The sequence below is a fragment of the Magnolia sinica genome, chromosome 9 (assembly GCF_029962835.1).
Source record: "Magnolia sinica isolate HGM2019 chromosome 9, MsV1, whole genome shotgun sequence".
Classification (NCBI taxonomy): Eukaryota; Viridiplantae; Streptophyta; class Magnoliopsida; order Magnoliales; family Magnoliaceae; genus Magnolia; species Magnolia sinica.
In genome coordinates, this window is record NC_080581.1 from 17448925 (window position 1) to 17521013 (window position 72089).

Here is a 72089-nt window from a genome sequence, read left to right on the forward strand (position 1 = left end):
AATATCACAGCAGGCCCTAACAAATTATTACTTTTAAAACAATCATTTTGATGGTGTGGCCTACCTGAGATTTGAATTGTCTTCATTTTTCAGCTCCATGGCTAAAATGAGCTGAGAAATTAAATGGACAACGTGGATTGAATACATACATCATGGGTGGGGCCCATTGAAGACCCACAGCCCCTGCCCCTTGAGTTTGGCCAGCCTAATGGGCAAATGGTTGGATGATTTGGATGCCATACAAACATTTTGGTGGGGCCCACTATCAATGGGTCCCACATGAACTCTATAATAAATTGATTTTATATGTTTTCTCCTATGCATCCACACCATTAATAGCATCATCATCATTATTGCAATTATCTTCATCATCAATCATACTATCTTCATCATCCTCACCATTAATCACATCATCATCAATATCATCTCCACCATACATAAACACAACAAAAATAAAATAAGAATGAGTAGGGTGGGTGTACTCACCTTGATGAATTAGATGGATGGTTGAGATGTATGGAAGGGATGGAATTGATGGTTGAGATGGATGAAAGGTATGGGATTGATGGAATTGATGGCCCACCAAGATCACTCCTCTCTTTCTCTCTTATGGAAAAAAATGGTGAAATGCTAAGGGATGGAGGGGTATTTATAAAGAAATAGATAAAATTTTGGTTAAGTTAAGCTAATGTGATTAATATTAGCTTAGGCTAGGATTATGGTACTTAATTCATGCTTTGCAATTAATGGTGGATTAAAGGAGCATGGGATGGCATGGTGTGGTGATGTCATGCATAGTGTATGGTATGGAGAAAGGTTGACTTTTATGCACATGAGAGAGAAGAGGTATGGGTATGTGACATCACACACATGGGTAGAGATTCTCTCACCCATGTGTGGCATGTACATGTGTGCTTGACATGTGTTGTGCACATGTGTGGAATGAAATACATGGTGCCATGCGCACATGATACACTTATTATTCTTCATGGCGTATCTCACTAACGGAGTATCATATCGACGCACGGGTGGTACCTCCACAATCGTGGCGACGGGGCAGTCAATATGAGATAGGTTTCGAGGTCTTGAGGTTCCAGTCAGTTGGGTGTGTATTATGAACGGTCAATCCAGGTCTAGCTAAGGACATCGATCATCATGCACATATGCATGGAAAATAGTACCGAATGAACCAAGTGTTACAAAGAATACCTAGACAGTTACTTTTAATAGAAATAGATTTTAGTTTATTTTTATATCTTAAAGGATTGTAATAAACTTAACGTAGTAAGAGTAACATGAGGATTTATTAGGAGTAGTTGATTTGAAATTTGATTTATTTTAAGGTTTAAGTTAATTTTATTATGATTTGGATGTTCAATTGTGGTTTGGTTTGGATGAATGATGATTTGAATGAAAATGTGATGAATGAATGCATGAAATATTAATTCACACCCTAGAACTTGGGATCAGGGTCACCATACTCGGGTTTTAAATTTTGGAGTGTGACAACTCTTTTCTAAAATGGTATCCAGCTATCATCTTCAACTGACTTTACGTATGTGAATGGGTTAGGTTGAAAAATGTATCTTTTTCATGAGTCATATACTTAGGTGTTCCTCTTAATGGATGGTTCAAATCAACGAAAGAATGATGTTGAGTATTTTTAAATGAATGATTAGAGGATTTTTATTTATTTATTTTTTATTATTATTTTTTTAAAAACTGACGGCTGAAAGATTTTATAAATGAGAAAAGAGTGGTCCATATGGTTCATTGATGTGTAGAGGGGTTAGTGTATAGTTAGCTTTGTAGATATATTACCTTATTGTGATATGTGGGGTGACTGATGTACGGTACATGTTCGGATGAATATATTACCTTAGGGTTCATTGATGTGTAGAGGGGTTAATGTATGGTTAGCTTTGTAGATATATTACCTTATTGTGATATGTGGGGTGACGGATGTACGGTACATGTTCGGATGAATATATATATATATATATATATATATATTTTTCTCTTCTAGAAAGTTATGGAAGTGGAGGATTCTTCGTACAAAGTCTATGGGTTCTAGAAAGAGGCATAAAAATGTCCCAATGCAAAACGTAATCCAATAGGTTTATTGGGAGAAAATGTGAGGATCGTAATGGTGAGTTTTGTTTGATGTTTAGGTAGGCCATTAGGTGGATATGATAAAAAAATTTGATAAACGGTCGAATATTGTGATATAAGTGTGGAGATAAATGATGTATTGCTCAATTAGGTCGGGTGACCTTAGGTTAAATTTTCATAATGATCAGACATGTACAAATGGATTTTTGAAAATGATTTAAAGGTATGAGCATGTACACCATGAAAATTATTTGATGAATGATAAATATATCTATAGCCATTTAAATAATAATTCAATGGTGGGAAAATTTCATTAATGAATAAGGAATATGGTGAATGATTTGCACACTTGGATGGACAAGTGCATTTGTGGTTTAGATGAATTCATGGATATTTTATTATGATAGAGTGGTTCAAAAGAGAAGTAAACGATCAGATAGCTTGATATATTCTTATGTTTGGTGGTTGTATAATATTCAAAGGAATTTATGATGCTACTATTATCGTTAAATTAAGTTAATTAATAACCATTAGTGTGTTACGATCCCACAAAGACTCATGAGCCGGGCATACTGGTATGGGATACCGTGTCAGAGTTATTGGCCTACACCAGAGTAATGTGCCTGCTACATAGGTAAAATATTGGGTGATGAGCCCACCGTGTTAATAAAACATTATGTGATGAGCCTCCCCGTAGTAACCACCGAGCACCGATGAATGTCACAACCCTACCATGTTGTTAATGATTTGGGTGACTTGCCTTCTTCACATTTAGGGTGTGGGTGACGACCTTCACCCTAGATGTGATTATCCTTGGGCGACAAGCCCTAATATTAACTCGACTAAGTTGTGTGGACTATTGGGTGATGAACTTAAATTTGGATCAAGGGATACTAGTGAGGGGCTGCTACGTACTGCCACGAGTTACGTGAATCCATTTAACGACTATTGATAGAAATGGGGTATCTTAGCTTCGTCAACCCGCTAATTGAACTGGAAATAATAACTACTTGGCTAATCAAGCATATCATTACATTATTGTGTTGTGTTGCGGGCTAGCCATTGCATATATGTTGACATCCTCACTAGCAATAGTATTGATGTGGAAAGATTATGACTGTTATGTTTCCAGGCATTCATCATGCTAAACATTGTTGGGTTGTGCTGTGAGCCAACTATTACGCATATCATTATGTCATTCATGCATCTAAATAATTAGTTTAGGAGTGTTTACTTTGTAATGCTATCATTGCCCAATCTTGATTGTGTTGATAACATGTGTAACTTAGAAAATGAAACAACTGAGTTAGCTACTCACTCCCATCTAGGACGATGTTTTAAAACAGCAACCATGCGATATTATTGATGCAAGTACTATTGAAATCTCAAATGGGTACGCTTAGATCGGCTTGCACTACCGCCGTTATGTTTTGGAGGATTTGGCCAATACCGGAAACTTTACACTTCAATCATTTTTTGTATGTATATTGTGTCTTGTATAATTCTCATTTCGGTGGACACCACTTTTAAAATTGTACATTTTGAATATTAGCCATATATTTTCGGGTTTAGTTACCTCTGCTTAACTTTTGATACTGGTGATTTAAAGCTACTTTAATCTTGATCACATGTGAATGTTAACTGGATTACGTGAGCACACGGGAAATTGCCCATGTGCATTTAGGTTCACACCCGGGAACTCAGGATCAGAGTCTCCATACTCGGGTGCCAAATTTTGGGGTGTGACAATAAATGAGTGGATCTAAATCTTAAGTGGATCACACCACAAGAAACAGTGGTCATTGAATGATTACAATTAAAAACTTCTTAAGGCTTAACTTAATGTTTATTTTCCATCCAACCTGTTAATTAGATCATAAAGACCTGGATGAAGGGATGACACAAATATGGGCTTGACCTAAAACCTTGTGGCCCATAAGAAGTGTTTAATGGTTAGTGGCCACTATTTCCTATGGTGTGGTCCGCTTGAGATTTGGACGTGCTTCAGTTTTTAGAGCATTCCCTAAAATGATTTGAAAAATTAATGGATGATGTGGATATACAACACATATATCTAAGTGGGCCCCACAGTCATGGAAACACCCACTACGGTGTTACCTGGGTAACACCTAATCGGCTGCGTGGAGGGATGCCATTAAACCAACCGAGGTTGGCTCAAGGTTCCATTTGATGGTTACATAGAAAAATATGGAGTTCTATGCAATTTCACAAAGATCCCAACATGGTAGAAGAATTTTCTTGTCGAACTAGGGAGCTTTGTACAAATAGTTGAAAATCCCAATATGCTTGTCGAAATTTCTCCGTTAAATAGGGATTTCTGCATAGTTTTATGGTTTTTGTTTGAAATTGCATAATTTTATGGTTTTTGTTTGAAATTTTGAGAAGTTTCGGATTTTAATGGTATTTGTGTAATTATCTTTCCAAGGTTAGTTGGATTAGTTGGTTGAATATAATTAAATTTTAATAACTACTCACGTAATTATTTGGAATTAATCTTAGTATGGGATGGACAAGGCAAAGTCGGTCAACGTTCCCTACGCGACTCATCTAAAACCAATAGTGACCTAAAATAGATGAAGAAAAAAAAAGATGTCTCGTATGCCTTATTTGAGTGCAGTTGGCAGCTTGATATATGACATGGTATATACAATACTAGATATTTCACATGCGGTGGGTGTTGTTAGTACATATATGTCTAACCCCAGCAAGCAATAATGGGAGACAGTGAAATGGCTACTTCAATATATTTTTAAGATACGAAAGACTATGTCTTAACATTTAAAAAATCATGTGCCAACTTAATAGGCTATGTGGATTTAGATTACATGGGCAATATAGACAATAGAAGGTCTATTTTTGGTTACTCGTTTGTACTAGTGGGTGGAGCGATCAATTAGATGTCGAAGCTTCAGTTAATGGTGGCTCTTTCCACAACCGAAGTTAAGTATATGGTGGTGACAAAAGCGTTCAAAGAAGGTGTTTGGTTGAGGGGGATGATAAATTAATTGGGCTTCACCAAGAGATCGTGCCAGTTAATTGTGACAACGAAAGCACGATCAATTTGGCTAAAAATTCTGTTTAACACCAACGTACTAAACATATTAATGTGCATCATCATTTTATCTGACAAGTATGTGAGGAAGGATGTGTGTCTCTAGAGAAGATCCACACGAGCGTAAATCCGGCTGACCTGCTTACTAAGGTGGTTTCCATGGAGAAGTTCAAGTTCTGTACAACTTCTATGGACTTGGCGAAAGCGTAATGGAAGATAAAGTGTTCACGAGAAGCGATGGTGGAACTATGATAGAAGGCGAAATTAGAAATGAGAATTGAAATGAGTTATGATGAATGAAGATTGAAGACATGGTGGAGATCGTTGTTGATGTTTCAAATCTCTCAGTAAAAGTGGTCTGTCGATGCCGTCGAGAAAATTTGAAAAATCCATGTTAGTTGTGTTGGGGGTCGTTGCACAAAACCTTAGGATCTAGCCTCCCAAAAACACTAGAATTATGGGATAATAAAGCAATGAAATAAATCAAAGTACAAACCACACAACACGAGATTTTTACGTGGAAAACTCTCAAAAAGGTAAAAACCATGGGACCTCGTCCAGATTAACAATCCACTATGAAGTAGAACGTTACAACTGATCACAAGCACACACCGTTTAGATCAAACCTTCTTCATTCACGTAGGAGCGAATAAACAATAAGAGAATAAAGAAAAACGGAGAGATCTCACCAATTATGAGGACGTAGAAGCGCTGAGATGTCGAGTGCACAGTAGATCACCTCTACGAGCAGAACCTCCCTTCCACAAGCTTCCTCTCTCTCTTTCTCTTTCTCTCACACACATTTGATAGCCCTAAACCCTTTAGCAAACTATTGCAAAACTTTAGAAAACTCTCTTGCACTCCCTAGAAAAGCCCTAGGGACCCCTATTTATAGTTTAGGCAACTCCCTTTCGCACCTCTGAGAAAACCGCCTCAAATTTATACAGTCCGCACAAAATCCGGACATGAATCTACGTAACTTCGACTGGTCGAACAGGGTCCTCGACCAGTCGAGCACCTCTCTCGACTGGTCGAGCACTGTGGAGTCCCAAACCAATTTGATCGCTGGATTTTGAGTCGAACTAGGACTCGACTGGTCGAGTGCCACCCTCGATCGGTCGAGCAGCATGGTGAAACACATCTAATTTACACCATGCTGCCCAATTTCTCCTCTGAACTGAGGAGGAAAACCCCATCAGGTTGTTGGAACGTTTTAGTGTTGCTACATGATGGCATCGAATGTGTTTGTGTCATCAACAAATCCTCGATGGGTGGTCGATGCCATCAATGTCCCATCGAAGATACGCACAGAATTGACTACAACATTAATTTCCTATTTCGAGTGTAATACTATATATATCAAGTATAATCCAGATTTGGGAGAGAGAGAAGTATTCTAGCATTTTGTAATTTGTTCTAAAGGTTTCAAGGGCACAATTAAGACTTGTAAAGACGATTCGAGACTTGTTCGAATCGGTAAGACTCTATCTCTTGCAATTTCTACTTTCATAGTGCATTACTCATCACTTTCTGCCGTGGTTTTTTTTGCAAGGTTTTTCCATGTAAAATTCGGATTATTATTGTTTGAACTTGATTGTGTGATTGCGTGTACTTTGCTTAATGCGTCTTTGGGTGTTTCCACGATTTTCAATAGGTCCACCATAATATTTATGACAAATCTATCCCCTTCATTTTTCTTTGCCAACTCATGTTAGGACATGAGCACAATTCACCTTAATCCCTAATGTTAAATACAATCTAAGTAACATAATTTGACTTATTGTAGCATGCTGTAATTTCAAATGAGGAGACAAACAAAGTAACTAGTAACTATTACACCCAATTCATGTGATATATAAATGAAATTGTAATAATTATGCCTTTAGATTGCTTTACGCTGGAATCATTCAAATCCAAATGGGCATGAAGTTCACAATTATCAAGCCTATATGCCATCACGCTAGCAAGAAATATAAAAAGCAATACATGTAAATAACTATAAATACGCAATACATGTAAATATAACTTTATAAAATTCTTACTGTGATATCATGAGAAAGACACAAGACACTAAAAAATATTATCACTTGATCTTCAAAATATAGGCATATTTTTTAAAACATGACATTTTTTATAATAATGTTATCATCCAAAATACTAAAGCTTCGAGAATTTGCGATATAAACATATATTTAAAATTTAAAATTTGTTTATTAATTTACATACATATTTTAAACAATTTGTTTTTCAACTAGATTTTCCCAACAATATCCCAAGAAAAACCTCAAATTTTGAAAATCTATGTGAAATTGCCCATAACGGAATTTGTGGCCATGCTACATTGAAGTCTAGTTCAATTTGGCCCATGTTTGGGCCCATCTTTATTAAAGCCCATTCTTGACAACCTGACCAAGCCCAACTTGCTTGGGTGGTCAGACCCACGAGGCCCAAGCCCAACTTGCTTGGGTGGTCAGACCAACGAGGCCCAAGCCCAAAATCTTAGATCAAGGTCAGGATGGGCTAGACTCAGGTCCTTAGCTCATGGGCTGAACTTGGACATGCTTCACCAAAACAAGCCCATTTGCCACCTTAGGTTCCAGTAGTAAAGGACTTGGGTCCTTGGCCATTGCACAATAACCCAACAGTCTCACATCCACTGTTCAAAAAAATGATCACATTTCATGAATATTAATAATAAAAGAAAGTGCTGTTAAAGGAAAGGGACCAGAAAAACTGGCCTTTTGAGTGTTGATCTCTTGTTTAAAGGAGTAAAGCCTGTCTGATCGTTAGGTAGCCCACTCTACGGAATAAATGTTTGTGGAAAAAGATGACTAGTTCGACATACATATGTGGCCCATCTGATGGTTGGATCAGATTAGTTTTCGAGTCAGGGCATCTAGCTGGTGGGGCCCGTCTTGTGGGAGGCTCGGATCTAGCAAACTTGTTATATGTTTCCACGTGTGATATCTACTTAAAGAACATCTCAGGCACTATGTTCTTACTGTGGACCCACCGAATACAAAATCATCTCTTGCATGGAAACGGATTGGCTACTCCCCCTCTCACCAGCCAATGGCTGGTGGTCGGTGCTCTGTGGGCCCCACCATGATGTATGTGTTTCATCCATGCCGTCCATCTATTTTTCTAGATCATTTTAGGGTATTAGACCAAGAATGAGATATATCCCAATCTCAAGTGGACCACATTACATGAAACAGTGTTGAATGAACTTCGACCATTAAAAACTTTTTGGGACACGTAACAGTTTTGGATCAAGATGATCTATATTTTGTTTTTCCTTCATCTAGATCTGTATGACCTAATCAATTGATTGGATTTCAAATAAACAGTACAGTGGGCCTTAGGAGGATTTTAATGATGGATATCCAATCACTATTGTTTTCCTGTGGTGTGGTCCAGCTGAGATTTACATCCCTCTCATTTTTCGTATCAAGCCCTAAAATAATCTGTAAAAATGGATGACCAGCATGGATGAAACATTTACATCATGGTGGGTCCCACAGAGCACTGACCACCGGCCACCTTGTAAACGGCCCAACGTGTACCAGTCAACACCACTTGATATTTACACACTGCTAGGTCCACACGCGTGTGCAGTAAAGCTCGTGTGCATGTCACACATGTGCCAGATCGTACATAGGCGAGAGATCCGACCTTACATGTTTTCCACAAAATAAATATGGTCCACTAAACATGTGGGCTCCAATATTGGAAAGAGGTGGATGGTTAAAAAACTTCACCCAAGTCTTTCAAAGCCTTACATTTGTTTTCCAAACTGTGGCCCACCTGACCAGTGTATCAAACCTGATTCTCGAGATATGGAAATCAATATGGTGATGGATCTGATGGATGGACTGGATCTCGGATCTATTGTGCCATGCTGGCACATGTGTGGCATGCACATGAGTTTTATTGTTTATTGCTTATATTCAGATCTATCTCACTAATATCTCAGATCTATCTCGCTAATATCGTTGTTGCAATGATATTAGTGAGACTCCAGTGTTCCTTGTGGCCCATTAAAACAATGATGGTGACTCACCGTCCTCGCATGTGGCTCTGAGTCATAGCTATCCATACCATCCAAATTGGTAGTTTACAGAGTAGATAGAGCATATCTCTAAAATCACACTGATATAGAAATCCTTACCATCCAATTTGCAGCTATCCAATGGATGGTTAAAAGTACAATAGCGAGTGGTCCAAATTTGAAAGGAAAAAACTGACGTTTTTAAAAAAAAAAAAAATTTATTCATTTTACACACGCACACACACCCCCACACACTCACGCTGGTGGAATTTCACCACCTATGGATACTCGAACCCTTGACCGGGAGTTGAAACTCCTGATAGTCTACCACCCGAGCCAGAGCAAGGACCCAATCTGACGGTTAGTATCCGCTCAGTGCAATTTGTTGGTATTCTCCATCCACTGTTGCTCGGCGATTTCGGCTGTTGGAATTTCCAGACAACTTTTATGATGGAATCACAGTCATGCTTAAATAATGCAGAACTGGGAATTGCACCAAACTTAAAGCGAGGTGGGGCCCACCGTGATGTATTTAAAAAATCCAGCCCGTACATCTGGTTTTTTAAGATCATGTTAGGACACGGGCTTAAAATTGAAACAGAACCAAAACTCAAGTGGGCCACACAATTGAAAACAGTGAGGATTGAACATCTACCATTGAAAAATTCATGAGGCCTCGGAAGTTTGGATGAGGCTAATATTTTTGTGATTCATCCCAACAGAAATGAACTTATGAACGGTATCGATTGCGTATAAATAACAAGGTGGACCAGGGGGGTTTCAACGGCAGGGATTTCTTTAGTCACCTTTTCCTGGGTAGGACCAACTTAGTTTTGGATCCGCATCATTTTTAGCAGATGGGCCCATCTCTGACATGAAGTGGCCAAAATGATGATCTCTGTAATGTAGCAAGGTTAGTAACGTGGCAGGATTTGATTGGTCGATGGGTCAATTGGGCGGTGACCATTTCACTACTAAGGTTGGCAGCACTCATCGGTGGTATGTGGACCCACCATAATACATGTGTTTTTTCTAAACCAAGCTCAGTGGATCACACCAATGGAAATAATGGTGATTGATTGAACACCCACCATAATAAAATCTCTTAGGGTCGCAAAAGTTTTGAATCACCCTGATATTTATGTTATCCCTTCATCCAGTTCTATGTGACTTCATCGGTGGCTTGGATGACAATTAAAGATTACAGTGGACCTTAGGAAGTTTTTAATGGTACGCATTCAATCACAGGTGTTTCCTGTGATGTGGTCCATTGGTATTTGAATCTGTCTTATTTTTTTGGTTTATGTCATAAAATGAACCGAAAAAATAGACGGACGGCATAGATAAAACACATACATCATGGTGAGTCCCACATTACTAAACAATACCATCCTGGTGCTGGAGGGTCACTGCCAAGTACCAAGTGAACTACTTTCTACCGGGAGGGAAGTAAGTGAACCCTCACCCGAAATGGTGCAGCCCTTACCGTGGGGCCTACCTTAATGTGTGTATTCTTTATTTATAATGTTAATCCGTTTTACCAAATCATTTTAGGACAAGATCCCGAAAATGAAACAGATACAATTCTTAGGTGGACCATACCATAAGAAAGAGTTGTGATTGACAAAATTTTGAATCAAGTTGATATTTATTTTTTCTCCCTATCCAAATAATCATTACCAAAACATTATGGTGGGCCTTAAGAAGTTGTTAACAGTAAGTCATTCAACTACAACTGTTTCCTATGGTATGGTCCACTTAAGAATTGGATCTGCTTTATTTTTGGGCTCATGCCTTGAAATGATTTTGCAAAACAGATGGTAATACATATACTAAGGTCGGCTCCTTACTAGGGTTGCACTGTCTTGTGTGAGGCCAAAGCTGCACCTAGTCACCTACTGTTTTATGTGCTTTGAGTGGGCCATGCCTGTGAGCCAATCAAATTCTGCCGCGTGCATGCATTCATATGGATTAGTTAAGTCTTTTAAAAAAAATAAAAATACCCTACCATCATAATAAAGAAAATTCAAATTATTCTTACCAACAGATTAGATGGCAAATAAATATCAAGTGGGTCCTCGAAAGATTTTAAGCATGAGTTTTCAACTGATTCATGTAGTCTTTTCCCTTCATATCACCGTGGGCCCAGGGGTTTCAACAATGGGCATCTTTACTGTTTTTGCACATTGTTTTCCCTTCATCGGGGGTTCAAGCAGGACATGATTGCATGCTGCAAGTAGTCATGTGGTTACGACGTGCGCTCGGCATGTCCCACCATTATGTGTGTTTTATTTACACCATTCATCCATTTTTTTCATATCATTTCAAGGCTGAGCCCTAAAATGAGGTAGATCCAAGTCTCAGGTTGAATGCATCGTGGGAAAATAGTGGTGATCAAACACACATCATTAAAAACTTTCTAAGGTACATTGTAACATTTATTTGACATATCCAACATGTTAATTAGGTCATACAGAACCCAAATGTAGGGAGAACTCAAATATTTACTTGATCCAAAACTTTTGTGGCTCTCAATAAAATCTCAAGGGGCTGTTTGATTTTTAAGTAATTATGACTAACTTCGCCCATGTGAAAACAGTAAGGAGTTACATCTCGCAAATCTGTCTAAAAAAATCAAGGTTTTTCTGATGTAAACTCGTGAGCTCCATCATAATGTTTGTGACTTATCCACACCATCCAACCTTTTTAACGACACATGTGGGCCACACCTTAAGAAACAATAATTGTAGAAACAATAATTGTAGAGATGTCAACCGCTGAAAGATATTTTCTCCCTAGGGCCCACATTAATGTTTATTTGTCATCCAACCTGTTCATAATGTCACATAGTCATAAATAAAGGGAAAACAAAAATATTAGTTTGATCCAAAACTTTTGAGGCCCTAAAAAAGCTTTCAATGGTAGGAGCTCAATTCCCATTATTTCCTACGGTGTGGTCCACTTGAGTTTTATATCTGCTTCGTTTTTCGTTTCATGTCTTAAAATAAGCTAGCTAAAGGGTTGAACCGTGTGGATAAGACACATGTAACATGATCAGCCCAAAAATGTAACATTTGTTCGATCGTGAGATGTTATAAATGAAGGCTGCTATCAACGTTACCTTGAAAATGCTGCTGAGGTAAATAATTATTACCTAGTTACCATGAACTACAACTGTAACTAGAAAATCAAGAGGGTGGGTGTTCAATCACCACTATTTCATTGATGTGGTCGACCTGATATTTCAATTCGTTTCCTATGGCGTAGTCTACTTGATATTTCTATCTTATTTTTTGATTCATGATTCAAAATGATTTATCAAATGCATACAACACATACATCATGGCGGCTCTTACAGTTAAGAGCACTTATTAGTATCAACTTGCTGCGTGCAGTGTCAACATGGAATGTGCGTTGATTGAAGTGACATTACATCATGGGTGCCCTGTGGGGGTTTCAACCATGGGAGTCATAGTCATCTTGTGTCATGTGATCCACTGACCAAAGCTTTCCATCCGTTTCATTTTTGGGCCAATGCCCTGGTGAAAAATGGACGGCTTGCATATAATTCATAGATCGCGGTGGGCCCACAGAGCTTAGTGCTGTGGAAGGAATATGTAACCCGCGCCCCTTCAGATAGTGTTGAGTCATCTTGGCACACGTGGCATGTATGTCATCCAGGGAAACGGATTGGCTACTCAAACGGCGACTAGCCAATGGCTAGTGGTCGGTGCTCTGTGGACCCCAACATGATGTATGTCTCATCCATGCCGTTCATCTATTTTCCCAGATAATTTTATTTTATGAAACTAAAACTGAGGTAGATCAAAATCTCAAGTGGGCCACCCAGTGTTGATTGAAATCTCACCATTAAAAACTTAATGGGGCTACAAAAGTTTTGTATCAAGCTGATATTTGTTTTTTGCCTTCATCTAGGTATGTATGACCTAATCTACAGGTTGGATGTCAAATAAACATTACAGTGGGCCCTAGGAGGTTTTTAATGGTAAACATTCAATCACTACTGTTTCCCATGGTGTGGGGTCCACCTGAGATTTTTATCTTCCTCATTTATATGAAAAACCATTAAAATGAGGTGTAAAAATGGATGGACGGTGTGGATAAAACACATAGATCATGGTGGGGCCCACAGAGCACCGACCACTAGCCACCTGGCTAGTGGCAGCTACGGTCCACATTCAATATAGAAAAGCCCCGAATAGATAAGAGGTCTGGATCCTTGGATCATGGGCCCCACTACTAAAAACGAAAACCCAAGTGCACATGGTGTGTCCTCGGATCTAGGAATAATAGGAAGTGGCAAACACAAAATGGAGAAGTTCTGACCTCTCGACAGGATATTCTCTACATCCATCTGAGGATGGTATAGTGGGAAGTGGGTGATATGCATATGTGGGTCCCACCCATATGGACGGATAAGATGAGTGGGAGATGCTATGATTGTTTTATTGGGTTTCTGGGGCCCCCATTCCATGTGTCAAGACATGGTCCATTTGAAGGGTGGAACAAGGAGAAATGTGTGGCCCCACCAATCGAACCGTTCGTCTTGCAACAGATTGTGTTGGTTTGAAACTTGAAAAGGTGGTTATCATGATAAGAAAATCATGTTCATTGAAGTATCTCATTTGAGGCGGCGGAGAAATTGACCACCGTAAACGCCACCTTTTACTCAGCGTCTTATTACAGCCCTCCCAAACTTTACTTTCTCAAAGTAAGCCACGGACATACTATTACCGGACAAAAACACTTTGTGATGACCGTGAAAATACCTATAGCTACGGTTATAATCCGTAGCCATAGGATGCGAATGCTATCGTCTGGTATAATGTGTCTGTACAGAATAATTTACTTTGGAAAAGTAAAGTTTGGGAGAGCCGTTTAAAGACGCTGGGTACAAAGTGGCGTTTACGGTGGTCAATTTCTCTTTGAGGCGGATTGCCTGTGCCCCGGGCGGAGTGAGTTCCCGTGGTTGGAAGCTGCGTGTGGCCCACAGAGATGTCCGTTACAAATCCACTCCGTCCATCAGTTTTGCAAGACAACGATAGGACATGAATCAAAAAATTAGATAGATTCAAAACTCAGGTAGGCCATACTACATGAAACAGTGGGAACGGAATCATCCACCGTTGAAACCTTTCTGGAGAGGACCATGATGTTTATGTGTTATCCAAACCGTTCACATGCTTACTACCACTCAGGTTTGTGTAATGTATAGGAGCCCTTTATCTAATATAATCATGCTAGGAGTAGCAGCTGTGCATTACTTTCATTGACAAGAATACTCTAGAATACTTTTCTAAGAAATTTTAGAATTGCACTAATAAAATATTAATAGAAAGTTATTGACAAGACCAACCTTTTCATTTTAACCAGCAAGTTACTGACAAGACCAACTTTTTTATTTTAACCAAGCTACCTTTTTATTTTAACCGAGCTTTGGTGTGACCATGGGAGAGACTACATTAACGACACTTATGTGTGAAGAGGGTCCCACCCATTGCCAGCCCTAAATCCAACTAATTCATATAAACTCTTTAAAGCAAGTGAGGCAAAATTTTCAGGAATAGGATACTATAACTATGTGCAGAAACTTAGTGATGTTATAGAATGGTGGCTATGTCTTATGATAGATGATTAAGACTAAAAAAAAGTTATTTTTTTAGCACACAATTACTCATTTAAACTAATATGCTAATTAAACTAAACAAGATAATTAATTCTAAGTCTTCCAAGCTAATAAACTGTCCAAGTACATAGATTACTATAAATATGTCAATTAAGTAACTACTTTATAGATTATAGTGCACATGTGTGGTAGATGTGTTAATTATTCAATTCCTAACATTTATCTAATCACGTATACATATAATTCACTAATCAATCACATAAGTATAGTTAGAAAAGTGCTTAAATAAAAATCTCAAACATAGGTATGTATATTAATTCGATTTTCCTACTCCACTCCTGGAGGAGACACTTTCTCTAAATGTACCGGATTTCACTATCGGAGTTTTTAAATCAGGTTTACTCGTAACCTTTCCAGCCCCACAGAAGGACCGTAGTCCTACACAAGAACCTAATGTACACTCTTGTCGAAGGCTCTCACATTAGACTTTGGTTTCTATAGGCTAAGCAACAATCTCGATCATAGTCCAAGAACCTACGTTTTCTCCCGCCGGAGGGTCTCACGGAGACTAACACATACACACCTATGTTTGCTGAATTTGGCCATACATGAGAACCTAAATCCTACATACGAATCTATTGAATTTGTATCATAAACTCTTACCCTTAATCTTGCACAAGAAAAGATAGTATAGACTCATTAAATGACATTTGTCAATTTGAGCCTCTTTGACGCGTTGTGCTCGAGTCACTCATCTTCAAAATCTTTAAAGATCTTTTAGTTTCTTCTACATATCTACGGCTCATTCCTCGTTCAGAACGCTATACCTTACTTCATCTGATAGACACAGATGAATGTTGCTCATAGCCTTCTCCCCGAGTTCGCTCTAATCATCTTTATACATCTTCTCTAGTTTAGTATCTAATAACACCTTACTAACCCTTTATGGCACTAGAATATTCTTAACATTTCAATGTCATAAACTGAAATTGCTGTTCCCATCAAATTTTTGTATATCAAACTTTAGCCTTAACATGTTTGCTAAATTTTACGAATGTCTTTAACCTAACGCTTTGATGATACTTCGTTGTAATTTTGAGCCCACAACAAACCCAAATTAACCTTATATATATTAGAAATTTGAATTTAATACTACTGTCAATCTTGTGCTTTACGAAAGCACTTTTAACGAATATATAACAACTAAACTAGAATCAACATATCAAGCAATCACAAACACATAATTTTTTGTAAAAAACCCTTTCGGAAAAAACCACGGCAAAAAGCGAAAGAGATCTCTACTATAATAGAAACCTTAGAATTACATAACTCACATTCTCTCATTACAAAAGTTATTTGGTCTCCCCTTGCAATGCACGCCCCTAGGAAAACCCCTAGCCCTTGAGAAAAATTCATTCCCAAGCCCTTACAAGTGTAGAAAACTCTCTCTCAATATAAAACCCTTACCCTATGAGAAAAAAACACTTGTCCTCTCTAAGCCCTAATCGAATTGGCACTTAAATAATCTGACTTATGCAAAACCGCGTAACAGAATCGGTGACTGATAGTCAGACCAAACTTACCATCGGTCGGACCGAACTCACTTTCAAATACCGACTCGGATCGACAGAGTCATGTTCTGCTCCTAACTTCTGACTAAGAAATCTTACACTCTGTAGGTCGATCCGACCGATAAAGCCTTGTTGTACCTCTTGGACTTAGCAGAATCCAAGGCATTCACACAACATACACAAAGTCTTAGCTATTGGAATCAGGTGTGGCTTGATAAACTAAAAAATAAGCTCTGAAAATTAAACGCTAAAAATTTAAAGTTTTGGATTATAATTTTGAAATAACTTTAATCAAAAAGTGAAAAAATTATAATACACCACCACTTTCAACATTCAACCTTCAACATTAAGTAAAAGGGAGCGGAGTCGCAAAAAATACCCATACTTTCAAAGAAAATTAATTTAAACACTTAATAAATTGTTATTTTTTTTAAAAAAAATAATCTGAATTAGTGAAATTCACTAAAATATCAAATTTCAATGATAAGTGTTAAAAATAAATTTTATGAAAATCATTAAAAATATAAAATTTTAGTGACAAGTGCTTAAAATAAGTTTATCAAACGTCCCCTTACCCCCAACTTAATTAGACTTAAGACTCAACCTAAATCTAATCGATATTCTATGGGAGCAATTCTGTGGTTGAAATCTAGGCCTTATTATTAAATGGGTCAGGTGTAACTGGACCCATTAACGGTCGTTAAAGGAAGTTCACAACAACCCTTCAACTCCCGTTGTTAATGGTGATTTTTTGTGATGAGCTCAATTTTAATGATTGGGATTTTTTGAGGTACAACAACCCATTAGCTCCTGTTTTTAAAGGTCATTTTTCTAAAGGGGAAAGTGTTCACAGGAAGAAAACATGCATGGTGAAAGGAAGCTTCTCATGTAGAATAATATCATATATATGATTCAAGCATGCTTAATGCTCATATCACCCATCTAAATAATTAAAAAAACACATAACAAAGAAAGCCTAATAAAAAACACACAAAAAAAAAACAAACAGGAAGCCTGCTTTTCACCAACCCAAACTGAGGAGAATCCACCCATTCACACGTGAAAGGGAACCCATGAAACTTTAAATGTTCCCACAATACCGACTTTCTTAAATCTACTCCACTCACTCGTGGTGTATGTGTACAATGATCTGTACCGTTCATTCATCAGGGACAACCATCAATAGCTCATAGGCCAAAAATAAAAGTGATCAAACAATCCCATTCACTAAAACTTGTTTTACAAAATCAACATGATGTGATCAATGAATTCATATGACACTTTTCTATCGTCAGGATTGTTCGATCCTCGTGATTTTTGTCCCATGGTCTATTTATGGATTTATACAATGAATGAACAAATCAGATCATCACATAGATGTGCCACGTGTATGGTAGAGACCTGAGAGAATGAAAATTTAGTCATCCCAAGTGGGACCGGACATCCTTCCATCGATCATGGTCATGTTAGGGAATGTGGGCCTCTTCTTTTATTTTATTCTAAGTGGGTGGTGATGTAATTTCTTGGAACCCCTACTACACAAGTGCTGTGGATAGGTACCACAAGAACCTTGGAATGTAGTCAAATCACCCTCGCTTTCGTATAAATGGACCAGGGAAGTTTTTTGATACTCTGGCTGAGTGTGTTGCTTGATACACATCTACTTAGAAGTTGTACAAGTGGAATATATTAACAAAGGAACCACCGTTCACTATCACAGTCCGAATGTCATATTGGTTGGACAATCATAACTTCCTAATTGAGGATGCATGTTCATTGAAATGGGACCGTTGGATATTTTTAATTTTTAACCGTCCGATAAGTGTCCACCAATCCAGTATTCATTTGAAAAGATGGGATTAATCTTTGGTTCATGATATATGGGACCCACAGTTTAAAATTGTCTGCAGGTTCTTAGTAATTTCGAAGTGCTTGTGTACCATCCATCGTACTCCACTGGAGTACTGGTGTGTGTCTTTGGCAATCTTTGCTGGTAATAAATCTATGGTTTGAAAACCTGCCACTTGTGCAGGGAATCTGTACCATGAAAACAGTAGTACCTGCCATCAAGATCACCCTCTACGAAAACAAGGCTGGTTCACCCACTAAGTGGGCCACACCTGTGTGTTTAGCGGACCGTTGGTTTTCCATCATTTCTAAAGTGTAGACCAGTCTGATTTTTGTGCCAGGTGATCTTTAACATGGACCTATCGATTTCATGGTACGGATGTTCCACCCAAATAGCATGTTGGCAGGGGCAGAAATGGTACGCACCACAATACCATTTGGGTGAACATGCCGGTCTATGAGCTACGGACCCAAGTCCCGCCCAGCGGCCTGCAAGCATGGGTCTGAGTCGACTCGGACTCAGGTTGACCCAAACCATGTTAAAAAGAGAAATGTTCACATACAGCCTTCTCTCTCTCTCTCTCTCTAACCAATCTGTCATATATGAAGGATATCCAAACCATGCAAAAGGTAGGCCACAAAATAATGATCACCTCATACGGAAATCAGGCCGATCCACTTATCAGGTGGGACACAAAATTGAAATCAACGGACAGCCAATGGCATGACTCAATGCATATGTTGGTCCCACCCAATGATGGAAGAAACCTGGTTTCATGCCAAGTGATCTTCATGGTGGTGCCCACGTTTTGGACGGGTAGGATTTCCCACAAGTGACATATTAGCAGGAGAGAAAGGTGTGCATGCTAAAATTCACATACATGGGCTGTATGTGATCATTTCTCAATTAAAAATAATTAATTTAATTGTAAGATTAGTCCTTGTTAAGTATTAAGTAATTACTAACAGCTGACTTAAAAATGACATCACCCTTGATTCACCCATGAGAGAGAGAGAGAGAGAGAGAGAGAGAGAGAGAGAGAGGACCATGATCAGTTTTCCATGAAACAACCATAACCCTTCTTTTGACAATTTGAGAGCAAATGGGCAACATAGAGAGAGTGGGCTAATCTACAACGGTGAAAGACAAACATTGAGTGTGGCCAACCCAGGAAAGCATGTCTGAATCTAAAAACAACCCCATTTCAAACTCCCAAATGTAAAAGCTTCCAAAAACAAAGCCCCACCAAGCACTTCCACCCCCTCTTCAATCCTCCTCCTCCACCTTTTTCCACATACACATAATTTCAATCCTCACCACTACTATTCTCTTTCCATTCTGGTACTTTCCAGTCAAGGGGGCTGAACTACATGTGCATTTCCCAACTTTTCACCGTACACTATATATAAACCGTGCATCGATCCAAACCGTCCAAATCGTGGGTCTCAATCATCTATGGATCATGTTCAGAAATTACACTGATCCGGTAATCCAAACTTTCCATTTGGTTTCCATCATATCCATGGTTGAAAATCAACAGACAATAACACATAGTTAAGGTAATCCAACGAGTTTTGGCCTATGTTCCATCTAGAATAAGGCCCAAGATTTGGGTGGTCTAGATTGACTTACACTAATGCTATGTCTGCTGTAGAAGAGTCAGCACTATCTAAGAATAGGCCAGAAACGCAATTAGTATTCTACCCCTCAAGTCAAACACTCACCTCCTCACACATTACAAGTATATATAAAGAGATCTCCCTCCAAACCAAAAAAACAGAGGAGAAGAGTCCCAAGTAATAGAAAATCCCAACCTTGTTTTTTGGGTTCTTCCTCACTCTCTTCATCCCAATTGAAGTGATGGTGGACACTGAGGATGTTCCATCAGCACCATCCACTCCTGTGACCCCAGGTACTCCTGGGGCCCCACTCTTTGGTGGTTTCAAGGCAGAGAGGAGTGTAAATGGTAGAAGGTCCCTTCTCAAAAGCTGCAAGTGTTTTAGTGATGCATGGGCAATGGAAGAAGGAAGCCTCGGCACCGCCTGCGCATTGCCGCCCTCTCAGATCTCACTTGCAAGAAAGGTGAGTGCAAAAGAGTTCTATAACATGGGTGGCCCGTTGTAGAACTCAGCGATCTAAAACAAGTTTCTAAACACTATTTGCATTTGGGTTGATTTTTCTAAGTGTCTATCTCTAATAAATTTCCATTTCCGAATGATCTGATCGATGGCTTAGATCCTTCATTCGCACCATAGAATTGTTTATAGCTTTTCTTAATATAAACATGTTATGTGATTTCAAATCAGTGGGCCATGTGAATCTATTGGTATACCGAATTCTCCCACCACTGATTCAACTTCCTCTTGGGGCCATGACAAATGAATGGTTTAGATCTTCTACTCATGTTGTAGAGTTGTCATTATATGTATGCTTTAATCTTGAATTACTGAGTGTCATCGAAACTTAACCTTGGATGACATCGAAGTGTATTGGGTGTCATCAAAACTTAACATTTCGATGACATCAAACGATTCGGCGCTTCCGCAGTCCCCCACCACTGGGTTCATCAGATCCTCTAACATGGGCGAGACTCTCCGGATTCCTGGCCATTGATCAGGTCGGGCCGGTGGTGAACATTCCTCATCCCAAATTTCAGGTCTGTCTGATCATCAAGTTGGCCACAAGTATATGGAAAGAAGATGGAATAATGTACAGATGTGGCCCACCTGATAATTGACCATCCAAAATTTTGTACTAGGGCATATTTATTGTGTGCCCCACCTGAAGAATGGGCAGAGTCTCTCACACATGTAGCATGTTGTCATGAATTTTCTGAAGTGAAAACTGACCCATGTCTCTGTGTTGTTGGGTGATGGTGAAATCAGGTGGGTGCAGAATTCATTGGCACACTGATACTCATCTTTGCAGGGGCAGCAACAGGCATTGTGAATCAGAAGACACAAGGGTCAGTTACGCTTCTTGGGTTAGCTGCCTCCACTGGCATAGCTGTGATGATAGTCATACTCTCAGTTGGCCACATCTCTGGGGCCCACCTCAACCCATCAGTGACCATTGCCTTTGCAGCTCTCAGGCACTTCCCATGGAAACAGGTACAACCAACTACTATACCTGTCTCTCTCTCATATGGGTTCTTCTAGAAGGTTCTAGAATAACATGTGGGCCCCACTTTGCAGGTGCCCGTGTACATTGGTGCACAGGTGGTGGCTTCCATCTGTGCTGCATTTGCACTCAAGGGGATATTTCATCCGTTCATGGGGGGAGGGGTGACTGTCCCCACAGGAAGCTACGGCCAGGCCTTTGCTTTGGAGTTCATCGTCACCTTCAATCTCATGTTTGTGGTCACTGCAGTTGCCACTGACACAAGAGCTGTGAGTGTGTGCCTTTTGTAATTCTAACTATATAGTAGACTCTCGCACGTGGCAACATGACACCCGCGTGCGAGATCCAAGCTGATGGCCTGAAATTCCTCCTTATGTAAGTCTGTTGTATGAAAATTCAGGCTGAATCGTTCATTAGGTGGTCCACACGTGTATGAAAGAAATGGACGGTTCAGATGTTGACCAAAGGTCAGCCCACCTGGTGATCATATCGACCTGATTTTTTTTTTTCACAGAAGGCCTCTTTACATGATGGCCCTGCCTAATGAACAGCTTGTATTTGCACACATGCGACAAGTTTCCACGTGTGGGAAGCGAGGGCCAAGAGATGCAGTAACCTTTTTTCGTTGTAGAACGCCTAGTGTGGCGCCCGACGTCTTATTTATATTCCATCCAATCCAATCACAAGCATCAGGGTATATGTACAGATAAAAAAGAATCCATTAACAAACTCAGGTGGGCAACACTACTTGTTTTAAAGGTTTTAGGCATGATTTTATATGCAATGGTCCATCTGATTTTGTAATTGGCCAGAATTTTATCCCTAAGTAGAACATGCGGGTTTTCGCATGATGAACGGATTAGATTTCGTGCTCACATCATGGTGGGCTCATCACCGCTTCGAGAGTTGGATTGTTCTAAAACATTGCAGAGGAGCCGGTCTCTTCACGTGTTGGATGTTTGGGTGGCATTATTGTAATTGATATAAAGATAAGGGATTTTTGGTAATTATACGTGTTCATGCTGGTATGTCTACGTCCATGCAGTTAGGTGAGCTGGCAGGGATTGCAGTGGGGGGTACTGTAATGCTCAACAACCTCATCGCCGGGTAAGGAATTGAATTTCCCTTTTTACCCTTGGCGAAATTAGAAATTACACTTAAATCGCTGTGTATGAACTCATAGGATCGTTTGGGCTTGCATTTTCTTACACGTGGCTAACATGTAACAAATCCAAACCTATCAACAGGTAGGGTCCACATTGAATGGGGTCTACCTCAAAAACAGACTGATTTGATGGTCCTGATCATTCTATTAAGGACTTTTGAGGAAAGAAAATAGATGGTCATAAAAGGTCGAATAGTGGTCTTTTGACTGTCCATTTTCTGCTAAGACATCATCCAATCCATGGGCTGTGATTGTCCAATAAATGAGAACTTAGGGTATGGATCGTCCATGGCAGGTCCTATATCATGGTCCATCTAGATATTATACATGTTTGCTACCTAAAAGCAAGATTCTCGGATCCTTACTTTTGCTCCGGTGGCAGACTCTCAGGAGTTTCAACATCCGGTCAAGGGTTCATCCATATGTGGTGAAATCCCACTAAGGCGTACCCCCGTTTTTCAGAAAATCCTAAAGCAGATAAGAGTTGAAGGATGTGAATGTCTTTCCGAGAAAGAGAGCCAATTTTTCCCGGAAACGGATTGGCTGTTCCCCTGCCCCCCCCCCCCAATGGCTGATGGTAGGTGCTCTGTGGGTCTTACCATGATGTATGTGTTTCATCCATGCTGTTCATTTATTTTTCTATATCATTTTATGGTACGGGACCAAAAATGAGGTATATCCCAATTTCAAGTGGACCACATTATAGGAAATAGTGTTGAATGAATATCAACCATTAAAAACTTTTTGGGGCTATAAAAGTTTTGGATCAAGCTGATATTTGTTTTTTTTCCCTTCATCTGGTTCTATATGACCTAATAAATAGACTGGATGTCTTCATCTGGTTCGGTATGACCTAATAAATAGACTAGATGTCAAATAAACAGTACAATGTGCCTTAGGAGGATTTTAATGGTGGATATCTAATCACTATTGTTTTCCTGTAGTGTGGTCCACCTGAGATTTATATCCTTCTAATTTTTGGGGTCAAGCCCTAAAATGATATGTAAAAATGGATGAACACATACATCATCGTGGGGCCCACAGAGCACCGACCATAAGCCACCGGGTCGGTGGCAGGGGGAGTAGCCAATCCGTTTACATTTTTTCCCGCTTAAACATCATATATAGGGAGAATATTGGATCCGTGCAAAACGGTGGGCCACATATGATGATCACCTGATACGAAATCAGGCCGATCCACTTGTCGAGAGGGATTGTCAAAATCAATGGGCTGAAAGTGGATGACTCAGCATGCTGGTGTGTCCCACCCAATGCGTGGATCGATCCGATTTTCATTTCAGGTGGTGATTGGTGCGGGACCCCTTTTATCATGGATTGGATGTTCTACACATGTGACATGCTGGAGGGAAAAAAGACAACTGTATCTAACCATTTCTTTCTCTCTATCACTTTATTTTTTTCTCCCCTCTGGAATAGTCCTAGCCATCCAATTGGAGATCTTCAAACGGCAAGTTACAGAGATACACTTGCTATGACGGTTGGTGGTCCACACAATTTATGGGTTCCTAGTGGTGGTCCTCACGCCCTACGACCGTTTCACCAAGAAGTACATTTCATGTGTAAAAATTAAAAAAGAAAAAAAGAAAGAAAGAAATAAAACAGACAGCTTAACGAAGAATGTGATGTATGGGTCCCACAATGATGTGTGAATGGGCATCCAATCCGTCCATCATTTCTACCACCTTATCTTCTCCATGGTGCCCCAAAAGTCACGCCGGCCCAAAAATCTGAGTGGACAAGACCTAGGTAACAGTTGGGATGTGGATGCCCACCATTAAAAACCTTCCATTAATTGTATGGGGCCACTGTCTATGCCATCCAATCTGTTCAGAAGATGACATCTAATTAAAACTAGGCCACTCTAAACATAGGCCACACCATGCAATTTTGGAGGTTTAAGGCATGGTTTTACTTGATGTGGCCCACTTGATTTTTGGATCCACATCACTTTTGGGCTCCAAGGAGAGTATGAGGGGCTCACATGATACCTGAATTGGATATATTAACAGGTCACCGTGGGGCCTACACTTCTTGTTAACTAATTAATCATATTTAAAAGAGTTATTATTATTTTTTTAACACACCCATCTAACCCATATAAACATCCCTTGATTTCAGTGTTGAAACAGAGTCAATCCTGAGTTTACTAGAATACATCACATGTCTTGCAATATCATATACATGGGGTCTTTATCCTTTGAATATGAGCCATTTTACAATGATCTGGATCATTTATGTGACAGTTCTCATTTTGCATGGTGAACACTTATCCTTTAAGTATGCATTATCTACGATAATGCAGACTATTTATATGATGGGTCTTACTTTTTGTGGCGGTTGCTTATCCTTAGAATATGGGTTATCTTACAATGATTTTGGCCATTTAGATATTGTGGGTTTCGCTTTGCATGGTGGACACTTATCATTTAAATATGAGTCATTTACAAGATCTAAGATCATTTGTCTGACTTTGCATGGTGGATATATACTTATCCTTAGAATATGGGTTATTTTATAGACCATATATATGACAGGTCTAACTTTGCATGGTGTACACTTATCCTTTGAATATGAGTCATTTACAAGATCCAAACCATTTGTCTCACCTTGCATGGAAGAGACTTATCCTTTGAATATGGGTTATATCTTACAATGATTTAGACCATTTGTATGGTGGGTTTCACTTTGCATGGTGGACACTGATCATTTGAATATGAGTCATTTACAAGATCCAGACCATTTATCTCACTTTGCAGGGTGGATACTTATCCTAAAGAATATGAGTTATTTTACAATTATCCAGACCATTTATATGATGGGTCTAACTTTGTTATTCTTTCAATATTGGTCATTTATAAAATCCAAACCATTTGTCTCACCTTGCATGGTAGACACTTATCCTTTAAATGATTCAGACCATTTGTCTCACTTTGCATGGTGGATAGATAAGAGCCTGTTCATTCACTTTCCCCAAATTCCTACCCAATCTCCTCCATGATGCCCATCAGTGGCTGAACATTCCCAAAAGGACCACCTTCCTCCATCCTCTGTCACCAGTAAGTGGTGAGTTTTCTTTTTATCTCGTAGGTACCTCTTGTATTCTGGGTTTCACTTTGTATGGACACTTATATGAGTCATTTACAAGATCCGGACAATTTGTCTCACTTTGTATGGTGGACACTTATCCTTTAAATATGCCTTGTCCGATTGTCTTACAATGATCCAGACCATTTACATGATGGATCTCACATTGCATGGTGGATACTAATTCCTTGAATATGGGTTATCTTACAATGATCATATGATGGGTTTCACTTTGCATGGCGAAGACATATCCATACTTTGAATATGGGTCATTTACAAGATTTAGACCATTTGTCTCACTTTGCATGGTGGACACGTATCCTTTGAATATGCCTCATCTTATAATAATCTAGACCATTTACATGACAGGTCTTACTTATCCTTTGAATATGAGTTATCTTATAATGATAAAAACCATTTATATGATAGGTCTCACTTTGCATGTTGGACACTTATTCTTTGAATGTGGGTCATTTACAAGGTCCATACCATTTATATGATGGGTCTCGCTTTGCAAGGTAGATGCTAATATAAATAAAACCTCCTGAGTCAGATCACTTGACGCTTTGATAATGTATATTTTAAGCTTTGAAGATGAATAACCAACATAACTTAGTATGATTAATTAAAGGATTGAAATACTCAACATAGATTTTTTATTTTTCTTTTTATTTTTATTTTTGCCATATCCATGAAGGAGAGCCCTATAACAAAAATGGTTTGAGTCAGTGACAAAAAATCAAATTCCAACCTCTAAAGTCCGAACATATCCTACTGTAATATAGGGATGCATTCTAGCAAAACCTCTAGAAGAATAATCTCATCATTCTAATATTAAAACCGTCATCTCATGGCTTCTCTTCATGTTGTGATGCGTAGGGAAAGCACTGGAGCTTCCATGAACCCAGTAAGGACTCTGGGGCCAGCCATAGCTGCAAACAACTACAAGGCCATTTGGGTGTACTTCACAGCCCCTGTTCTTGGCGCACTCTGCGGGGCAGGTGCCTACTCAGCTGTCAAACTGCCAGAAGATGAAACTCATGAAAGGCCATCAGTGGTACGGAGCTTCAGACGGTGATGAGGGCATTGAAATGCTCTCCCCTTTATAAGTTAATAATTAAAGGATGGTTGAAAGATAACGCAGTTGTCCTCAGAAATAAAGGCAAAGAACACTAAAATATATATATATAGTTTGCAAGGATTACATGTGCACCTATATGTTATAGACAAATTATCGCTACGAAGCCATATATGTAAACTTTCAATTCATCCATTTCTTCCTTGCCAACGTGTCGCAGTTGTAGAATATCCCACCTTTGAAAAGGTGGGCTACACCAAGATGATCACCTGATATGAAAATCATGAGGATCCACCTCCAAGAGGGACCCAGTCAAAATCATTAGACAGTTGCTTGTGTGACTTATCTAATAAGTTGATTAACCTGCTTGTGTGACTTATCTAATAAGTTGATTAACCTGATTTTCCTACCAACTGATCATCATAGCTAGTGCGGCCCACCTTTCTTAAGGATGACAAATTCTACATATGTGGCATGTTGGCATGAAAGAAATGGCTATGATCAAAGCCTGGTGTGTGATCATATCTCATAAATAAAATTAAGGGAGTGATATCTAGACCCTCCTTTCTTCACATCCATCCTTCTTATTCTTGGTGTTAGAATAGTCCATTTCAAGCCTATTATAATACCATAAGGGCGTGTTTGGATTCACGTTTGCGGTGTACAGTATTGTATTCAGGTATTGTTCACATATACATTGGGTAATTTTCAGAATACATCCATCACAAACATGCCTCAGCCCAATGTTTGAATAGGAGGTATTGTCCTAGCATGTATACAGTTTCTTGTACAGATCAATGTTTGGAAATGATGTATAAGGGCCACACATCATATATGCATGTAAATATTAGTAGTTTGTGTAATACTGTGGCAATTTGTAAACTCTCATACATTCTATCCCAGGCGGGGCCCAATGTGGTTGTTGTGAATAATCCTAGCCGTGTATCATGTTATGATTGAATAATCATGACCGTTCATCCATTGTAAAACATGGATTAATGACGTCATTAACGGTATTGATGTCATCAAAAACTTATAAATTGTCCTTCAGTCCTACAACTCACGTAAACAGCAGAATAATCATGACTGTCCATCCATCGTCCCCAACTTGGATTAACGGTACATCCAAGTATAAAAAATGACGCATATCCTGAAGATCTCCTACACGGCATAGGAGGACAATGAAAACGGGCTCCACTGCAAATGGTGCCGTGAAACAGCAGAAAAAATTACCGTGGGCCCCACTTGATGCACCAGCCATTTTAAATTTCTTTGAAAGTGTTCAGCAAATGTGGGTCCACAAAGGGCATCGGATTATCCACCTGATCTGAAATGCTAATAATATAATACATACATACATCATCAAAAGAATATGTGATCTGATTATCCTCCTAATCCGAAAGTCTTACAAAAATAAAATGCCACACTGTTAACATCATCTAGACCAACGATATATTTATATAAAGAAAAAAGGAAAAAAAAGTCCATCATGCTGACTCTCGCATAGAACTACAACCACTCTCATATAAAACTACAACCAAAAGATCAATCTCAATGCCTCATAGAAAATCAGCATTCCAAGCAGCAAATGAAGCACCGGATGGATGCACGGTTCGTTCCTATCCCCAGCAACAGCCACCCTCTCAGGCCTACCATCTTCCTCGCCAGACATGCTGTCGATTACGATTCGATCAGCAATAACACCTGCACAAGTCCCACTGTCCTTCATACGATGAGATGCAGAGCCTCTTTCAACTGTATTTGGCATTCCTGCAGCACGATCGAAGACTGTTGCCTAAATTATAAAGTACACAAAAAAGAAATTATGTTCATCCCAGTAATAAGAAACTTGTAAAACTCAATTCCTAAAGTATGAAATTTACTTACATACGTATGAATTCTATTTGAGACTTAATAACCAACCTGAAACTGATTCCACGTGTTCATCACATCTCCTAATGTCGTGAAGGACTTGTGTTTGCAACTACTGTATCCATGAACCTGAGCATTGCAATCCTCCCATGTCGTATATATTCCGGGTTTCCTCCCCACAAAGACCATGTAATACTTGTGCTTCATTTTGCTGCAATAGGTGCTCAACAAGTTATTGGCAGGCTTATCGGTGTAAACAACAACCTGCAATTTATGATGATGTCTCTTTTTATATAATCTCCATATTACCTTTCTAACGAAGATGTCGTTAACAAGTTACGATTCTTGAACCTTAAGCTTTATCAAATGATTACTTCAACTAACCTGAAATATAGAAAGGAACTGATCAATGCTACCAAGATGGTTCATATTCATTCATTGCAACAAACCTGTCAAATCACTTGCTTACCTATCTATACCTAGCCTTGCTAGGCATCTAGTCTGGTTTGAGTATTTTGGGTTCTGAACTGTGTTTGGGCATGTCTGGGCAAGATTTCAGCTGTTCATCAACAGGTGGGTGTGGTCATTAGGTGTGCCATGTTTATGAAGAAAATGGATAGCTATAAATACTTGATCAGTTGTAACGCCCTGAAATTCGGGGGTCGAGCATAACTCAGCTCCCGAGTTCCAAAACATCACTTATGCAACATATTTAATAATGAATGTATGTTGACTGTATTAGTGCATAAAACATGGAATAAATTAAGCCAAAACACAGATATGATTCAGGGACAAGTGAATAAAGCAAGCGGAAGACTCATAGTAAAATGTGTACAAGTGTAAATCCTTGAATTACATATACAACCAGATCGTGTAAAAGTGTTATTTATCAAAATTTAAGTATCAAGTTACATCATTTCAGTCCCAAAAGAAATCCCATAATCAGACAGAGGCTCGCTAGAACCCGTCTCAAAACTGCATATAAGAGAAGGCAGCCTCGTCGTCATCCGGCTCCCGCTCTGCCTTAGACGTCGCATCCACATCTGCAACATCAGGGCCTAAGACAGAGTCTGGTAGGTGTGTAACACCGCCCCAGAAACGTGGGAGTGAGTGATCAACTCAGTGGAACAATAAGGCACTAGTTAACATGTTATCAGTTCAATCAAACAGTAATGATAAAGCAGGATAAGTAATTAAATCCTAAGTACTCTTGTTAATGCAAGTATGAATGCAATATGATGCGTGCCCTCATGCGTACACCCTCAGCGTCTTCATCTTACGTTACGCATGACATCGCCTCAAAGTGCGCCACATCTACAAAGCACATGCAAATGCGGTGCATGGATATGATTACCAAGTTGTTATTAGTCCATTTCACATAACAGGATTGGGAAGCTAAGATACCTTCCTCATATCACCATCCAAACAGTGATCCATACTAGGGTCGTCAATCCTAGATATCTCATACGATCATATAGTTGAGGTCGTAGCAAAGGGCTCGTCACCAATCAATGCACGTCTTTCATGCCCTTACTACCACAGATCGGCTCGTCACCTCCTTGTGGTATCCAGGTATGCTCGAGGTCACTACAAAGGGCTCGTCACCAATCAATGTAGGCCGACAGCACGAATATAGTGTCCCATACCACCATAATCGGCTCACGAGTTAAGTTGCTCACTGGTCACTACGGGGAGGCTCGTCACCCCAGCGTAGGCCGATAGCTCGACCACGGTGTCCCATACCACCATGTCCGGCTCATGAGTCTTAGCGGATCAGGTACCATGGTTATTAGGATTTTCCTGGTAAGTTCGGTACCCTAGATTCAAGTAGTAGCGTCCATACATGGTTAACATACATCGGACAATCGGGTTACTTGACGAACTCGACTAGCACGAGCGCACGTCGAATTGAGCGACATAGAGTGCGCAAACACTCCGCGTGGCCAAACCACTGCCGACAACTCTAATACGACTCGGGTTCATCTAATACGTCTTACGTGGCGAAAGCAATCTCAACCACGACTCATAGGGTCAATTACCGATTTCCTGGACTAAGGCATAGTCCCAAACACCGTACACAACTACAGATATTCATATGGAATGTAAAGCAGTAATGGATCAATAGCTCAAATCATGGTACATACACATCTGAAGAATATCAACTTAACATAAATGTAAGCATAGGAGATGCTTGAATTTAAATAACTTGGAATGTAACTGCATAAAGGAAAACATGCGCATCCATAGGAGTATTGAGAATCACTTCTCAACGCCCGCAACAAGTGTAATAAGTTACACTTAGATCATTCATGCATTTCTACAAACACTTAGCATACATGGAACAACATACATGACGCATGTTGAAATACATGCACTTAGACAATTCCTTTTATCAAGGAGTTGTCATACATGCATCTAGCATACATACATGACAAATAATCATGGCAAACACAAGTGCGTATTTTATACATATACGGTACTTTATAAATACACTTAGAATACACATATCTCAATATAGCACATGCATATCAGGAAAGCAATGTAAACACAACATTTGGCATGTGAAATCTCACCCATAGCAAGAATAAATCACTAACTGGGATTGAAAGCCTTGAAAATCATAACCTATACACTTAAAGTCCGCACCTTAAGCGAAGAAGGAACCGCCGAGCTGATTTAGACGAGTTGTCTTCGTCAACGGCGCTAGAATACCCTAAAATAAGGATAGAAATGAGATACAACAACACCAAGTCTAATCTAAGCTCTAACACAGGTTAGGGTTAGGTTAACTTACCCCAAAGGAACTCAGAATCGTTAGAAGAACGATTCAAAGGGAAGGTTCGAAGATGAAGAAGAACAAGGAAGAATCAAGATGATTCACCAACTTATCTCTCTCACTTACTCTCTCTTTTCCACTCTCTTTCCAAGCTAGGGTTAGAGAAAATTCGTATGGAAATGAGAGCTAGGGTTTAAGGACTATATATAGGCCTTAAAATGATGGAAATAACCCCAGGGTCAAGGTATACTTAGGTTATAACCAAAGCACGCCTTTCTCGATCCAATGAAGCACTTCTGGTGGGCCTATAACCACGAAAGGTCGGACTTAAGCTCATTGACCATGGATCTAGGTCAAGCTGAGATTTTATACCGACCGGCTCTTCAGATCAGCCGTGGCGGACCACACTCAATTCAACGGTCACGGAAACTCGATCAGGTCCACAAGCACTAGGATATGCCTGGGCCAACCATCCTGATCAGAGGGTGAAATTGGGTCAGAATCCAACGGTCAGAATGCTTAAAATCGTCGCGCAAGCACCATCAGATTTCAATAAAAGCTTAATAAATTCCAACCGTTCTCACACTCTTCACTCCGAACTCAAGCAAATCGACCCAGAACATCGGATCGACTTGATTTTCGAGGTGAAGATCAAGCCCAACTCGGTGACCGCAACAACCTAAGATCATCGCCATCGGACTTTCGACGCGCAGTCCAGGTCCGATCCAGATCTTCCAAAAATTTCCCAGAACAACTGGATTTAGCGATGGATCCCAGATTTCAGAGTAACGTAGCGCTCACTAATCTACACGTTTTGAGCCATGCAGATACAATTTAAAGTGATTGATGCGGATTTCACAAGCAATCGAGTAAAGCGCTAATTACCCCAAAACAACTACTTAAGGAAAGATTAGCACAAAAAAAATTCCAAGGTCGTTACATCAGTGGACCACATTTGATGTGATGCCACATGATGATTGGATAGGCCATGGTGCATATGGTCAGACAATCTGCTTGATGAATAGCCTCAGAGAAATCTTGTACACAGGTGTGGGAAGTGTAGGACTTGAAATCTTACTCTTGAGTTCCACATCTGTCTGGTTTAATTCTGACGCAGGGATGGACGTGATGAAGATAACTACTCCGAATCCACGGAGCTTCTCTAGACTCCTCACAGAGACTTCTCGAATCCACAGGGAAAGAAAGTAGAAAATAGAAATAAATTCTAAGAAATTCGAAATTGATTAATTGATGCATAAAAACGAGTTCACAACCCTTTAAATAGGGGTACCAAGCAATGGGAAAGAAATCAAAATCAAACTACAACTCAAACTCCTAGAATCCGCGACTTACTATAAATAGTAAACTTACTATTTATAGACGGTTGTGATGTCTACTAGTGCACAAGGTTTTCAGCCAAAAATAGTAAGTGTCCTATTTGGCTTCACCAAACCGTTCTCTTAATTATTCTAAGCTCTTTTCACGTTGGGCGCAACTCCTAAAGCCCGACGGATGAAGAGTTATAATCAAACTAAAACTTACTATTTATAGTAAAAACGAAATTAAAACAGGGAAACGACCGTCGATCAAGGGGTTTTTTGCAATTCCGGGCTGTGCAACCTAGCGTAGCGGGGTTGGTTGGCTAAAGTAGCTCGTTCTATCCCAAAATCATATATTTGACGTTAGATAACTCATTCAGAAATGCAAGATACGCCCCGATTTAAGGTTCGATGGTCTGGATCACTTCTGTCGTCGATCGGCCCTTTTCTGATCCATCTTGGCCATGTAACTGTCCGCGACCCGCTCTACATCAAATTTAAGACAAATACGTATTATTACAGTATCCAATCAGAGTAATATACCTTAGCTGGATTCAGACATTTCTTGATACCAGTAGGAGTATTAGGAAAATTCAACATTTACAGTAACACCTTTTAGAAATTAAATAAAAGGGTTTGTCAAAAGAAGAAACATTACCAATAAAAATCAAATTTTACTGTAAGTGAAGCCATAGTAATTCACGTCAGTTACACATGACAAAGGTATATTAGTATAACTTTCAATTATAACTAGCAGAATCAATGTATAATCCAGGAATAAATTACGAACGTCAGGGGCGTATCAGAAAATAACTCATAAAATAGTGTTAATATAGAAGAACGAATACAAATAGTAATAATCTCATTGAAATAAAACTATTTTAAACTAATATATCAGTAAGACATAAAATCAATGATTGTCCTGGTCATTGTCTAAGTCCAATAACATAATAATCGGATTGAAATTGTGCTCCACTATCAATACTGTATCGGCAGATTGGTACAGAATTATTGTATAAGTCCACTGTTAGAACCTGCAAGCATTATCAACACTATATCATTCTATTATCGTATTTTCAAAATATAGTAGTCCAAAAGTACAACATCAGCAATGCTGCTCCAGCAGCAAATATATCATCCACAGTAGAATAAAGTTAACCAATCCCAACCGAGCCATCACAGACTCAAAAAAAATAGTTTCTACATCAAACCATCCAAAAAAAACTATCCTCCAAATGTAAACAGTTAAGTGATATCATAAAATATCTCCCATTTTCAATCCGTGCCACAACGAGGAAGGATAACCTTTTTCTATCGATTCCTTCTTGCGTTCATTACCCATCTTTATAAAATACATGCACTGACTAAATCAGACTGCAAGACCCTTGTAGCACGGAGTTGATCTTCATGGGAAAGACCATCCACCTCTTCTAAGATACCAAGCAACCGCTGAACGCGCGTCATACTTTTTCCCTGACCCAATGTAATGGTCAGGTTGTTCACGACTTCTGCTACTTCTCCCATCTTGTCGCCGATATGTTCACTCGGTCTACACTTCCTCCCACGGCTTATCTCACTCCCCTCTATGTGGCTATGACGAGAACCTGAAGTGGCTTCCATTAGGCTTTTATTAACATGCTTTGGACGATTTTCTACGAATCCATCACCACCACGAACTCAGGGAGGAGGCTCCGATCATCCTCGTCAGAGGATGAGAGATGTACTGTCTGGGAAGCCTCCTCATCTGAGTCATCGTCAGAGTTCAACTCGTCATGGCCGCGCCATTTTCCTGATATCAGAGAAGAATATTTCATACTAGCAAATTCACCGTGGGCACAATCATTGCCAAACATGAACGCAAGGTCGTCCCATCGTTCAATATATTTTCCTCGCACCCGTTTGGCGTAGGGGTGTGTCTGTACACACAAAGACAGAATATTTTCATCAATTTTATAAAATCAGATTCTACAAACTTGAAAAGCATTTATATGTGAAAATCATACCGCGATGTATCCATCCCATACATCCTCTGTAGTAAGAATCATCTTATATTGTTCGTCCCATCCAAAATCCGAGGCGTTGAGCATGTCCTTTATTGCCTAGTACAGACTCTTTAGGGTCCGCAAGCGATTAGAAATATGACAGTTCTCTAACAAAATGCCACCAGTATTGTAGATTACTTTAATCGTGGCCTTGTATACTTCGAGTTTAAACCTAACGTCACTTTTAAGTCCTAGGTTCACCTATTCCACTAACCCATCAACCAATGCGTTATCCATGTTGTCTGTCCATTGAAGTCTACTTACTTTACGTGAACTGCCTAAACTACGCCTTGGTTGGGATACACATTTTGGGGATGACCCTTTGCGGGATGACATATGCTTTTTCTTAGGAGTTCCAAGTAATTCAGTCAGTGAACTCGGGCACTAGTTTAAAGCAACAACCTTCTTTAAAGGTGATGACTCCATATCTTTCCTTCTTAGGTCCTTGATGGTGCTCCTTAGAAAATTCATAGAACCTACAAACAGAAAATGTAAATAGAGATATAACAGACACAACTAAGTGATGCAGTATAGTAACGAGTCATATCCAGACATAATAACATTCAACACGAATAATAAACATAGTATCCTAAACATGGTGAAAATATGTGAAAATATTCACGCTTTCAACTAAGCGAATCATTACATAAACCAGGAAACTTAAGTCCGTTGACTTGTCCGTGGAAGACTGTCATTCCACATTCTCTCAGAAATCTCGTCTCTCTTCCTTGTCCACTCATCATGTGCGCGATCCGTCAATTGAGTTAACGCTTGTCCTTCATCTACTGTAGTTACATCTATAAGGGATGGCGAAACATCCTCTGTACTGTCCCCACTGTCCTCAACTACCTCAACTAGTCCATTATCACCACTAACACGAATAAAATTATGAAGGACACAACAAGCTATAACAATTTTCACTTGTGTTATAAACTTAGACTGAGGAGGAGTACGTAGAATTGAAAATTAGTTTTTTAAAAGGTCAAATGAACGCTTTATGACATTTCGCAGTTGTGCATGACGATAATTGAAAAGTTCCTTTTTATTGGCAGGCTTCCTTCCGGTACGAAACTCGTTTAAGTGATATCGCACACCTCGATAGGGGGCCATAAATCCAGACAAATGTGCATATCTAGCATCAACGACATAATATTTTCCTACACAATTGCAAGATATGTTTCAGATATCTATCACATATAAATACCTACAGCAAAAACAATCACCCCTTATACGCAATTACCATGTGGAATAAGAAAACAGTCAGGGCGATGGGTTAGTGCATTTTGTAACACAAGAACATCAGAGTTAGATCCATCCCAACCAGCAAACACATATACAAATTTCATATCAAAAGTACATGCGACCAAAACATTCTGTGACAGAAATCCTTTTCTATTTATGAAAGTACAGGTTTTTTCTTTTGGCAAATAAGCCAAGATATGGGTACCATCAAGGGCCCTAATACAGTCCTACAATCAGAAGGGTGACATATGATCAGTTCATCCATTAAGTATTAAGTTATAATTTAGGAATTGCTCCAACATATCTTCAACTTTACCTAAAAGTTTGAACTCCACAAAGGGTTGTTGGATATTTTCTTAGGTGTGTGTAATTCAGGAAATGTCACGTACTCGGGATATAAACCGATTATAGCATCCAGTACTCTACTAAAGTGTCTGCTCACAGTCTCACTAGATCGTGTAAAACGATAACCAATCACATGATTACGTACGTTATGTCCGACAGTATGAAGAAACATTACAACCTGCTCCCCCATGCTACATTTCCTGTTATCGGAAAGTAGTTTTCGATCCCTCAACAGCGAACATAATTCAAAAAAATTGTCCCTGCCCATCTTCAGCTGCGCAAGACACTCAATATCATTCTTAAGTATAATTCGGCTTATGAATCTATCCCTCTCAATGCGACTTTCATTGGGTTTAGCCTTTATACAATAACGACGATAATATTCAGCCGCTTGCATTACACTTACTGAAGCTGCAATAGCTATTATTGCAGCGGCTATTTCTCTCTCATTCCAATCACTGCTAGATGAGCTATCATCGAAATTTTCTGCACTTTTGGAAGCCATTGCAATTTAAAGGGAATTTAAAAAATAATTTAAATGACAATTAGAAGAAACTGTAAATTTGACTTCTATATAAACATGTAAACATACTACAGCAAACAGTTACAATTACTGAGATTGATATCCTTCATGCTTTGGCGAATCAAGTAAAATGTTCAAGTTGCTGACAAAAATTTTAGAATTATACTCTACTTCTAACAAGCATTAAAAGTCTGAAAACACTAATTCTTTCAACATTTAAGATGTACAGAAAGTTAAAATGAATACATAAAGGTATGATGTATGAACAACAGAATTAGAATATATCGGGAAAGTTAAAAATAACTGATAAAACACTTGTTAATTCTAACATTTATTTATTTATTTTTATTTAAGAATGACTAATAACTGATAAAACATGCTGGTTCTCACGAGGAAATATTGAAACCTCAGTAAACAGATTGATACAACAAAACTGATAACAACAGAATTAGAAGATGTACAGAAAGTTACAAATAATAGATAAAACATTTGTTTCTATTAAGAAGATGTTTTTAGGAGACAAATTTTTTTACTTGCTGCTGAACAAATTGATACTATTTCAAACTGTTAACATCCCATTAATAAGATGTACATAAAGTTACAAAGAATACATAAATCACTTGGTTCTTCAATCAGTTAATGAAGATATTATGAGAGAATTTTTTAATAACAGATAACAACAGAATTATAAACATGTACAATAGAATTAACAACAGGATATACAGCATAATTTTTTTATCGTTAAACCTCAGATTGATACGTGAAATATGTAAACAGCAGAAAAAACTGATGTACAGAGAGTTCATAATAACACTTAAACCACATGTTTCAAGCTTATCAAATTTTTTTTTATTATCCTCTTTCAATTTTTTACTTACTGCTGAACAGATTGATACATCAAAACTGTTAACATTACATCAACAAGATGTACACAAATTTACAAAGAATACATAAATCACTTGGTCATTCAATCAGTTAATGAAGATATTAGGAGAGAATTTTTTAACATCAGATAAAAGCAGAATTATAAACATGTACAGCAGAATTAACAACAGGATATACAGCAGAATTTTTTTTATCGTTCAACCTCAGATTGATACGTGAAACATGTAAACAGCAGAAAAAACAGATGTACAGAGAGTTCATAATAACACCTAAAACACATGTTTTAGGATTATCAGTTATGTTTTTTTATCCTCTTTTAATTTTTTACTTGCTGTTGAACAGATTGATACATCAAAACTATTAACATCCATTAACAAGATGTACACAAAGTTACAAAGAATACATAAATCACTTGGTCCTTCAATCAGTTAATGAAGAGATTAGGAGAGAATTTTTTAACATTATTTCTCAATTAAAAATAATTAATTTAATTGTAAGATTAGTCATTGTTAAGTAATTACTAATAGCTGACTTAAAAATGACATCACCCATGAGAGAGAGAGAGAGAGAGAGAGAGGACCATGATCAGTTTTCCATGAAACAACCATAAACCTTCTTTCGACAACTTGAGCCCAAATGGGCAACATAGAGAGAGTGGGCTAATCTACAACGGTGAAAGACAAACATTGACTGTGGCCCACCCAGGAAAGCATGTCTGAATCTAAAAACAACTCCATTTCAAACTCCCAGATCTAAAAGCTTCCAAAAACAAAGCCCCACCAATCACTTCCACCCCCTCTTCAATCCTCCTCCTCCTCCTTTTTCCACATACACACAATTTCAATCCTCACCACTACTATTCTCCATTCTGGAACTTTCCAAGTCAAGGGGGCCGAACTACATGTGCATTTCCCAACTTTTCACCGTACACTATACATAAACCGTGCATCGATCCAAACCGTCCAAATCGTGGGTCTCAATCATCGATGGATCATGTTCAGAAATTACACTGATCCGGTAATCCAAACTTTCCATTTGGTTTCCATCATATCCATGGTTGAAAATCAACAGACAATAACACATAGTTAAGGTAATCCAACTCTGAGTTTTGGCCTATGTTCCATCTAGAATAAGGCCCAAGATTTGGGTGGTCTAGATTGACTTACACTATTGCTATGTGCACGGTAGATGAGTCAGCACTATCTAAGAATTAGTATTCTACGCCTCAAGTCAAACACTCACCTCCTCACACATTACAAGTATATATAAAGAGATCTCCCTCCAAACAAAAAAAAAAAAAAAACAGAGGAGAAGAGTTCCCAAGTTATAGAAAATTCCAACCTTGTTTTTTGTGTTCTTCCTCACTCTCTTCATCCCAATTGAAGTGATGGTGGACACTGAGGATGTTCCATCAGCACCATCCACTCCTGTGACCCCAGGCACTCCTGGGGCCCCACTCTTTGGTGGTTTCAAGGCAGAGAGGAGTGTAAATGGTAGAAGGTCCCTTCTCAAAAGCTGCAAGTGTTTTAGTGATGCATGGGCAATGGAAGAAGGAAGCCTCGGCACCGCCTGTGCATTGCCGCCCTCTCAGATCTCACTTGCAAGAAAGGTGAGTGCAAAAGAGTTCTATAACATGGGTGGCCCGTTGTCGAACTCAGCGATCTAAAACAAGTTTCTAAACACTATTAGCATTTGGGTCGATTTTTGTAAGTGTCTATCTCTAATAAATTTCCGTTCCCGAACGATCTGATGGCTTAGATCCTTCAATCGCACCATAAAATTGTTTATAGCTTTTCTTAATATAAACATGTTCTGTGATTTCAAATCAGTGGGCCATGTGGATCTATTAGTATACCGTATTCTCCCACCACTGATTCAGCTTCTTCTTGCGGCGCCCATGACAAATGAATGGTTTAGATCTTCTACTCATGTTGTAGAGTTGTCATTATATATGTGCCTTAATCTTGAATCACCGGGTGTCATCGAAACTTAACCTTCGATGACATCGAAGTGTATTAGGTGTCATCGAAACTTAACATTTGATGACATCGGACGATTCTGTGCTTCCACAGTCCCCCACCACTGGGTTCATCAGATCTTCTAACATGAGCGAGACTCTCCGGATTCCTGGCCATTGATCAGGTCGGGCCGGTGGTGAACATTCCTCATCCCAAAATTCAGGTCTGTCTGATCATCAAGTTGGCCACAAGTATATGGAAAAAAGATGGCAAGTAAAGATAAAAAATAATGTACACATGTGGCCCACCTGATTATTGACCATCCAAAATTTTGTGCTAGGGCATATTTATTGTGTGCCCTACCTGAGGAATGGGCACAGTCTCTCACACAGGTAGCATGTTGTCATGAATTTTCTGAAATGAATACTGACCCATATGTCTCTCTGTGTTGTTGGGTGATGGTGAAATCAGGTGGGTGCAGAATTCATTGGCACACTGATACTCATCTTTTCAGGGGCAGCAACAGGCATTGTGAATCAGAAGACACAAGGGTCAGTTACGCTTCTTGGGTTAGCCGCCTCTACTGGCATAGCTGTGATGATAGTCATACTCTCAGTTGGCCACATCTCTGGGGCCCACCTCAACCCATCAGTGACCATTGCCTTTGCAGCTCTCAGGCACTTCCCATGGAAACAGGTACACACAACTACTATACCTGTCTCTCTCTCATATGGGTTCTTCTAGAAGGTTCTAGAATAACATGTGGGGCCCACTTTGCAGGTGCCCATGTACATTGGTGCACAGGTGGTGGCTTCCATCTGTGCTGCATTTGCACTCAAGGGGATATTTCATCCGTTCATGGGGGGAGGGGTGACTGTCCCCACAGGAAGCTACGGCCAGGCCTTTGCTTTGGAGTTCATCGTCACCTTCAATCTCATGTTCGTGGTCACTGCAGTTGCCACTGACACAAGAGCTGTGAGTGTGTTCCTTTTGTAATTCTAAATATATAGTAGACTCTCGCACGTGGCAACATGACACCCGCGTGCGAGATCCAAGCTGATGGCCTGAAAATTCAGGCTGAATCGTTCATTAGGTGGTCCACACGTGTATGAAAGAAATGGACGGTTCAGATGTTGACCAAAGGTCAGCCCACCTGGTGATCATATCGACCTGATTTTTTTTACAGAAGGCCTCTTTACATGATGGCCCTGCCTAATGAACAGCTTGTATTTGTACACATGCGACAAGTTTCCACGTGTGGGAAGCGTGGCCAAGAGATGCAGTAACCTTTTTTCGTTCTATAACGCCTAGTGTGGGGCCCACCATGGTGTATGTACCAAATCCAATCCATCCAAAAGGTGCATGCATACCTTCAATTCCACACTGTATACCAAACATGAAGGAGGATCTAAATACAGGTGGGTCACACCGCTGAGAATAGCTAGGATAAGGATTCCCACCCTTAAAACTTTCCAGATTCTGTGTGGCGCCCGACGTGTTATTTATATTCCATCCAATCCAATCACAAGCATCAGGGTATATGTACAGATAAAAAAACAGTCCATTAACAAACTCAGGTGGGCCACACCACTTGTTTTAAAGGTTTTAGGCATGATTTTATATGCTATGGTCCATCTGATTTTGTAATTGGCCAGAATTTTATCCCTAACTAGAACATGTGGGTTTTCGCATGATGAACGGATTAGATTTCGTGATCACATCATGGTGGGCCCATCACCGCTTCGAGAGTTGGATTGTTCTAAAACGTTGCAGAGAAACCGGTCTCTTCACATGTGTCGGATGTTTGGGTGGCATTGTCGCAATTGATCTAAAGATAAGGCTTTTTGGTAATTATATGTAGACAAGCTGGCATGTCTTCGTCCATGCAGGTAGGTGAGCTGGCAGGGATTGCAGTGGGGGCGACTGTAATGCTCAACATACTCATTGCCGGGTATGGAATTGAATTTCCCTTTTTGCCCTTGGCCAAATTAGAAATTACACTTAAGTCGCTGTGGTATGAACTCATAGGACCGTTTGGGCTTGCATTTTCTTCCACGTGGCTAAAATATAATAAATCCAAACCTATCAACAGGTAGGGTCACATTTAATGGGGTCTACCTCAAAATCAGACTGATTTGATGGTCCGGATCATTCTATTGAGGACTTTTGAGGAAAGAAAATAGATGGTCCTAAAAGGTCGAATAGTGGTCTTTTGACTGTCCATTTTCTTCCAAGACATCATCCGATCCAAGGGCTGTGATTGTCCAATAAATGCGAACTTAGGTTATGGATCATCAATGGCAGGTTCCATATCATGGTCCATCTAGATATTATACATGTTTGCTATCTAAAAGCATGATTCTCTGAAGGACTAAAATTCCCCGTTTTTAGAAAATCCTAAGGCAGATTGAGTTGAAGGATGTGAATGTCTTGGGATATATCCCAATCTCAAGTGGACAACATTACATGAAACAGTGTTGAGTAAAGGAGTCCCTAAAACTTTTGGATCAAGCTGATATTTGTTTTTTCCCTTCATCTGGGTCTGTATGACCTAATCAACAGATTAGATGTCAAATAAACAGTACAGTGGGCCTTAGGAGGATTTTAATGGTGGATATCCTACTACTATTGTTTTCCTGTGGTGTGGTCCAACTGAGATTTATATCCCTCTCATTTTTGGAATAAAACCCTAAAAGGATCTGTAAAAATGGATGAACGGAATGGATGAAACACATACACCATGGTGGGGCCAACAGTGCACCGACCATCAGCCACCGGGCTGTGTTAGGGAGAGTAGCCAATCCGTTTCCATTTTTTCCCAGTTAAAACATCACATGGAGAATATCCGATCCGTGCAAAAGGTGGGTGACACATGATGATTACCTGATACGAAATCAGGCCGATTCACTTGTAGAAAGAGATTTTCAAAATCAATGGGCAGAAATGGATGACTGGTGTGGGCCTCCTTTTTTTATCACGGATTGGACGTTCTACACATGTGACATGCTCGCGGGTAAAAAAAGACAACTATATCTAATCATTTATTTCTCTCAATCTCTTTATTTTTTTTCTCCCTCTGGAATAATCCTAGCCATCCATTTGGAGGTCTTCAGTTGGCAAGTTACAAAGATACACTTGCTATGTCGGTTGGTGGTCCACACATGGGTTCCTATTTGTGGTCCCCACGCCCTATGACCGTTTAACCAAGAAGTAGATTGCGTGTGTAAAAAAAAAAAAAGAAGAAAAAGAAAAAAAAAAGAAAAAGAAGAAGAAGAACAAAGACAACTTAACCAAGAATGTGATGTATGGGTCCCACAATGATGTATCAATGGGCATCCAATCCGTCCATCATTTCTGCCCCCTCATCTTCTCCATGGCGCCCCAAAAGTCACGCCGACCCAAAAATCTGAGTGGACCAGACCATAGGTAACAGTTGGGATGTGGATGCCCACCATTAAAAACCTTCCATTGTGTGGAGCCACTGTCTATGCCATCCAATCTGTTCAGAAGATGACATCTAATTAAAACTAGGCCACTCCAAAACATAGGCCACACCATGCAATTTTGGAGCGTTAAGGCATGGTTTTACTTGATGTGGCCCACTTGATTTTTGGATCCAAATCACTTTTGGGCTCCAAGGAGAATATGAGGGGCTCACATGATGCCTGAATTGGATGTATTGACTGGTCACCATGGGGCCTATGTTGAAAATTAGTGGTTTTTTGAAAAATAAAAAGAGAAATCTTCAAATTTTCAAAATTTCGGGATTTTTTCGCTAAGACGCTTTTTCGAAAATTTCAAATCTAAAAGCACGGTGTGTGCTTTGTCCTACATCGGAAATGGTTGAAATCCTTTTGTGGTTTAAATGTGGACTTGTGAAGAGTATTGTTACTTAGAGTTTTTGGAGGAGATGATACTCGGGCACGGGCACGGGCACGGGCGTGGGTGAGGGCGTAAGCAGTGAGGCAGTGAGGCAGTGTGGCTGTAATGGCGCTATATAGCACACTTTGCACTTCGCACGTGCGCATCGTATCACAGAGTGGTCGCTCCTTACGCGAACCGGCGCGAGACGGTGCGATGGGTCTGGTAAGAGCCTTAGGGCGGTGTGAATCTGAAAATCCGAAATGAGCCTGGGTTTTATAGGTGACGGGAACAGTCGGATCTTAAATCCGAAACGTTCAACTGTTTCTTAAAACAGATAGCTAACTTAAAAGCCACAACGGTCTGAAAACGGACGGGTCAGGATGATCCAGTGGTTAGATTTTCTGATCTAACAACCAGAAATGTCTGGGATTAATGGACAACGGTCAGAAACATTTTTTAAACGTTCGAAACCATTGAATATCACACAGTAACGGTGCTATCCCTGATGCCTATATAAACTGGACTATTTCAGTCCGATTTCATCATCTCAACACACCATCTCTCCCATCAAATCAAATACGATCCATAGCTCTATTCTAAAATACTTAGAACATCTCCACCGTTTGAGTCTGCCAGAAGGAATCTGCTACGTTAAAATTGTTCCACAATAGACCTATCGTGATTGCTGCACACTGGATCCAGATAAGGCTTGTCTTATCTAGGAAGCAATTCGCCTGTAACCCATCAGCAGTCAATAAGGGGAAAAATCACGCTTTAAGGACAGTGTATATTATACATGATTCAGCCTAGTAAAATATTTTTAATTTATTTTTTTATTTTTTCGGTGTTTGTTCCCAACAATCTTAAAGCGTGATTTATGGACACCGAAAGTATTGCATCAGTCAAACTGATGAATTAGGATCTGATCTGATTGGACCGATCCGATGGTTTAAATTTCACTAGATGGCAGGACAAACTGAAAGTCCTACTGACCGCTCTGAAGATCTTCTACATCCTGAACCTGACTCTCCGGCCTCTGCCTGAAGCAAAGGACACTAATACTCCAAAACAAGTTGTTGCTAGAATCAAGAGACAAGAAGATGAACTGCTATGTCGTGGTCACATCCTCAATGCTCTCTCTAATCGGTTGTAAGATTTGTACACAGGGACCACATCAGCGAAAGAAATTTGGAGCGCATTGGAATACAAGTACAAGGCTGAAAAGGAAGGCACACAGAAATTTCTAATTGACAGGTATTTTGAATTCACGATGGTAGACAATCTACCGCTGCTTACCCAAATCCAAGAACTAGAGCTTATTGTAAATAAAATAAAAGCCATAAAAATTGATCTTCCTGAATCCTTTTAAGTCGAAGCTATAATCACAAAATTACCTCCGAGCTGAAAAGACTACAGAAAGAAACTACTGCATAAATCCGAAGAGTTCACCCTGTAACAAATTGAAAAGCATCTTCGAATTGAAGAAGAATCCTGTAACCAAGACAAAAATGACGATGAAATCGTAGCCATGGTCACAGAAGTGAACCTAGTTCAAGAGAAAATTTATGGTTGGTGGTATGATACAGGTGCCAAGACCATGTATACAACGATCAATTTGCCTTTAAAACCTATGAAGACGGGACCAATGGTCAAGAGGTTCAAATGAGAAATGAAGGATAGTCGAAAGTTGCAGGCAAAGGAACCGTGAAATTACTCTTTACCTCTTGAAAGAAGGTAATTCTAACCAACATACTGCATGTCCTAGACATAAGGAGGAATCTTGTCTCAGGGGATCTCTTAAGCAAACCTGGGATTAGGGTTGTGTTTGAATCAAGCAAGCTGATCTTGTCTAAGAATGAGAACTTTGTGGGTAAGGGTTATGCTTGTAATGGGATTATCAAACTTTCTTTATATGAAAAGAATTCTTCTTCTTACATGATTGAGTCTGTAACGCTATGGCATGGTAGATTAGCCCATATTGGCTATAGTATCATAAAACTCATGGCTAAGAACGGCCTAATATCATACAATGATAGTGACAAAGATAAATGTGAAGTATGCATACAGTCTAAAATAATCAAGAAACCATTCCCTAGCGTTGAGAGATCATCTCAAATATTAGACCTTGTGCATACTGATATATGTGAACTAAGTATCATTCTTACCCGTGAAGGTAGAAGGTACTTTATAACATTTATAGATGATTATTCAAGATATGTATATGTATATCTGTTAAAATTGAAAGATGAAGCATTTAATGCATTCAAGATCTATAAATCTGAAGTATAAAATTAATTAGTTAAAAATATTAAAATCCTTTGTAGTGACTGAGGAGGAGAATATTTCTCTAATAAATTTTCTAATTATTGTGAAGAACACGGTATAATATATCAGTGTACAACACCTTATACACCACAACAAAATGGTATAGCAGAGAGAAAAAATAGGACATTAGTAGATGTGGTCAACTCAATGTTAATACAAGCACAATTGCCATTAAACCTATGGAGAGAAGCACTGTTAGCTGCATATCATGTTTTAAACTGAATTCCATCTAAAAAAACCAAGACCTCTCTATATGAAATATGGAAAGGAAGAAAATCAAACATAGGGTATCTTAGAATGTGGGGGCGTCTTGCATACTGCAGAACTTCAGAACCTAAAAGAATTAAGTTAGGACCAAGAGCTATCAAGTGTGTCCTTGTAGGATATGCACAACATAGCAAGGCCTATAGACTTCTAGATTTAGACTCCAATGTAATCATAGAATCAAAAGATGTAGAGTTCTTTAAGAATTCTGTATTTACGAAGAAAAAGAATGTTGAGATTCAATCTCTTAATGAAACTATAAAAGAAACATAAATAGAAGAGAAAACTCCTAGTGAACCTCATAGGAATCAAAGATCAAGAGTAGAAAAGATTTTGATCATGATCAAATAGACTCTCAGCGACTCTTTTTTCATCTAGTTGAGGGTGATAGAGAGAGAAGGTGATTATGAAAATACTTATGGTTTTAACTATAGAAGATGAACCTAAAACCTTTAGTGAAGCTATGTCTTCAAGGAGACTCCACTTTTTAGAAAGAAGCCATTAATGATGAAATAAATTCCATAATGTCTAACCAAACATGGGAATTGGTAGATCTACCTCCACGTTCTAAACCAATAGGTTGTAAGTGGATATTTAAGAAAAAATATCATACAGATGATACAATTCAAACCTTTAAGGCAATGTTAGTTGCTAAGGGTTTCTGACAGAAAGAAGGAATCAATTATTTTGACACTTATTCACCAGTAACTCGAATAACATCGATTAGGATCTTATTCGCTCTAACATCTATACATCATCTTCATATCCATCAAATGGACGTGAAAACATCATTCCTAAATGGTGATCTCGATGAGGAGGTTTACATGGAGCAACCAGAAGGGTTTGTTCTACCAGGAAATGAAAGAAAAGTGTATAGACTTGTTAAGTCTTTGTATGGATTAAAGCAAGCACCAAAAGAGTGGCATGATAAATTTGATTCTAAAGTTCTGTCTTACGGTTTTGAACATAATATTGCTAATAAATGTATATATTTAAAAGTGTATAATGATTATATTGTGATCATAAGCTTGTATGTATATGATATGTTAATAATCAGTAATAAAATGGAAGGTGTAACTGAAACCAAAAAGTTTCTCTCTTTAGTTTTTACAATGAAGGATCTTGGACAAGTGGATATCATATTAGGTATCAAAGTTAAAAAACATAGAGGGGGTTTTGCATTATGTCAGTCTCATTATATTGAGAAAATAATAAACAAGTTTAATCACTTAAAAATTAAAGAGGCAAAGACCCTGTTTAATCCAAGTATCAAGTTAAAAGAAAACAGTGGAGAGCAGTTGCACAACTAGAGTATGCTAGTGCTATAGGCAGTCTTATGTATGTATTACAATGCACAAGATCGGATATAGCATACGCTGTGAGTAAACTAAGTAGGTTTACGAGTAATCCAAGTGTTGAATACTGGAAAGCAGTAAGTAGAGTTTTAAGTTATCTTAAAGAAACCAAATAAATAGGGTTATTTTACTCAGAATTTTCAGCAGTGTTGGAAATATATACCGATGCAAGTTGGATATCGAGTGCAGGGGACAACAAGTCCACTACAGGGTGGATATTCACCCTATGAGGTGTAGCTGTATTTTGGGGATCCAAGAAACAAACTTGCATAACGAACTCAACTATGGAATCTGAGTTCATAGCTTTGGCTGCTACAGGCAAAGAGGCTGAGTGGTTAAGGGATCTTCTATTAGAAATCTCATTCTATACGAAGCTTATACTGGTTGTTTCACTTCATTGAGATAGTGAAGTCACTCTAGCGAGAGCCTATAGCGGTACCTATAATGGGAAGTCCAGACACAAAAGTTTGAGACATGACTATATAAAGCAATTGATTCAAGATGGAATCATTGCGATCTTATATGTAAAGTCGAGTAATAACTTGACTGATCCTTTTATTAAACCTCTGATGAGAGAGGTAGTAAGGACAATATCTAGAGGGATGGGGTTGAAACTCTTTACTCAAAGTTTCACCAGTGAAAGAAACCCAACCAAAAATTAGAAAATCTCTAAATATTGGGTTTAATGGGTAACAACAATTCACTGATAAGTAAAAAGTTTCAGCACTAAACAAATTAATAACCTCATCCAGGATGATAGTGCTGCCCGTTTTAAAAGAGGTATGAGTATTAAACTCTTAATGAAGTCCAGTCAAATAGGACAAGTGTTTTAACGGAAACACTGGAAGGATTTCACCTATGTAAACGTAGAAGTAGTGTCATTTCTCATGAGAATTAAAGTTATCTCGGGATCATTCATGAAACAGGATAAACACATGACCATTAAAAGTACTAAGCGAGATTATAAAGGACCAAGTAAACGCATGAGCTATTATGTGTGTGGTATTTTCGATTATATCATATAAGAATAATTGGTTCAATGCTGCGGCAACCAAAAATTTTAAAATAACTTTAAAATACTTACACTAAGGAAAGATTTAAATTGCAATTTTTTTATGCATAATAACTGATTATTATTCTGGCAGAGTTTTTATTGTTTTAAAAAACTAGTGGGGGATTGTTGAAAATTAGTGATTTTTTGAAAAATAAAAAGAGAAAATTTGAAATTTTCAAAATTTTAGGATTTTGCCGCCAAAATGCGTTTCTAAAAATTTCAAATCCAAAAGTGCGGTGTGTGCTTTGTCCCACATCAAAAATGGTTGAAATCCTTTTGTGGTTTATATGTGGACTTGTGAAGAGTATTCTTACTTGGAGTTTTTGAAGGAGATGATACTCGGGCACGGGCATGAGCACGGGCATGGTCATGGGCGTGGGCAGTGAAGCAGTGAGGCAGTATGGCTGTAGTGGCGCTAGATGGCGCACTTTGCACTTCGCACGTAAGCATCGTATCGTAGAGTGGTCGCTCCCTAGCAACCTTACGTGAACTAGCGCGAGACGGTGCAATGGGTCTGGTAAGAGCCTTAGGGCGGTGTGGATCTGAAAATATTTAATGAGACTAGGTTTTATAGGTGACTGAGAACAGTCGGATCTTAAATTCGAAACGTCCAGCCGTTTCTTAAAATGGATAGCTACCTTAAAGCCACAACGGTCCAAAAATGGACGAGCCAGGATGATCCAACGGTCTGATTTAACGACCAGAAACGTCTGGGATTAATGGACAACAGCCAGAAACATTTTTCAAACATTCTGGACCATTAAATACCACACAACAATGGTGTTATACCTGATGCCTATATAAACTGGACCATTCCAGTCTGATTTCATCATCTCAACACACCATCTCTCTCATCAAATCAAATATGATCCATAGCTCCATTCTAAAATACTTAGAACATCTTCACCGTCTGAATCTGCCAGAAGGAATTTGCTGCGTTAAAATTTCCACAGTGGACCTATCATGATTGTTGCACATTGGATCCAAATAAGACTTGTCTTATCCAGGAAGCAATTCGCCTGTAACCCATTAGCAGTTGATAAAGGGGCGAATCACGCTTTAAGGATAGTGTATATTATACGTGATTCAGCCTTGTGAAATATTTTTCAATTTAATTTTTATTTTTTCGGTGTTTATTCCCAATAGCCTACACTTCGTGTTAACTAATTAATCATATTTAAAACAAATTTTTTTTTTTTTACACACACCCATCTAACCCATATAAGCATCCCTTGTCTTAGTGTTGAAACAGAGTCAATCTTAAGTTTACTCGAATACATCACATGTCTTGTAATATCATATACATCGGGGCTTTATCCTTTGAATATGAGTCATTTTACAATGATCTGGATCATTTATGTGACGGGTCTCATTTTGCATGGTGAACACTTATCCCTTGAGTATGCATTATCTTACAATGATCCAGACTAACTCTTTACATGATGGGTCTTATTTTACATGGCAGATATGCTTTTCCTTTGAATATGGGTTATCTACCAATGATTTGGACCATTTATATTGTGGGTTTCGCTTTGCATGGTGGACACTTATCATTTGAATATGGGTCATTAACAAGATCCAAGACCATTTGTCTGACTTTGCATGGTGGATACTTATCCGTAGAATATGCATATTTTACGGACCATTTATATGATAGGTGTCACTTTGCATGGTGTACACTTATCCTTTGAATATGAGTCATTTACAAGATCCAAACCATTTGTCTCATCTTGCATGGTAGAGACTTATCCTTTGATTATGGGTTTTATCTTACAATGACTTAGACCATTTATACGGTGGGTTTCACTTTGCATGGTGGACACTTATCATTTGAATATGAGTCATTTATAAGATCCAGACCATTTATCTCACTTTGCACGGTGGATACTTATCCTTAAGGATATGAGTTATTTTACAATTATCCAAAACATTTATATGATGGGTCTAACTTTGCATGGTGGACACTTATTCTTTGAATATGGGTCATTTACAAGATCCAAACCATTTGTCTCACCTTGCATGGTAGACACTTATCCTTTAAATGATTCAGACCATTTGTCTCACTTTGCATGGTGGATGGATAAGAGCCTGTTCATCCACTTTCCCCAAATTCCTAACCAATCTCCTCCATGATGCCCATCAGTGGCTGAACATTCCCAAAAGGGCCACCTTCCTCCATCCTCTGTCACCAGTGAGTGGTGAGTTTTCTTTTTATCTCGTAGGTACCTCTTGTATTCTGGGTTTCACTTTGTATGGACACTTATCTTTTGAATATGAGTCATTTACAAGATCCGGATTATTTGTCTCACTTTGTATGGTGGACACTACTTATCCTTTAAATATGCCTTGTCTGATTGTCTTACAATGATCCAGACCATTTACATGATGGGTCTCACATTGCATGGTGGATACTAATTCTTTGAATATGGGTTATCTTACAATGATCATAGGATGGGTTTCACTTTGCATGGCGAAGACATATCCATACTTTGAATATGGGTCATTTACAAGATTCAGACCATTTGTCTCACTTTGCATGGTGGACACTTATCCTTTGAATATGCCTCATCTTATAATGATCTAGACCATTTAAATGACAGGTCTTACTTATCCTTTGAATATGAGTTATCTTATAATGATCCAAACCATTTATATGATAGGTCTCACTTTGCATGGTGGACACTTATTCTTTGAATATGGGTCATTTACAAGGTCCATACCATTTATATGATGGGTCTCACTTTGCAAGGTAGATGCTAATATAAATAAAACCTTCTGAGTCAGATCACTTGACGCTTTGATAATGTATATTTTAAGCTTTGAGGATGAATAACCAACATAACTTGGTATGATTAATTAAAGGATTGAGATGCTCAACATAGATTTTTTTTTTTTTTTTTGGCATTCCCAAGAAGGAGAGCCCCATAACAAAAATGGTTTGAGTCAATGACAAAAAATCAAATTCCGACCTCTAAAGTCCAAACATATCTTACCCTGTACATAGGGATGTATTCTAGCAAAATCTTTGGAAGAAAAATCTCATCATTCTAGTATTAAAACCATCATCTCATGGCTTCTCTTCATGTTGTGATGCATAGGGAAAGCACTGGAGCTTCCATGAACCCAGTAAGGACTCTGGGGCCAGCCATAGCTGCAAACAACTACAAGGCCATTTGGGTCTACTTCACAGCCCCTGTTCTTGGCGCACTCTGCGGGGCAGGTGCCTACACAGCTGTCAAACTGCCAGAAGAAGAAACCCAAGAAAGGCCATCACCAGTACGGAGCTTGAGACGTAACAAGGGCATTGATATGCTCTCCCCTTAATAAGTTAATAATCCAAGCTTGGTTGAAAGATAACGCAGTTGTCCTTAGGTAATAAAGGCAAAAAATACTTAAAAATAAAAAAAAATAGTTTACAAGGATTACATGTGCACCTTATATGTTATAGAGAAATTATCAATACGTAGCCATATATGTAAACTTTCAATTCATCCATTTCTTCCTCACCAGCATGTCGCAGGTGTAGAACATCCCACCTTTGAAAAGGTGGGCCACAACGGGATGATCACCTGTTATGAAAATCATGGAGGGTCCACCTCCAAGAGGGACCCAATCAAAATCATTAGACAGTTGCTTGTGTGACTTATCCAATAAGTTGATTAACCTGATTTTCCTACCAAGTGATCATCATAGCTAGTGCGGCCCACCTTTCTTATGGATGGCAAATTCTACATATGTGGCATGTTGGCATGAAAGAAAAGGCTATGATCAAAGACTGGTGTGTGATCGTATCTCATAAATAAAAGGGAGTGATATCCAGACCCTCCTTTCTTTACATCCATCCTTCTTAGTGTTAGAATAGTCCATTTCAAGCCTATTCTAATACCATAAGTATATAGAAGGGTGCATGTATACAAATCATAGGGTGAAATAACATATAAGAGCTCATCAACTTCATGTATTTAACAAATGTAGATAAAAGGGATGAGATCAAAAGATTCCCAAAAAAAAAAAATTGTTGGGTTTGATGACGAAGGGTTGACCCTTGTCTGGGATTTCTGGGGGCACTTGTATAGATATTGTCCTTTAGTGGAATTATTTGAATATGTTATTATGAAGGAAATGGGTTGATGTGATAGCTATGGTTACTTTACAGGACTAGGTTAAAATGTGCCTTGAAGTTAGCACTGTGGCTGGATCCAATACAGATGTTTCTCCGTTGAAGTCAATGCGTTTAAATCGATGTGTACGGCCCACTATGATGTTTTAATAGTATCAAATCAATCTATCCTTTGTGCAGGCCACATTAAAAGGAGCAGTTAGGATGGGACTGCCAATATTGAAAACCTCCCAGATTGATTGTGGGGTCATTGTGTTTTGTATGTTGGGATTAATTCATGTGGAAGATACATTGCACCAAGAGGAATTGATACCCATCAATGATCAGGTCATTCCAAAACCATAGCAGCCACACCTGATTTTATATGGCTTGGTCTACCTGAGTTTTGGATCAATCTGAGTTTTGGGATCAAAGAGAATGCAGAGGGGAGCACATGATGAACGGTTTTGATGTCAATAAAACATCACATTGAGCCCACACATATACAGAAATGTTTGTACACCCTGATCCATAGCTCAAGTGGTAGACTGAGAGAAAGATACCTCGTTTCAACACTGAGGTTTGTGTGGGTTGGTACTGGTCGGGGTGTTCCGTAGGCCTATCATAATGCATGTGTTGTATGCGGTCCATATATTTTAACAGCCCATTTTAAGGCATGAGACCAAAAAGAGTCAGATACAAATATCAAGTGAACCATGTAACTTCGATCTCCTTTGAACTCTCCGTAGAGCCGCGACTCTTCAACCATACATTTGGTATAGTTGTCTGCCTATCTAGACCGTCCAAGTTGCTGATCCAACCGTGAATGGTGCCTAACTGAAAAGTAAAATCAAGAAGATAATATCAATCACCTGATTTTTCCCTTTGAATTTGAAGTCTTCCTTTTTTACTTCTGGCTATGGTTCCAAAACTCACAGTCTTGACTTGAAGCTCGGAGTGAGTAAACTCGATTAGACCGAATTTCGAGCCTCGGCTCGTGAACTTGGTCTACGCGGGAGCGAATTATGTGAGACCACGGCCTCACCCAAGACGGGGCTGCCCTTACCGTAGGGCCCACATTGATGTCTGTATTCTATATCCATCCTGTCCATCCTTTTTAACAGATCATTTTAGGTTAATCAAATTAATCAGATCCAGTTATCAGGTGGACCATACCATAGGAAACAGTGGTGATTGACTATTAATGAGCCACAAAATTTTTGGATCAGGCTGATATTTTTTTTATTTTTTTATACCATCATCCAGGCTTTTGTGACCTTATTAACCGATTGGATGGTATATAAACACTAGCAAAACATTAAGATCAGCCCTGAGAAGTTTTTAATGGTAGTGTGGTCAATCACCACTCTTTCCAGGAGCATGGTCCATCTGATATGTAGATCTTCTTCATTTTTGGGATAATGAGATAAAATGATCTGTAAAAACGGATGGACGGTGTGGATAAAGAATACATACATCAAGATGGGCCCCACGGTAAGGGCTACTCACCATATTAGGTAAGGCCAGTGTCGCACCTAATCGGCTCCCCTACGACGCCAGGATTTGAACTTACGGAGTTATTTTAGGTTTTTAAACTATGCTTCTAACCATCCATTTGGTAGCCAATAACTGAATGGCTAGGATTTCTTGGTTAGTCTAGTTTTAGACATACGCTATATCTATAGTCGGACTCAGCAATTTGGATGGCTTGGATAACTCAATACCTGTGCAACATGTGAGAAGGATGTGTCACCACCATTTTAAAAGGAATGAAAGATTAAGAGACTAGGCCCACTTGTGATGTAGGTGCCATGAAGAACTCTAACCACCGTCCATGTGAGTTTGCAGTGGCATGGGATCTGATTCTGATTCCTTTTTGGATTTCTTTGGGCGAGAAGAGATTGAAAAAGTGATTTATTGCACGTATATCCATGTGTCCCACTTGTGCATAATCCGAGTATTCTTGGAGCGGATTAGGTACAGTCTGGAATGTGGGGCCCACCTTGATGATATATTGTATATCCATGCTGTCCATCAATTTTTCCAAATCATTTTAGGATATGGGTCCAAAAATGAAGCAGATCCAAATCTCAGGTGGACCACACCACATGAAAAAGTGGCGATTAACCATTAAAACTTTCTTGCGAACCTTATAAGTTATGGTTGAAGCTGGTATTTGTTTTTTTTTTTTTTTTTTCCATTCATCTAGGTCCGTGTGACCTTAGGTTGGATGGCAAATAAACATTACTGTCGGCATTAAGGTGGGCCCTAGGAAGTTTTTAATGGCTCTATCACCACCGTTTTCTACGGTGTGTTCCACCTGAGATTTGGATCTGCTTTATTTTGGGATCATGCCGAAAATGAGCTGGCGAAACAGATGGACGTCGCAGATATATAACACAGACATCAAGGTGAGCCCCACAGTTAGGGCCGCACAGTATTGGGTGTGGCCGGGGTGGCACTTAATCCCCTCCCGGTATTTTTATAAGATGGACCCCACCTCGAGCAACTTCCTTACACAAAAATCTGGTCGGTTCATTCATCGAGTTGGCAACATATGTATTGGAAAAGAAAATAATAAATAAATAAAGGATTGAAGAAAACTAATAACCAGCGGTCTACATTCAATGTAGATGTGTCACTCATCTGATGAGTGGATTTACTTATTCTTGGGCGAGGTAGAACTCATGGTGGCCCAAACTAACGAGTGGCGTGGATCTAACACACGCTTTGCCACGAGTGGCATCTTGCGTGAATGGCCTCTTCTTGAGAAAATGACCACTGTAGACAAAACCTTTTATCCAGCGGTTTTTAGGAAGGAATACAAACTTAAGTTACCAGCTTAGACTGCACGTGCGGACAATGACTTTGAGGACGAAACCACCCCTCCTTTCCACTGCAAAGACGAGCGCTGACGCTCCTCCAGCTCAGAGTTGTACGAACGGCTTAGAAGAGATCAAAGTTAGATGGCCCCACAGCTATGTATTTATCATATCCACAACGTTCATCCATATTTCAAGATCATTTCGGAGCATTATACAAAAAAAAAAAAAAAAAAAAAATCATATCCAAAGATCAACTAGACCACACCACAAAGAGCAGCAGGGAAATTGATTTTCACCGTTAAAAATTTTGTAGGGCCCACCATAACATTTATTTTCCATCCAATCTATTCATAAGGTCACAAGGGCCTGGATGAAGAGGAAAACCAAATTTCATAATGATCCAAAACTTCTGTAACCCCGAAAAGGGTTTCAATGGTAGACGTTCAATTCCCCACCATCTTTTACAGTGTGGTTCACTTGATAGCTAGATCTGTCTTATTTTTCATCTCAAGCCTTGATACGAGTTCTCCAAATAGATGAACGGTTTGGATATAACACATACCTCATAATGGGACCCACAAAAATTGGTGGGGATTATCAGCGAAAAATAAAAGAAAATAAAGAAACGAGTCAGAGCTGCCTATGGCTAGGGACTGTAGCATAACTGTAATGCTATGCACTTCTTTCTCTTTCTATTTTTATTTTTTACCTGGAGAGCTTTATTCTACCGACATTTTTCTCATATATATATATATATATATATATATTAAATTATTTAATTTTTTTTTCATTTCTTTCTTTCTTCATTTAACAAGAATATCTTTTAAACTAAAATTAGTTACTTGACGTGATATGATTTGGGGGTAGGAGAAGCTACTTTAGCCAACCAACGTAGTTATTTTCCAAGATTCCATTAGGTCGATAGTTGAAAATACATTTCATTCACTTCGCAATCAATTTCAATCACTTCGCGGTTAAACTAGAAATTGAGCAGGGCAAACATGAAATTGAGTGGGCAAATTAAAAATTGAGCGGGGCAAGGTAGGAATTGAGTAAGGGAACTTAGAAATTGAGCGAGGCAAGGTAAGAGTTCAGCGAGGGAATCTAAAAATTAAGCGAGGGAAGCTAAAAATTGAACTAGGCAACTTAGAAAATGAGTGAGGCAACGTAGAAAATGAGCGAGGGAACCTAGAAATTGAGCGAGGGAACCTATGATTTGAGCTAGGCAACCTAAGAATTGAGCGAAGAAAGTTAGAAATTGAGCAAGGGAAGCTAGAATTTGAGCGACGGAACTTAGAAATTCAACGAGACAACCTAGGATTTGAGAGAGTGAAGCTACAAATTGTGTGGGGAACCTAGAAATTGAGCGAGGCAACATAGGAATTGAGCGAGGGAACCTAGGAATTGAGCGAGGCAATATAGAAATTCAGCGAGAAATCCTAAGAATTGAGCGAGGGAAGCTAGAAATTAAGCGAGAGAACCTAGAAATTCAGCAAGACAACTTAGGATTTAAGCGAGGGAAGCTAGAAATTGAGCGAGGGAACTTAGAAATTGAGCGAAGCAAGGTAAAGATTCAATGAGGAAACCTAGGATTTGAGCGAGGCAACCTAGGAATTGAGCGAGGGAAGTTAGAAATTCAGCGAGGAAAGCTAGAATTTGAGCGAGGGAATCTAGAAATTCAGCGAGGCAATGTAGGATTTGAGCGAGGGAAGCTGCAAATTGTGCGAGGGAACCTAGAAATTGAGCGAAGCAACCTAGGATTTGAGCGAGGCAATGTAAGAATTGAGCGAGGGAACCTAGGAAATGAGCAAGGCAACGTAGAAATTCAGCGAGGAATCCTAAGAATTAAGCGAGGGAAGCAAGAAATTAAGCGAGGGAACCTAGGATTTGAGCGAGGGAAGCTAGAAATTGAGCGAGAGAACCTAACAATTGAGTGAGGAAAGGTAGGAATTGAGCGAGGCAACCTAGGATTTGAGCAAGGCAACATAAGATTTGAGCGAGGTAATTGAGGGAACCTAGGAATTGAGAGAGGAAAGCTACAATTGAGCGAGACAAACTATCAACTGAACGAGGCAACCTAGGAATTAAGCGAGGGAAGCTAGAAATTGAGCAAGGCAAACTATAAATTGAGCGAGGGAACTTAGAAATTGAGCGAGGGAACCTAGGAATTGAGCGAGGCAACGTAAAAATTGAGCGAGGGAACCTAGAAATTGAGCGAGGGAACCTAGAAATGCAACGAGGGAACCTAGGATTTGAGCGAGGCAACCTAGGAATTGAGCGAGGGAAGTTAGAAATTGAGCGAGGGAAGCTAGAATTTAAGCGAGAGAACCTAGAAATTGAGCGAGGCAACCTATACATTGAGCGAGGCAACCTAGGAATTGAGCGAGGTAATGTACAAATTTAGCGAGGAAACCTAGGAATTGAGTTAGGGAAGCTAGAAATTCAACGAGACAACCTATAAATTGAACGAGGCAACCTGAGAATTGAGCAAGGGAAGCTAGAAATTCAGTGAGGTAACCTAGAAATTGAGTGAGGGAATCTAGGAATTGAGCAAGGCAACGTAGAAATTCAGTGAGGCAACCTAAGAATTGAGCGAGGGAAGTTAGAAATTGAGTGAGGAAAGTTAGAAATTGAGCCAGGGAACGTAGAAATTTAGCGAGGCAACCAACAAATTCAGCGTTAGTTATATCATCAACAAAGATGAAAATGACTTTATTTGAGAGACTATCTATCCTCTCATAGATAGAGGAATAGATAGAATATAGAAGATATCTATATCTTTCCTCATAGATATAATATAGAAGAGAGATCCCTCTCATTTTTTATCAGGAGAGAGATCTTTCTTCTCCGAGGGCTTTGGATTCAACGATTTTTAAGAGCAAGACAGAGAAAAGAAGCGTTGAGATAATATCTTTCATCCTAATCTCATCTACAGGAAAAGGGAGCCCTCTTGATCACCTGAAAATATTTGTAGGCAGAATTAACATAATTATGACCTCAAGGATTGAGCTGCCAAATGAGATTATCCTCATTTCTCGGCTGGGGTTCTGGAAGATAAGATTTATGCAGTAAAAAAAAGTCTTCTGAATTGAGTGAGGCAACCTAAAAATTGAGCGAGGGAACCTAGGAATTGAGTAAGACAACGTTGAAATTTAGCGAGACAACCTAGAAATTGAGCAAGGGAAACATGAATTTGAGCAAGCCAAGCTTGAAATTGGATGAGGCTAACATGAATTAGAATGAACTTTAAATGTAATTGACCTAGCCTAACAATTTACTATTTGGTGAATTTGATCGAGCAGTTAATGAAATTTACCGAGCTTTACATGAAATTCTCTTCGGTGAATTTAACCGAGCAATTAATGAAATTGACCAAGCGATTCATAAAATTTTCCATTACGTTACATGAATCCGTGGAAGTTCTCCATCATATTTTTATGATATCTCCATCAAATTTATGAATTGCTCCGTTACAATTCCTACGTTGCCTCGCTCAATTCCTAGGTTCCCTCAGTTAATTGCTAGGTTGCCTCGCTCAATTCCTAGGTTGCCTCGCTCAATTTTTAGCTTCCCTCGCTCAATTCCTAGGTTGCCTCGCTTAATTCCTAGGTTGCCTCGTTGAATTCCTACCTTGCTTCACTCAATTTTTAGGTTCCCTCGCTCAATTTCTAACTTCCCTCGCTCAAATCTTAGGTTGCCTCGTTGAATTTCTAGGTTCACTCGCTTAATTTCTAGCTTTTCTCGCTCAATTCCTAGGATTCCTCGCTAAATTTCTACATTGCCTCGCTCATTTCCTAAGTTCCCTCGCTCATTTCCTACATTGCCTCCCTCAAATTCTAGGTTGCCTCACTTAATTTCTAGGTTCCCTCGCACAATTTGTAGCTTTCCTTGCTCAAATCCTAGGTTGCCTCGCTGAATTTTTAGGTTCCCTCGCTCAAATTCTAGCTTATCTCGCTCAATTTCTAACTTCCCTCGCTCAATTCCTAGGTTGACTCGCTCAAATCCTAGGTTTCCTCGTTGAATTTTTAAGTTCCCTCGCCCAATTTCTACGTTCCCTCGCTCAATTTCTAGCTTCCCTCGCTGAATTCCTACCTTGTCCGGCTCAATTTCTAGGTTCCCTCGCTTAATTCCCACCTTGCCCCGTTCAATTTTCAGTTTGCCTGCTCAATTTCATGATTGCCCCGCTCAATTTTTAGTTTGACAGCGAAGTGAATGAAATGGATTTTCGACCATCGACCTGATGGAATCTTGGAAAATAACTAGGTTGGTTGACTAAATTAGCTTCTCCTACCCCAAAATCATATGTTATACGTTAAGTAATTAATTTTAGTTTAGGAGATATGCTTGTTAAATAAATAGATAAAGAAACGAATTAAAAGATAGAAAAATATTTTTATATACTTATATATACATATTTACATAATTAATTAGAGAAAAATGAAAGGGGAAAAAGTTCTCCTTGTAAAAAAAATGGTAAAAAATAAAATCTGTCAGGCTCCCGCAATAATACCGCCCTTTTTTTTTTTTTTTTTTGCTATGTATGTGCTTTTATAGGTCCCATCATAAGGTTTGTGTTGCCTCGCTCATTTCTTAGGTTCCCTCGCTCAATTCCTACATTGCCTCGCTCAAATCCTAGGTTGTCTCGCTCAATTTCTAGGTTCCCTCGCACAATTCCTAGCTTCCCTCGCTTAAATCCTAGGTTGCCTCGCTGAATTTCTAAGTTCCCTCGCTCAAATTCTAGCTTCTCTCGCTGAATTTCTAACTTCCCTCACTCAATTCCTAGGTTGCCTCGCTCAAATCCTAGGTTTCTTCGCTGAATTTCTACCTTACCTCGCTTAATTTATAGGTTCCCTCGCTCAATTTCTAGCTTCCCTCGCTCAAATCCTAAGTTCCCTCGCTTAATTTCTAGGTTCACTCGCTTAATTTCTAGCTTCCTTCGCTCAATTTTTAGGATTCCTCGCTGAATTTTCACATTGCTTCGCTCATTTCCTAGGTTGCCTCGCTCAATTCCTATGGTGCCTCGCTCAAATCATAGGTTGCCTCGCTCAATTTCTAGTTTCCCTCGCTCAAATCCTGGGTTGTCTCGCTGAATTTCTAGGTTCCCTCACTCAAATTTTAGCTTCTCTTGCTCAATTTCTAACTTGCCTCGCTCAATTCCTAGGTTGCCTAGCTCAAATCGTAGGTTCCCTCGCTTAATTTCTAGGTTTCCTCGCTCATTTTCTACATTTCCTCACTCAATTTCTAGGTTGCCTCGCTCAATTTCTAACTTCCTTCGCTCAATTTTTAGATTCCCTCACTGAACTCCTATCTTGCCTCACTCAATTTCTAAGTTCCCTCGTTTAATTCCTACGTTGCCCCGCTCAATTTTTAATTTGCCCACTCAATTTCATATTTGCCCCGCTCAATTTCTAATTTGACTGCGAAGTGAATGGAATGTATTTTCGACCATCGACCTGATGGAATCTTGGAAAATAACTAGGTTGGTTGGCTAAAGTAGCTTCTCCTCCTCCAAAATCATATGTGGCACGTCAAGTAACTAATTTTAGTTTAGAAGATATTCTTGTTAAATGAATAAAGAAAGAAATGAAAAAAAAAAAAAAAAAACAAAGATATATATATATATATATATATATATATATATATATATGAGAAAAATGTAGGTAAAATAAAGTTCTCCATGTAAAAAATAAAAATAGAAGGAGAAAAAAGTGCATAGCATTAGGCTCTGACCCGGTTGACTGGGTTGCCAATTCCTTTCTTCTTCTTTTTCCCTGATGTAATCCCCACCAATTTTTGTGGGTCCCATTATGAGGTATGTGTTATATCCAAACCATTCATTTATTTGGCGAGCTCATATTAAGACTTCAGTCGAAAAAGAAGACAGATCTAACTATCGAGTGGACTACACTGTAAAAGGCAGTGGGGAATTGAACATCTACCATTGAAACCCTTTTAGGGGTTACAGAAGTTTTGGATCATTATGAAATTTGATTTTCCTCTTCATCCAGGCCTTTGTGACCTTATGAATAAATTGGATGGAAAATAAATGTTATGATGGGCCTATAAAATTTTTAACAGTGAAAATCAATTTCCCCACTGCTCTGTGGTGTGGTCCAGTTGCTCTTTGGATATGATTTTTTTTTTTTTTTTTTTTGGATAATGCTCCGAAATGATCTCAAAATATGGATGAACGTTGTGGATATAATAAATACATAGCTGTGGGGCTATGTAACTTTGATCTCTTTTAAGCCGTTCGTACAACTCTCAGTTAGAGGAGCGTCAGCGCTCGTCTTCGCAGTGAAAAGAGGGGTAGTTTCGTCCTCAAAGTCGCTGACCGCACGTGCTAGTCTAAGTTGGTAACTTAAGTTTGTACTCCGTCATGAAAACCGCTGGATAAAAGGTTTTGTCTACAGTGGTCATTTTCTCCCTCTTCAATTTATCCTTTTCAACTTTTCTGTGGCAGCACGCTTGGAAACAATTTGGATGGTGCTCGGACACAGCTTCGGTGGACCCCTGACTGTGGGGCCTAATGTAATGTATGTATATTACATCTATGCCGTCCGTTCACTTTGACAGCTCATTTTAAGGGCATGATTCAAAAATAAAGCAGATTCAACTCTCAGGTGAACCACACCACAGGAAACAATGGTGATTGAATACCCACCATTAAAAACTTCTTGGAGCCACTCGAATGTTTACTTGCCATCCAACCTCTTGATAAGGTCACAGAGACCTGGATGAGGGGACCACGTAAATATCAGCTTGATCCAAAACTTTTGTGGCCCACATAAGTTTTTAACGGTCAATCACCACTTTTTCCTTGGTATGGCCCACCTAAGATTTAGATCTGCTTCCATACTACTCAAGGTTATCAGATCTCAATGGGCCGGGTTCCGGACGGGGATTAGCTGTGACCAGGATCCAGCCAGGCAGGTAAGACCTGATTGTGCCCACATTGATATGTGCATGGTATATCCGCGCTGTTCATCCACTTTTCTAGCTTATTTTTGGGCATGGTACCAAAAATGAAGTATATATAATCTCAGGTGGACCACACAGTAGGGGCCGAATTCCCACTATGAAAATCTTCTTACGGGCTATAGGAAAGTTTTCGATCGAACTGAAATCTGTGTTTTCCCTTCATCGACAACAAATATTTTCCCTTCTTCCAAAACAAATAAACATTACAGTAGACCTTGGGAAGTTTTTAATGGTGGGCGTTTGTGTGGTCCAGGTTTGTAATTGTTTTAAATTTGTGACAGTCCTAAAATAAGCTGGCAAAACGGATGGACAGTGTTGATATACAATGGATGGTGGGCTCTAAGGGCACCTGCCTGACTGGATCCAGGTCGCAGCTAATCTGCATTCGGAGTTCGTCTCTCTAGACCCGTCCTGCAAATAAAATTATTCTACAAATTTGATTGTGGGGTCCATCATATTTATTTTAAATTAACCACTTTTAATATCTTGAGTCGAATATTCATATGAAGAGAGATTAAAAATAATTTTTTTAAAAAAAAAAGAAGAAAAAAAGATGCCATCCCTTAAATCCATGCTAAATGGAAAAAATAGAGATGTTCCCTTGTAGTGTATGTGATCATCATGTATTAATCAAACCAAAAAGAATTTTAATAAAATGACCATCAGACTAGCTGTGTTTTATGGGATAAAACGCTGGGAAATTAAGGAATAACATGCCCGTAAGATTTTTCTTTTATTTTTTATTTTTACAAATACACCCACACAGGCCACGGTAGGTTCTTGAACCCATGACCTTTGTGTTGAAACTCTTGTGAGTCTACCACTAAACCATGAGTAAGGTATAACATGTTAATAAGATGGATATATTTGAAATGAGGATGTTGAGATAGATAAGTAACATAAGGAAATATGTAATTAAAAATGAGTGCATTCAAGAGAAATTATGAGTAGCACCAATAAATTATACGGGAGAAAGAAGACTTAAATGGTTTGATCAAGAGAAATTATGAGTAGCACTAGTAAATTACACGGGAGAAAGAAGACTTAAATAGTTTCACCACGTGCAATGTAGTATAATAACTATGCTAGTTAAGAATAAGAATGTACATGTTGAAAGCTCTAAAAGGAAGAAGGGAAGCCCAAAAGAATGCAGTAGAGGTAATTATTTTTTTTTTTTAAAAAAAAAAAAGAAGAAGAAAAGTTTAATGACTTGTGGTCTAACTAAAGTTACAACTCTTATAGAGTATTCTAAATTAAATAGTTTTTTTAAATTAATAATTTTTGTCATTGTTTGAAAACACAATGGGTCAGCTAGGGACTTGCTCAAGTTGACTAAGGTGGACCAAAATCCGTGGTATGGACATATAGTTTATTTCTATGACTAACACGAGTTTTGGATTGACTCAATTAATCTACCGAGGCATGAAAGCTTGAACCCGGTTGATCCATTGTAGAAAAATGCTAAATCAAGTAATCAATACTCAATAGCAATTTGTAAATGATTTTCGTTCCTTTATTTAGTAAAATTTCTAAAGATTACTTTTTACTGGAAAATTTCATGTTAATTAATATGCTTTATTAGATTCTAATATCTATAATTTCAAAATTAATATTTTACAAGTACAAAAGCAAGCTATAACTAAACTTTATCTTATTTACGATATTCATCATTTAAAAGAAATTTTTGATTTTAAAAATGATGGGTGATGCATGGAATCCTCTCTCCCTATAACAGTCAAATCCAAGATATATCATTTGAAAAACGAGCTTGATGAGCACTTGCTAGTACCAATAAATATAAAAGATATTAAAATGAACAATTTGACTTAATTTCATATAGTTCGAAATTTATCATAACATATACTATTAATTAGCATTTTGAATACATTAATAACATGTATATGGTTTTAATTATATCATTTTGTTTAATTTTAACAAAAAATATATTGAGCCTGGCCAAATTTTATAACACTCAACTGAGTCATGGGTTAACTCGTATGAGTCTTTACTTATAAGTTGATAAGCCCAGTCATCTTTTTTTTTTTTTTTTCAAATACTAATTAATATAATGAATTTATTAATATCATCTTTCTCATGTTAATATTGAGACAAATTTGCAATAAAGTCACAAAAACTAAAACTGCCGATATTTTGAAAATGTCATTATATTATCACAAATATGGTTTAGTTTATTTCTCATGAAAATATCTCAAGAATTTCAAAATGTCCATTATATTGTCGTAATAAATAAGACTTTTAGAAGAAAAAAATTTGTTCCATTAAGGTTCATAGATAATCTAGCCTCGAGAAACTGATGTATTTTGTATTCTTCAAAGTAATGGTAGGTCACCATACAACGTTGTTCCACCATGTTGTGTCACTCATATTCAATTTGTCTGTGAAGTGCTTCCTTCACGTGTTCCAAAATTCAGGTTGATTCAAGATATAGGTGGGTCATACTTCAGGTTGTTAATGGGTCAGGCTCAGGCCAATCAAAATCAAAATTTTGAATAGAGCCGGCCTATCAGGACCACCCCGAATAGTTCAAAATTCGAGCTCAAGCCAAACACAAGCTTGACTTGATCTGTCAACTGCCCTAGTCATAATAGGGGAACAATTAGGGGACGCCTACCATTAAAACCTTTCAAATTATGTGAGTGTCTCAACATATTTTCCATAGACAAATCCAATCTATTAAAAAGATGCACTTGTCACGCTCTAAAATTTGACATGCGGATACGATCACTGGAGTCCCAAAAACCAAGTGTGAGTTCCAAATGTAACATTCATACATTCATTCCTATCAATTTTATACTCATTTCAATCTACAAAACAACACTATAATTAAATAAAAGAAAGCTAAAATAAAATAACCATAATTTAATCCAACTACACCTTCCACATTTAATACTAACTAATAGTAAAGATCCGATACATCATCTTCTAAAAAAAAAAGTAACCCCTAAATAATGGATGAAAAAAATAAACAAAAATTCTAATAATAATCTTCCACAGTGTAACACTCCTAATCGTAACCTGAAACATGATCCGGCACATATGAGCTAATAAGCCAGTGAGATGATATCAAATAAGTTTGTAAAATAATCATCCAAATATTACAATAAAACATTTAATGTAATCAGAATGAACATGCTCACAAGATAAAGTGCCATGAATGCTATATAATTGATGAATAACCAGAGTATACACATATACGTAAAAGTAAACTATATATCCCTTCTGGCTTACATAAGTGGCTTCTTACACACAATTGGGTGCTCATCTACCCGACCTCGATCAATGTGCGTATCACAAATGTAAAAGTAAACTATGCATCCCACCCAACCTCCATCAGTGGCAATGTCCGCGGGTAATGTTGGATCCTCGCATGGGGGTGTTATATTATTGTATGCCTACATGGCATTGCCATATGGCTACGCCGAGCCATCATATCACAGCACAGAGTCATCATTCTATTGTCGTGAGTCATCAAACAGTTGAACTGTGTTGTCCTTTGATCGCACTAAGGTGAAAGCACGTCTCTAAGCTGTGACATCCCTATCTCAATTGTTAATATGGTTGAGGTCTAAATTGTTGGCGTGGCTATTGAAGTGACCTCTGATATGATAGTGTAACATCCTGAATTTTCACTGTTTTCGATTTCTAAAAATCCTTGAAAAAATTTCTATTAATTAACTTATAATATCACTTAATGATCATTAGCACTCAATGTTAGTTTATACAGGGGTAATACCAGTAAAGAACCGCACATGTCCAATTAATTAACCGTAGGAAGCCAACGAATCTGATGTAGAGCGGGTCGTGGGCAGTTTCATGGCCAAGATGGATTAGAAAAGGCCCGGTCGACAACAGAAGTGATCTGGACCATCGGACCTTAGATCGGGTGTATCTCACAATCCGAAATGAGTTATCTAACGTAAAATATATGATTTTGGGGTAGAATGAGCTACTTTAGCCAACCAACCCAGCTATGATGGGTTGCGAAGCCCAGAATTGCAAAAAAAACTCCTGGATCGATGGTCGTTTCCCTATGTTAATTTCGTTTTTACTATAAATAGTAAGTTTTAGTTTGATTTTAACTCTTCATCCGTCGGGCTTTAGGAGTTGCGCCCAATGTGAAAAGAGCTTATAATAATTAGGAGAACGGTTTGGTGAAGCCAAACAGGACACTTATTATTTTTGGCCAAAAACCTTTCGCACTAGTAGACATCACGATCATCTATAAATAGTAAGTTTATTATTTATAGTAAGTCGCGGATTCTAGGAATTTAAGTTGTAATTTGACTCTGATTTCTTTCCCATTGCTTGGTACCCCTATTTAAAGGGTTGTGAATTCATTTTTATTCATCAATTAATCAATTTCGAATTTATTAGAATTTATTTCTATTTTCTGCTTTCTTCCCTCGTGGATTCGAGAAGTCTCTGTGAGGAGTCCAGAGAAGCTTCGTGGATTCGAAGTAATTATCCTCATCACGTTCATCCCTGCGTCAAAATTCGCCCGATCACTTGAACATCAGGTGTAGCCTCATGATTTACCTGACCCATCACTAACTAATTAAATATCTAACCGAAGCCGAGTCAGATAAGGCTTGGATCTTGACTAATAGATCAAATCAACCTTGTTACTCTTTTAACCTAAAATCGACGGTTTATAGTAATTATGACCAAATCTCCACTTTTAATAGCTATGAATAGGCTACACTATGAACATAGTTAATCCAAATCCTAATCATTGCCCACGAGAAATCTCAATACCTAATTCATTCTAGAAATGCCCTAATTTTCCGAACAAGCTCTAAACCGCTCGTTGGTAAGCCACTAGTTCCAAAACTATAGAATAATTTTCGTCTTATTGGGCTCGATGTCCATTGCGGGAGTCGGACCTAGGTACTATCCAGAACCACTCAACTTGAGCCAAAGGACGAGTGCGTAAGAAGTGCAAATCCCCTAAAGGAAGAAGCTAAAACTTAAGTGAATTAGGTCGTCTACTCTTATGCAAAGTTGAGAATTTTGGACCGTCGGTTTATGACCAAACTTCACACGTGGAGTAAGGATATTTTTCTTCTTATATCTATGTAGTCGTAGCCCCGATCAACCATCGATGATTGTTGAACAGACTTTTAATCATATCTGTCGATCGACGCATCCAAATGGCGGGCCGAACATGTCCATATATAGATCATCATTAGGGATAACTATTCTACGGCGTATATCAATATGTATACCCCATATTGGGCCTTAAAGACTAGAAAAATCCTCCCATAAGGCTAGTATAGTAAAAACTCAACCCTTTGGGCCATTTGCACCAAATCTGACATTATAAAAGGGCCTCATTTGGGCACCTCCTCTCCCCATACGAATTTACCTTAGAGCAAGAGAAAAAAAAAAGGGAGAAAGGGAGAAGAAAAAGAGGAGAAAGGAGAATAGAGAGACCTTGGGGTGTAGGTGTTGGTGTACCTCCGCCCTCTCATCCACTCTTTAGCCGCTTCACCATAGCTGGAGTCGTCGTTGGAGCTTTCTCCACAATGGTTGGAGATAAGTTTTAAATCTCAAATATAATTTAGGATTTCAATAGTTGTTTATCTCAAATCTTACAAGCTTGTATGTTTATTTAGGCATTTCAACAATGATTTCCTAACACCATAACCCTACGGGTGCCATGGATCGAGCGGTTCATCATAAGGTGCGGACTATTATCTTTACGTGGCCTAGCACCAATTCTACTATGTGTTTAATGATTATGAATGTTAGGATGATGTGCTTGAGAAACATATAGAGAGAACCTAACCAAGACCCTATATGATAGGTCTCCCTAAATTCCATGAAATGATTGAATGTTGTTTATTTGTTCTTCAACGTGATTATGTTTAATTTTCATGTGGCATGTTCATCCCATATATGATTTTAGTATAACCTTCCTTATAGCATGTTTGATTGCATAAAATCCTTATTGTATGTTGGTGCTTACATTAATCCTTGTTGTATGTTTATGCTATGAATGATGTATAACTCTTGATCTTTTCAGTAACCCATCACAACACACATGCACATTAATTTTGTATTTTGTTAGTAGTTGCATTGTAGAAAAATCTAGATTTTATGTTTAATATATAAGAGCATGACTTCACTAGTGTAGAAGATGAATCTTGAATTTTGGAATATTATTGAATATCATAAACCCCTAGGTTGGTCAGGGAACTGAAGTGGGAGAAGGCGGTCCCGTTGGTAGGACTATCTTGCGGCTAAACCAGCGGATTTGGGTGGATGCGAATGAGCGACAATAGTTGGTATACATGAGTCACTTCTACTCGATGTCGTCCATCACGTACTCGCTTGAACTCACACGGTCTAGTTCGCTTACTGACCAACCATGTTTGTTAACCCTGTCTACTCATGCCTGTATGGAACCTGAAACACCCTTCAACCATTGAAGCCCATTGATAACCATTTGAAACTGATCCACTGACTCGAGAGCCGGGCATGGTGGAATGAGATACTGTGTCCAAGCTGTCGGCCTGCACTGGGGTGACGAGCCTCCCCGTAATGATCGCGAGCGATCCCTCTTCTCAGCACTCCTCATGTGCTTAAAATCGGGGATGGGGAACCCGATGAGATCAAGGATCGCGGGGTCTTGGCCTCGCACGTTGAGGGGCCTTGGCCTCGCAACCAGTTGAGGGCAATGATACGTGGGGTGTACCAGTTTTCCCAATCTGCTGGATGAACGGAATTAACTAAATACTCGGCTAATATTATCCATGCATCGCATTGTTAAGATTTGGCTGCTCGGTAGTTGAGGTCGCAATGAGAGTGGTTGGTCATACGCGATCGTTAGACGAAGTCGCTTGAGAGAGTGTTGCTGTGAGGGAATACATCATATCATAATATATGCATAAGCATTAATAAGATTAGTTAGGGATCTGTGAATGTATGTCTTTTATTAATTTCATTGTATAATTGATGCTTGTTATAACTTAAGGCTAATAATAACTATTGAGTTAACTACTCACTTTCACTCTGGGACGGTATTTTAAAACACCAACTAGCCCCTTTACTAGATGTAGGTAAGGCAGAGTTCGACGAACCGAGCGAGATGAGCATGGATAGGGAGGAGGAGATTCCCTGCTTCCAGACTTTCGACGGATCCTTTTAGTTTGAGGTCGGGCTACCGCGGGGTATGGACCGGGGCCCTAGTTGCTCTGGGTCATGTATGGGTGGGACTAGTTCCTTATTTAGATGATTTTGGATTCATGGTTTGAATATTTTTATATTTAATAGCAATTGATACTGCTTTATGACGTACTTGTGCTTCATGCCTTGCTAAATCCTCCATTGTTTATGAGATCATCCAAATGTAATTAAAATATGAAGCCCATTAGGACACCCATGGCACCTGGGAATTTAAGAGCCGAGTTTCTACACGGCCCCTGAAAACACAGGGTGTTACAGATGGCATCAAAGCAATGGTTTGGATTAAATTGGGCTGTGGATTATGAACTCGCCATAACGCATTCACTGACGTAAGAGGGAGCGATCGAACTTAGAGACATCTATAGGATCCCGGAATCATGTCATTTGGCAAGTCTGAAGGCTAAAACATTAGGGTTTACGAATAGAAAGACTTAGACTGCGCCGTGGACCATGAACTCACTAACGCGTCCGCTGACTTGAGAGAAAACGCAATAGAGATATAGAAATGCTAGGAACCACCCCAAGCCCTGAACTAACCATCTTAGACCGAAGACAAGACTTCCAAGGAGTTAAGATTGGGGAGTGACAGAGGTAGTGATGCTATGAAATAGGTCCGAGAGTCTTACAGTACCTCAATCCGTTGAGAGGAGCGAGCCGAAACCGAAGGATTAGACGGTCGAAACCATCGTCCTAGACTAAATTAGCAAACACCAGGCCAAACTTTATAGTTCCAATATGTTCAGGGATAAAGAACCTTGGATGAACAAAAATTTACCACAAATAGTGAAAATGTAAGTAAATTGGAATTTTTACCCCTAAAATGATGTAATATTATGAAATAAATAGGTTATTTGGATAGATTAGCTTCTCCTACCCCAAATTCATATATGGCATGTCAAATAACTCATTCCGATTTGCGAGATATGACCATTGCAAGTTGCCCCTGCTGAGAAACAGTGAGCCGGCGGGACCCCACCCGACCACCCAGCCACCCAGAAAACTCGACGTGATGAATTTGTTGCAACTCCAATTTAAGTGATTCAAAATCCATATTGAAGATTGATGAGTATAGTTTTATATAAAAATAAGAAAAGAATAAAATAAAAATTATAATATAGTTAAAATTAATATGTTTTGACAACTATCTAAAAATTATTAATTTCAGACAGTTGTTGCTCCTAGAATTTTTATAATTTATTTACAAATCAAAATAATATGAAATTTTATAGGATGACTTAAAACTTAATGATAAATCATGATAAAAAATTTAAAAATAATTTAGTTTCTGAAAGTATAAGAAATGTTGCAAGAATTAGATACGTTTTAGTATCTTAAAGAAAATTGTTAGTTTCGAATAACTTATGCTTTTAAAATTTTTATAAATTTTATGGAACTTGAAATAGATTGAAATTTTGTATGAAAAGAGTCAAATTAATGATGAATTACCATAAAAAAATTATAAAAATTTTCTAATAATTAAAAGTTATAAATACTTTATGAACAAAAGATGTATTGAAACCGAAAGTTTCTACAACTAAAAGTTGCCGATGGACCAGATGTATCTCTTTCATCATAGAGTTTTAGGATTAGAAGTCTAATTAGGAATTACTTTCAAAGATCCTAGGAATCATCTTGGGTGATTAAATTAAATTCTTATTTTTAATATATTTTACTATTTCAAATAATTTATAACTTAACGAATTGGACTTCTTAAGTAGGGTTTTGTTTCATTGCTTAAGAATTTGGGAGTTCGTATTCAAAGTGGACTTTACTAAAATATTTTGGGTCCTTATTCTCTTATGGATTCAAAGTTCATATCACTTTGAGGAGATAATGTTCTTTCTTTTTCCTTTTCTGCGGCTTTCATTGCATCACCATCACTCCAAACCTTCAGAATACCTTAAAACTTTCGATTCTTCGTTCCCTGTTAAAATTTATGAAACCAAAGTGTGATTTGCCCATAACTCACTAACCATAGGATCAAAATGGTAATGTCGAGAGGAACCTTAAGTTCCTAAAAACCTTTCTAGAATAGTTGTTTGATCATAGGCACTGTGAGAGACTCACCACCCACTAAAATATTATAAATGTGAAACTTGAACTTTTTAATAAATTTTGATATCTTCCAAATATTAAGAATAATTGGACTACGGAATTATGGAACCATACATTACGAAGTATTCACAGCTTAACCCAATTCTCGATCCTGGGCAAATACCAACGGACTCACTGCTTTGACCGAGCAGAAAACCAGGATATACCAGACTAGGAAGGGATACAACAATCTTTCTGCCCTGGTCAGGCAGAAGATCGACGTATGGGATCAAAGCCTACTACAACTGTCTTTCCGTTTTAGCTCAATCATAAAGAGTAGAATATA

General features: G+C 38.7%; 2 protein-coding genes across 2 annotated transcripts; both read left to right on the forward strand.

Moving 5' to 3' along the window:
* The first annotated feature begins 20076 nt into the window (after positions 1 to 20076).
* Positions 20077 to 26871, forward strand: LOC131256991 (aquaporin NIP6-1-like). The gene is made up of 5 exons (XM_058258131.1): positions 20077 to 20385; positions 21189 to 21413; positions 21498 to 21692; positions 22469 to 22530; positions 26573 to 26871. The coding sequence occupies exons 1-5, from the start codon at positions 20164 to 20166 to the stop codon at positions 26769 to 26771; spliced, it is 903 nt and encodes a 300-aa protein (XP_058114114.1). The 5' UTR covers positions 20077 to 20163; the 3' UTR covers positions 26772 to 26871.
* Positions 26872 to 39015: 12144 nt separating this feature from the next.
* LOC131256990 (aquaporin NIP6-1-like) lies at positions 39016 to 52428 on the forward strand. The gene is made up of 5 exons (XM_058258130.1): positions 39016 to 39384; positions 40205 to 40429; positions 40514 to 40708; positions 41623 to 41684; positions 51694 to 52428. Exons 1-5 carry the CDS (start codon positions 39163 to 39165, stop codon positions 51917 to 51919), a joined length of 930 nt encoding a protein of 309 aa, XP_058114113.1. The 5' UTR covers positions 39016 to 39162; the 3' UTR covers positions 51920 to 52428.
* Positions 52429 to 72089: the final 19661 nt, after the last annotated feature.

Excerpts from the sequence above, each read along its gene's own strand:
- LOC131256991 (XM_058258131.1), top strand. The coding sequence starts at position 20,164 with ATGGTGGACACTGAGGATGTTCCATCAGCACCATCCACTCCTGTGACC. Across the intron at positions 20,386-21,188 it reads AGATCTCACTTGCAAGAAAG|GTGGGTGCAGAATTCATTGG; the intron begins GTGAGTGCAAAA and ends TGGTGAAATCAG. Across the intron at positions 22,531-26,572 it reads CTCAACAACCTCATCGCCGG|GGAAAGCACTGGAGCTTCCA; the intron begins GTAAGGAATTGA and ends TGTGATGCGTAG.
- LOC131256990 (XM_058258130.1), top strand. The coding sequence starts at position 39,163 with ATGGTGGACACTGAGGATGTTCCATCAGCACCATCCACTCCTGTGACC. Across the intron at positions 40,430-40,513 it reads GGCACTTCCCATGGAAACAG|GTGCCCATGTACATTGGTGC; the intron begins GTACACACAACT and ends CCCACTTTGCAG. Across the intron at positions 41,685-51,693 it reads CTCAACATACTCATTGCCGG|GGAAAGCACTGGAGCTTCCA; the intron begins GTATGGAATTGA and ends TGTGATGCATAG.